A 69,940-nucleotide genomic window follows, 5' to 3' on the forward strand; every position below is an offset into this window, starting at 1 on the left:
CAATTTAGCAACTGATTAATGATGAAGTTCGTAGCTACGTCCAATTTTTTCTGTAATGTTTGTTGTCAAATGAGGTAGCGTTTTGATCACGCGTAAAGCGCATACAATAAACTAGTATATATTATAAAGCTAGGCATAGACAATTCCATGTGGGGCATCTCTTTATAGCTTCCATTGACATTTATTCTTTTTTGACATTTTTTTGTATTTTCCTTTGCTTTTTGTTCTAAATATGCGAAAGAAGTGTTGTGCCTTTTTCCTTCTACTGTATGTACTTAATTGTCCATTCAATTATGGTATTAAATACTCTATATCATCAATGTACACCAGTAAAAGCTTAAGAATTTGGAGGAAAGAAATAAGGCTTAGTAACTAAAAGTTAGTAACGGAAAAGATAATGCTTATTGACACATTAAAAACTTTATTACTATTATTATTTTACCTCTTCAATTTAACATCAGTTACAAATCAATATAATCATGATACCTATAAATTATCACCTTCAAACATTTTCTTCCTACATGGTTATCTTTTCTCCATATCCACATCTCACAAACTTAAAACCTTGGCAAATTATAATTGTGGTAGATTTGGTATTGTGTTAATTGTGAGTCCTTGCCCCCCTCATCAACAATGTAAAAGAAAAAGCAATGTTAGTTGAATAGGGATTTCACACAAAAAATTGGTGAGTTTCGTTTTTATTTCGCATAGTTTCACACGTTCACTTTTTGTAACTGATTAATTCTTTTCCTTCTTCCTTTTTAATCTACTTGTGTAATCTTTCTCTCAATTGTCAAAAGTGTTAGTGTTTTGAAATGGTAATAGTAAATATTAGGAGAAAGAAGTAGATTTTTTAAACTTTTGTAGTATAAATTTGGAGGTGTAGATTTTGAAATGGGGCGTTATTAGAATGAAAAATCAAAAGCGAAGAACATACAAAAGCTTAAAAGCCATAACAAAAAGAGGTATAGGGAGGTGCTACAAAAACCTATTTCCTATGTATTTTTACGGACTAAATATATATTATAACAACAACATACCCAGTGAAAATCCCACAAAATGGGGTCTGGTAACATAGGTGGCATGGTAACATATAATATATATCATGTATCAAATTGCGAATAAAGGTTGGATACGTATATGTTACTTATGAAATAGATATAGGTAAGCATCTCTCTTGAGTCATATCTTTTTCGTCCTTTTTTTAATTTACTTTTCTCTGTATATTTTTTAATTTGTCTTATTTTAAAATTTTTACCTTCATAATATAATCACTTCTCTCCATAACTTCTACACTTAATATTGTCCATAAATCTTATTTCTTAAATCTCCATAATTTTTATATTTAATATTGTTCTTAATTTTCATGCATTTTATCTTCATAACCCCCAAATTTTAATATGTAAGTTATGGTTGGCGTTCTTTCATATATGCCTATACAATAATTTAGAGAATTGAGTTTGTCTTTTTATTTTTGGATACAGATATTATATTTCATAATCCAGGATCAGAAGTTAAGAGAGACATATCAAGATGACATCTAAATTATGAAGGATGGTGATGTCAAGCTGTTTATGAAGCGACAGCCAATGAGAAATTCGAAGTGGTCAAGGTGGAGAAAAAACGTAAAAGTAATTAATTCAGTTTTTTATGGATGAAATGTTTCTTCCTCTTTGCTTTTAGGAGTGATATCCTCAAAACAAAATATTACATTATTTTCTATATATTAAAATTCATTAGTGATTGACATTAATGATTTCATTGAATTTGGATAGTTGGCTGGATTATACAATATCAGTTGATTATAATGTAGTATTACTGCTAAAAATTTATTTAGACCAAGAGCATTCATAATAAGGAATTAAGAATGTCAATATGGTGTAATACAGAATAAAAAATATGCTTAAAATCTAATAGTACTCTATATTAAATCCGATAAGTTCCTCATGTTATTAATATTTGATAGAACTGACACTTCTAGCACGACAAAGTAAATATGAAAGAAAATCTAATCAAAAACCAAAAGTTAGAGGCGATATTTGAGATAGATGTAAGCGGAACGTCATACGTAATAACAAATGATAAAGCAGTGAAAAGTCAAAGTCAATTAACAACAATAACATGTGACAAGAAGTATCGAACAAAGAGAAGACAAAAAAAATTAAAAAAAAATAGAGGAACTCACAGAGGAATTTTAAAAAAAAAAAAAAAAAACGAGAAAGAATGTATATCTTAACTTGCATTAATTACAAAAAATACTCTCAAGATTTAAGTAAATAGTCAAACTTTTGATCATGCTAATTGTTATATTCAGTATTGATCAATGATTGTGGTGTAGTGGCTGGTACTAATACATTCTTAATCAAGGTCTCGAGTTCGAACCCCTTTGGGTATAGAGTCACCATTGTTAGGGAGTGCTTTGCCCTAATGTGGGACTACCCGGCACGAATCTGGATTAGTCAGGCCCCAATGAGGGTACCGAATACCGGATGAGAAACCAAAATTAAAAAAAAGACTAAACGTATTGAAAATCCTTTGGTTTACTTCTTATATCTCTCTCTTTTTGCTTTACAAAGAGGAAATGAAATAAAAATATTGGGTATAAGTTTAAAGGGACAATTTTAGTATGAATTTGAAGCTCCCATAAATTGTTTGTTAATACAATTCTCTCACCGATCGTCAATGTATTAAAAAATATATAATTAAGAAGGGATAATTAATCAAATCTGTATCTTTCAAAGATATTAACTAATGAGAGATAATTGCAATGCGTTATTTGCACAGTTTTATTATATACTAGAAAATTGGTCCGCGCTTCGCGCGGTCGTGAATGATCTCATTGATTTTGCGACTGATCCTTTTTCAATATTTGAATATTAAAAATAACAAAAGACAAATTCATGTAAAATTTATAAATGTTGAGAATATTCTAACTAAAAATTAATGTTGAAAATAATGAAAGGCAGATTCTCGTGAAAATTAGAAATGTTGAGATAATCCAACATAAAATTTAAATATTTAGCATTGTCACATAGTCAAGTATCTTCAATGAATGATATAAAATATTAGTCTTCAGTTTCTTAATCTTCTATATTTTCTGTGATTGTAACATTTGTCCTTGTTATATATTTCTGTTATTATTTTTTGTCTCCTGTACTTCGATTATTGTATTAGTTTATTGTAGTTACTGTCACTTTTCTTCATAATGCTTATCTACAATATTTTGCTATGGTTGCTTCGCTTTCATTGATTCTTGAGTACTTTCTTTGTCATTCTTTCTCTTGAGCAGAGGGTTTTTCGATCTACCTCCCAAGGTAGGGATAAGGTCTGCGTACACTCTACTCTTTCCAGATCCACTTGTGAAATTACACTGAGTATATTATTATTGTTGTATATGTATATGATTATGAAAAGAAAAGCTAATCTGGGTTAAAGCATTACTCTAATTTGTAGTTGTACAATAGTAGAATACTCGAGTAGCTTATATGTAACGATTGTCTTGCCCAACTAATTCATAATAAACAATCATCGCGCTTTATTGTGCACAACAAACTTGGTCATTAGGAAGATAGTGTCAAGTCTTCTTTCCAAAATTACAAAGAATGTCTGTTATGCATTGAGACACATGAAATCTGAAGCCTACTAAATAAACATATTCAATGGAAGCTTAAAAAACAGCTGTGTAGAATAATACCTTTACATAGCCTCTTCACTATTTTCTTTAAAATCTTCTTGTTCAGTAGAGAAAATAAATATGGAAAAAACACCAGTCAAATCCTCAATTTTTATCCTCTGATTTCTTCTGCGAAATTCTCATGCTTCTGCAAAATCAAGAATTTTAAAAAGGGATGCTTTCTTTTCTTAATTAGTTCCTCTTATCAAATCCTATATTAAAAAAACTGAAGAGAAAAAAAAATAATGGAGGGACATCATACATGCACATCATGGGATATTGAAAATACTCAGAATCATACCCAAAAAGGAAAGAGCTGTTAAAAATCGAAACATAAAATAATAATTAGCTTAATAAAGAGCAAAAAAAATTAAACTCTATATGTCCTTTATTTTCACAATTTGACTGCAGGATACTTTCTTTTGTTTTTTTAATGATTTCTCAAATGGTCATAACCTCCCTTGATATAACTATGGCAAAAACTCAGAGAATCAGTTTATGTTTATATTTTTTGGCCCCGTATCATCCATGCTTCCTTGCTATTGCGCTTCTTTCTTCTTGAGAAAGTAAATTCATATACAATCCTAACACTTACTTATACTTTCTTTTTCTTGGTTTGTCGTTTCTTTTATTCTTAGCCTGACATGATTACTCTCATTTAAATTTTAGAGTTCTCTGTTATTCCGATGTATCAATTTTGTGTTGAACACTTAACTAAAAGTCTAGATCAATATATAGATGTTATCGCTTCCATCTCTAATTTGTCTATGAATACTTAAAGTCTTTGGATCAATATATAGATGTTACATCTCTAATTTGACAAATTAAAATCAGCTTTATCAGTTTGTAATTAAACAAACCATTCATCTCTCATTATATGTGTGCTTCAACAAAGTGAAAAAAAATAAGTGAACCTTTTGACAAATGAGATCGATGAATCTATTAACCGCCAAAGCTCTCACATTCTAGTGATCAATAAAAGGGATAACTGAGGAAAATTTTAACATTTTTCTTAGCAGCAGTTCATGCAAAGTAATGAGCTAGCATAGTTTCAGTGATAGCAAACTTGATGCCGTACACTCAGACCTCTCTATAACGGTACCCACATATAATAACACAACTCTCTATAACAGCTAAGATTTTTTGGAACCGATTTTTTATGTTATATTTTACTTCTGTATAACAACATTTCACCTATAACAAAGAACAACCAACTTTATAGCAGTACGTTCTTTGTAAAATTACCCCCTATATAACAACTATCTTCTTTTTTTGGTAATATAATAATTAACCATCTTTATAAAAATAGAATATCTATGATTACCAATAATAAGAGTAGAAATTTTGACCAAATATTTGATCATTTAATACACTATTTATGACAAAAAATATCATATGAATATATATATTTTCATCATTAAACGATTCTCCTCCGTTATACAAAGTGAGATTAAGCTTAGAATTTGACAATTAAAAATGAAAATTTGATTTTATGCATCTTTTTTGCCTATAACAGCGAAATATTATTTAAATGTCAATGCTGTTATAGGTGTATAACAACCATTCTCTATAACAGCCATTCTCTATAACAGCTGGAAAAATTTCGGACCCAACCATGCTATTATAGAGAGGTTTGACTGTATATGCTTATTTGGAAGGGGCAAGAGTTAAAACAGGCCTTTCAATCAGGGGCGGAGCCAGCTTATGTCCAGGGGTTCATCCCTCGGCGAAAAATTACAGTGCATTTTCAAAGTTAAAATTATTTTATTATGTATATATAGTAGATGTTGAACCCCTAACTTCTTCGTATATTTACCTTTTGGAATTTTTGAACCCCTGGATGAAAATCCTGGCTCCGCCACTGCTTTCAATAAGTACCTTTGTAAATGTTTGTTAGTGTTTTTTTTTTTTTTCTCCCATAAATGATTTGATATGAATGTGTCCTCCACGTGTGGGAACATTGTTTCAATTCCAACGGCATCCGAGGAATCTCAACAATTGATGGGAAAGACTCGGCAATCTCCCTAATTACAACAGTCGTTTTCGGTGCCCTTTCTAATGCCTCTTTCCGGTGCCGTTTCCAATGCTATTCCGCCTTTACTACAACATGGGTGATACCGCTCTTGATGCAAACATGGAAGTTAATTATCAGTTTGTAATTAAATAAACCATTCATCTCTCATATTTGAAGACAAATATATGATGGTGTTTGACAACTTCTTGTTTAAGTGCTGGGATCATCTTGAGAAGGGAACTCAAAGTCTTTTCAATATTGGAAGTAATGGGTAGCGGAAATGAATGGCGATGAAAGTAATGCAGTAATGACATTGAATTGTGAAAAGAAAGTGGGTATTAGGTGGGATTAATTCGGTAATAACTAACTAAGAGGAGGCAATGTTTTAAAATTTGGACACAAATATTCCAAACGGATACATCATTTAACTTTTATTACTAATTAATTGATACATTAAATTAAAATATAGAATAAAGGCAAAAAAAAAAAAAAAAAAAAAAAAAAAAGGGAAGGCGACGTTTAAAAATCCGGACACAAGTCACACAACTACTCCAAATGGATACATCGTTTAACTTTTTTTACTAATTAATTAATTGATACTTTAAAGCATAGAATAAAGGCAAAAAATTGAGAATAAAGATAAATAGAATTTCTGGCCTAACAAAATACCACATCACCCGGCCTTTATCCTGCAATTATATATATAAGATTTATGAGCATAATTTAAATAGCAACGAAATATCCTTCGAGAACTTTACAAAACTACAAAAAGGTTGGCAATTCTTTATTTCATTTCAATTTACTTTTGTGTTTTATTTCTTCATGTGTTTTGTTTCCTTAATTTTTTTCTCTTTGCAAATATTATTATTTGTTATTTTTAGAACTACAAAAGTTGTCTCTTCTATACTGGCAAAATTTATAAACGAAATAAGAAACCGCGCGAAGCGCGGATTAATTACCTTGTTATATATCAAAAACGAAAAAACGTTCTAATTGCATTAATTTATATCTCCAGATATGCTCCTCCGATAAAAGGAAGATACAGGATGTGGTCATGTGGATGTATATATTGGACTGTTTTTGCCAATGTGTAACGTGATATCTTGAGGAGGACTTATTTTAAAATTTGTTCAATATACGTTTTTTTTTCACTCTGGGCACATTTTCAATTCCCGTCTAAATAAGGGCACAAATGTTCTCATATATGCGGTCACTGAGAATTTAAATGGTTGGAATCCTCCTATTCTAGCACAACACGGGAGACGGGTTTAGAGAACATCAGAATTTCAAACTCTAGAGTGAACCAATGTTCTGTAATTTGCTCTTAGTTTCGTTTTCTGACCCAAAATTATTTTTTCACCTTATCTTGTTTTTGCTTCGTCACTGCTACTATTAATTGCTTAGTATTCATTAATGATCTTCTTTTCTTCTAAGTGACCATAACAATTTTTAAATATTAGAAAATTGTATCTTGTACTAGTTTTCAAGGCAATTCTGGAAGACAAAAGTGGAGTAAGTGACACGAAGCAGAAGTGACCAGAAGTCACTAGAAGCCCTAGACACGTCTAGAAAAGTTGACACGACATCTAGCACAAACAAATACAAACAGTGTCGGACGTGACAAGTTCTTAGTTGCTTATATAACATTCCCAAAATACATACGACTGTTAAAAAGTTTTAATCTTGCATATACATAAAGCTCAAAAATGCAAACAAGATTCGCAGTATCTTCAGCTACAAAACTTCAACGACTTCTATTTGCACAATCTCATAAGAGTGCTGAGTACTTTCCATACAGATTTTCCTCATCTACAGGTCGAACAGCTGATCCTGCCGTCCATTCTGGACCTCTTGAAGTAAGTAACTTACCTAGAAAAATTCACTGTATAAACTATGCACGTATTGAAGTTCTGATGGAATCTGACAATCAAAACAGGTTAACTTAATAAAAAGATGGGTTATGATTCAAATCGTCCAAAGTTTACTTAGGTCATTATTGCAAGTTATAACTAAATCCACGCAACAGGACTCTGTAATTTTGTAAATTTTTTATTTTGTTTTTCGAGGAAAAAATGTGTGAGTCGGAATATTTTCTTAAATTACTAGTGCAAGTTTATTCAAATTTACATGACTTCTGATAAATCAAATTTGCCATATTAAGTTGGGGTTACTCTATCTTGACCTATTTTGAACAAATAGTTTGATTGGTCATTTCGATTCAATTGGTTGGATTAAGTTAACAAACATGTTATAACCCAAGACGTTCAAACTTGAACAGGCTAGATGGTTTTTTATAGATGAGATAACTCTGTCACATCTAATTGTAGTGTCCACAATTTATTTGAAATAATAAGTTACTAGTGTGTTGTGTTTGCAGGGAGATGACTTAGAAGAATCAGTGAAGTTTGCAGAAAACGAAAGGAAACAACCCAATATCAAGCCTAGTAAAGACAATGAAGCGTTTACACCACCCAAATCACCAATCGGCTCATCTCAAAAGATCGAAAGCACCGGCGTAAACCAACCTATAGACCCTTTGACACTACAAAAGCGACACTACTCTAATACTAGCACTACCAATAATAAAGAATCATTTAAAGACGTCAACTGCATTGGATTGGATGGCACACCATGGCCCGACGAAGAGAAAGACGGGAGAGCGCAATTAGAAGATGATAGGGAGTATTTTAAGCACCATAAACCATCTCCATTGGCGGAAATGGAGATGGCTGATACGAGGAAACCGATTACTAGGGCGACCGATGCGCCACCTGGAGCTGGCATTGCGTTTTATCCAGCACCAGATGGTGGTGTGACGGTGTGGAGGCCGGAGCAATTGGCTACTGCTGAAGAGACCCTTATGAGAGCAGTGGAGATATGGAAAGAGAATGCTATGAGAGGTGACCCTGATTCGCCTCAAGGTAGGATTCTTAGACAGCTTCGTGGCGAAAACTGGTGATCCATCTTAGGGTCTTTGGTTTATAGTTGTTGATGTTGTTTTTCTTTTGTAAGATACAGACACACCATGACCCTGTTTGTAAATGGTAATGTCATGATGTCTTCCTTTAACTTCAAGGAAAGGTTTCTGTTGATTTTGAGGAAGAGACACCATCGCTTAATAATACTATACAGCATTTACTTCGAAGTCAGTGGTTTTCTTTTGTTTCATGCCCGCTTGAGTTGATTGTGATATGTAGGTTACATCTACTTTGCGTATAGTTTTGAGTTCCTTTTTGTTTCGTTGTATGCTCTGTTTAAATGTTGTGTTACAGAGTATTTGTTCTCAAGCATCCTACTTTTAGAGGTTTTTCGGCCGTCTCCAATATTATACTAGTAGTAAGATATAGTCTTCAACATACACAAATAATTTGTGGAATATTTGCCTTCAGTCGCCCTGTCCCTGTCAAAACAAAGTAGGAAAAAGCAACGCCAACTATTTTCTAAAACCTTAAAAACGATTGACAATAGATGTATAATTGGTTTTCAAGGTATATATAATTGGAGTTAACGGGTTCCAACAGGGTATGGTGAGGGTGACCCCTCTCCCTTCCATACGGGTCCAGACTCCGGCTATGAGTAAGAACTTGAACAGATAATATACTTGGAGCATCGTCAAACGAAGGAGCTTTATTTGGTTAAGGTTAAAAGTATATATGCGTTTAGATGCCCAACTAACAATCATATATTCAAACTTCTTGTCACTGTGGCACTGTGGTTCATCTTGTAACTTCAAAGAGTTGGTGTTGGTGATTTGCTAACTACTAAGCTAGTGTAAAGCAAATATGGCACCTAATTACTTGCTGGAAATCTCCTATCCGGCCCCAGTGCCAGTCTCCCATGCAAATGCCCCATATTAACATGAATTTGTGTTCCATGTATTGACAATGTATAAAGTATTTACACAGTCAAGTCACTTATACAGTAGTTAACGAGGTAAATCTCTATTATAAGAATTACTATAACCCGATAAAAATGGTACCTAAAGCTGGAGAAAGACCTTTACGCTATCACTATATATAGATGACTTAAATCCTACTCTTTAAAAACTGCAATGGCCATTATTTTTGTCATATAGAGAAGTGGTGGCCTAGAAGATAAAACTCTAGAATGGTGCGGTCATAAATACACATGCACTCCTCCATCTATCAACCCCACACCCATTGTTTTCATTATCTATCTCACCCTTTTTTAGCCCCTCACTATTATCTCTTTCCAATCTTTCTCCTCTACTTTCCACGCAACTCTTTTCTTTTGTAGTGCCATGAACAACTTTGCCTTTACTTCTTGCTCTTAACTTGTACATTAAGTTCATTTCCCTAGTATCATATTATCTTCTCAACATGGGGGCTCCCTTGCATTCTCAATTTCTATTTTTCAGCAGTCTCATTTTGCTTCTTTTTTCATTCAATGTCCAATTAACTCTTGCCATGTCGACAATCACAGCTATGGCCAAAGATCAAATATCATGCACAATGTGCTCCTCATGTGACAACCCATGTCAGCCCATTTTATCACCATCGCCTCCGCCACCTTCTCCACCTCCACCTGCATCATCAGGTTATAATTGTCCACCACCACCATCACCGCCAAGTTCCTGCACGGAAGGCTGCTCACTCCCTCCACCTTCACAGCCTACTCTGCCACCGCCTAATAATGGCGGTGGCAGTGGTGGTGGCGGTGATAGTAATTACTACTATCCTCCGATGGACCCTTCTTTATACTCAGCCCCTCCACCTCCAAACCCCATTGTACCGTATTTCCCTTTCTATTATTACAACCCTCCTCCATCTAATACAGCTATATCCAAATCAGTTCAATTCAAGAACCATCATCCTTTTATCATTCTTTCCGTGGTCATTTTCTTGTTTCTTTGACCATAAACAAGTACTATTATATAGCATTAAACTTAACTAGTGTATACTTGTATAACATTTGTATTTGTTTTGTAATTCCTTTTTATCCAATCAGAATATGTATTTCAGGTTTATAATAGACAATGTTCAGACAGCAAGAAGAAGGCCATGAGATACTCGGATACAGAGGAGGAACAAGAAGTGGTGGACAAATAATTAACTGGCCCATCAAATTGCCACAAAAATTTAAGAATGTGTGATTATATGATCCTACATGATAGGAGGAAGAGTCTCCCAGTTTTCTTTTGCACATGTGGTTGGAGAATAATATGGCTCTAACTCTAAGTACTCTTACTCATGAGTCAAATTCTTAATTTCTTGTTACACATGTTTGTTGATAGTACTACAATTTTTCTTATCGTAACATGTACTTTTCCTACTCTCTAAGATTTCTGATTATCCTAATTATATACGTGTTTTAAGATGTTCAATTAAAAGTATTTCATTTCTTCTGCCAACGTGTATACGCAAATTTAGCATTTCGAGTGAGTTAGTATATGGTCCAAGTATGCGCGTATATATAGTTCAAGTCGAATTCAATATTGTGTCATTATCAATCGGCCATGTTTGTTAATTGGCGCGCAGATTTTGTTCATATAAAGGAAGAAATGAAGTGCTAGATGTTATGGCAGTGGTACGAGAGTTACCGATGTGGTTGAGGAAGCTTAAGATATAAGAATCATGTGGTGTACAGTAAACTACTTGGGACAGCGTGGAGGGCCTATAGAGATTCGCGTTTGGTTTTTGTATGTGTGCGACGTTTCACTTTCATATGCCATAAGACTTAGGACCTCTTCTTATTTTTCTCCTTTTTCTGCATATGAAAGATGACTCGTAATCAGTGGCGGATCTAGAATTTTCACTTTCGAGTGTTCGGAAAAATAATAAAAGCTAGATATCAAAAAAATGGTATCCCTGAGAATCGAACCTAGGATGTTGGAGACAATTTTGAACACCCTAGACCACTTGAGCTAACCTTTTGTATTTGTTCAGGGTGTTCAAAAGTTAATATATATACATAAACACATAAAATCTACCCTCTATATACATTGTAATTTTTTACCGAGGGTGTTCGGGTGAACACCCTCGGCTAGGTGTAGATCCGCCCCTGCTCGTAATTCGCATTTTCTGCATATGCCATAGGACTCGTAATTCGCGTTCTCCTCTATTATCCATGCATATTTCTGAAATTGAGGAATGGGCTCATAACAGGGCTTTAGTTTACTAAGGGGTTCGAAAAATATAAAAATGTAATCACACACGAAGAAGCCAAAGAGTTCAACATCTAATATATGTAAAAAAAAAAAAAAAAATTGACCTTGTATATACGGGTGTAATTTTTCACCGAACAGGTTTCGGATGAACCCCCTTGGCCCAACTTAGCTCCGCTCCTGAAAATAGGTACATCTTATTCAAACAAGGGATCACGACAATGAAACACTCACCAAAGAATGACTTAGCAAGGAGAATAGATATAACTTGGCAAGAACATGGCCTCGTAAATTGGTGTACCTGATATGTTACGTTATTGTTAGGTGCGTGTGAACGAAATTCGATATTGATAGCTGAAAAGAAAAAGAAACTACTTAAAAGGTGTCAGATATTCTTAATGGTGTGAGATCTTCTGAAAAAAACAGTGTGGTCTTAACCAAATAACTATGGTATTCTTCCATCTTCAGGAATGTCAAAATTGAATTTATTGGTCCTTGCCAATGTAATATGACAGTGAAATTGGATTTCTGAAATATCGTTGGAATCCGATACCTGTCCTGCATGGGGTCAACTTTAGTCAGGGACCCGACTAATGTTTGAAATATTGAAACTCAAAGAAATTCATATGGCTGCATAAGTGGTGGTGGGCATGTGATTTAATTCGAGATAACTCATGAAACTTCATTTTGTATGCGTATAAATCGGTAATACTCTATTTTAGAGTAAAGTTGATTCTTATTAACATGCACCATGCATGTCTATGTATCGGACTTGGCTCCCCTCCGGTAGGGGATCCGTCCAGTTCCTCCATTACCGCTTTAAAATTATGACATGTGTCTTTTTATTAATCTAATGGTTCAGATTTGTTTGATTAATTAAAAGAGTTTAACTATGGTAAACATTTCTCTCCCTTATTTACTATGCCTTTGAATTATCCTTTTCTTCTCTGCATAGTTTTTCTAAATTAAAGTAAAATATCTTCTCACTTTTTTTATTTACTTAAAACCCATCAGAGATTATCTCACCATTACCTATTTTTGCAAGGCTATGGATTTCTGGGTTTTTGTCGGTGGTGTTGATATTTGGGACTTCAAATTCTTACAATTATTCGCAGAGGCTTCTTTCTTGTGATGTGTTTGCTTTCCAATTGATGTTTTTACCTTTTCACTCAGAAATTTTAATTTGAATTTTCTATACGAGGTGCTTTTTCGAAAAAGTTCTTTCTCGTCACTTTTATGGAACGATTTGCTTGCTTAAACTTCTTCATATCAATTTTCTTCCGTCTTCGGTGTCTTCCAAATCTGGCTTCTTTGAAAGCCCTCCTTCATAGCAACCTCACTTTGATGCAGATTGGGATTTTTAGGGTAAAAATTAAGAACAGCTACAACTAAGAAAAAGAAGAAAAAGAAATAAGCAACAATAATGATATCTCTGATAGCTGAAAATGAGAGGAATACAAGGCATATATGTCAGTGCTTGTGCTCACTACGAATAAAACACCATAACTAACTTATAGGACCGAATAATAAATACCGATACTAGAATTAATATAAACTCGTGGACTAAACTCGAAAATCACAACTTCTTATTTATTCCCTTCATTAACTACTTAACCGACCTCGTACTACTTCCTCCGCCTTCGGTCAAGATAAATCGTATGGAAGTCCTTCCCTAAAATCTTCCTCGTGACCTCGAGGAATAAAGTTGGAAACCCGGAGCAAAGCATTATAGTCTTCCCACTGTGGCCAAATCTTTTTGGTAGTTGTTCCCGTTGTCCTAACACTTGAGGCACGGCCTTATTGCCTTTTGAATCATTCTTCTTTCTAACACCTTAGCTGGTTGAGGGACGAGTGGACTAGCAAGTTCAATAACAGATGGGAGAAAACGAGATGGTAGTGCGTGACAAGGTTTTAGTTGTGAAACATGGAATGTGGGATGAAGAAGTAAGTGTCTTTGGCAAGGATAGTTTGTATACTATCGATCCTATTCTTTGTAATACTTGATAAAGGCCATAATATTTGGCGGACGTACTTGTTGAAATTTCCTCCGGATAATGTAACTTGCCTATAAGGTTGAATTTTTAAGTATACCGAAAGCTTTGTCACGACCTATGCTTATTAGCTTGTCCATCATTCTCGTTGAGCTCTCTTGAGATGAAAGGCCGTGTAGGCGATTCTTGAACTCCCTTGTCGAAGAACTTCATCAACTTCTTTCATGCACGACTCTCTCACTGCTATATAGGGTAAATGCAAAGGTGGAGGTTGTCCATAAAGGGCCTCGCAAGGAGTGGTTTGTATTGAGTTGTGGAAAGTGGTGTTGTACCACCATTCCGCATAAAAGATGAATACCGATCCCTTCGAGATTCGAGCAAAAGCACCTCAAATAAGTTTCTAAACATCTATTGATCACCTCTGTTTGACCATCAGTCTGGGGATGGTATGCAGTAGATGTGTTCAAAGTGACCCCCAATATAGAAAACAATTCTTGCCACAACTTGCTAGTAAATACAGGGTCCCTATCACTTATAATGTCTTCAGGCATCCCATGAAGTTTATAAATGTTCTCCATGAACAATTTAGCTATTTCATGCCGAATAAGGATGGGATAGACCAACAAAGTGAGCATATTTGGTTAGTCTATCTACCACAACCCAGATAACGCTTTTCCCTTAGACTTAGGTAAACCATCTATGAAATCCATGCTTACACTTCCCCAAGCCTGTGTATGCACCTTCAAAGGTTGTAACAATCCAGGGTAAGGGGCATTATCATATTTATGTCTCTGACAAATATCACAACCCTTCACATATTCTTAAACATCCCCTCTCATCCCCTTCCAATAAAATAATGCATATAACTTCCTGTAAGTGTGATCCACTCCACAGTGTCCTCCCAGAGGTGAATCATGCCAAAGAGTTATAATTTCTTTCCTCAATTGTTCCACTGGTCCTACCACCAATCTCCCATTCTTTCTCAATTGATCATTAAGGAAAGTATACCCCTTTTCTGTCCCACTTCCAGTTTTAAGAGTCTGTATCAATTCAAGTATTCCTCAAGTATTCCTCCATCTTGCTCCCAACTCTGCATAACCACCGTCAGAAGTTAGTCTTAATTATGGATAGTGTCATTTTACAAAAACTCCTCTAATGGCAACCTAGATAATGCATCTGTGCCTTGTTTTCCTTCCCTTCTTATACTCTATCTTTGATAGTCAACCGCATAAGTTTGGTAATCCACTTGGTGTGTTCCGGTGTGTAATTCGTTCCAACAAATTTAAGAGCCTTCTAGTTCTGCTTTGACAATAAATGTTCTCCCTATCAAATACTGCGACCATTTGTTAACAGCCATCACTAGAGCCAATAATTCTTTGTCATAGACAGACAAAGTTTGGTGCTGAACAGACAAACCCTTACTGAGAAATGCAATGGGTTGTCCTTTCTGCATCAATACTGCTCCAATACCAATGTTGCATGCATCTGTTTCTATAATAAAGATCATTGAAAAGTCAGGCAACACCAATCTGAAAGTCTTGTTGTAGTGCCACCTCGAGCTTCTTGAAAGCCTCGGTTGCCTTTTGATTCCACATAAAACTGTCTTTATTCAACAACTCGGTAAGAGGTTTACTGATAACCCCATACCCCTTAATGAACCTTCTATAATAACCTGTTAGACCTAAGAACCCTCTCAACTGTTTGAGAGTCTCAGGTACTGGCCAATCTTGAACAGCTTCTATTTTTTGTGGTCTGTAGCTACCCCTTCTGCTGATATGTAGTGTCCCAAGTACTCTACCCTTCCAGCAACAAAAACACATTTACCTCTTTTAGCTAGCAACTGGTCCTTCACCAACAGTTCAAAAGTAATCTTAAGATGCACCATGTGGTCTTCCAAGGTTTTGCTGTAAATTAAAATGTCATCAAAGAAAACCAAGACAAATTTTCTTAAATGATCTTGAAATATGTGATTCATAAGACTCTGAAAACTAGATGGAGCATTAGTTAGCCCAAAGGGCATGACTAGATACTCAAAATGTCCAGAATGGGTTTTGAAAGCAGTTTTGGCAATATCAGCTGGTGTCATCCTAATCTGGTGGTACCCAGCCCTTAAATCTATTTTTGAGTAGATTTGAGAGCCTCCCAATTCATCCAACAGTTCTTCTATAATTGGTATTGGAAACTTGTCTTTTATAGTTCCCTTATTTAAAGCTCTATAGTCTACACATAGTCTCCATGACCCATCCTTCTTACCAACTAGCACCACTGGTGATGCATATGGACTTGAACTGTATTGAATGATCCCTTGCTCCATCAATTCCCTTACCATCTTCTCTATAATGTCTTTCTGTATTGGAGAATATCTATAGGGTCTAGAGTTAACAGGATTGACCCCTTCAAGCAATGGAATATGGTGGTCAAAAACTCCCCTTGATGGAGGAAGTTTCTGAGGTTCTCCAAAAATACATTTATACTCTTCTAACAACCCTGTCACAGCTACTGGTTCATCTTCTATCACAATTTCCTCCCTTTTGTTCATCACCACTTCAAAGACTTCTCACTTTTATCATGAAAAACTGAGAGCTCACCTCAGTCATTTTGGTGATGGACCTTGCTTCTACAGTCTTAAACTTGGGTTGAATTCCCTGTAATTTCAGCAACTGTCCTTGATGTTCAATTTCCATAAAGAGTTTCTGAAAATTGAACTTGATATCTCCCAAAGGACACAACCATTGTACCCCCAATACCATATCACTCCTGCCAACAGGGAACACTAAGAAGTAATCTTGAAACATGGCCCTTACGAACCATTTGAACCACTTTACGCCTTATCGATGTATTCCCCTTCCATCAGCTACTTACACCAATTAGGCTTTAATTGTTATCACCTCACACCCCAGTCTTTTAGCTGCTTCCTCATCAATGAAGTTGTGGGTGGAACCACAGTCTATGAAAACTTCTATAGGATTCCTCGCCATTAAATCCCTTAAGTCTTAATGTCTTGTATCCCATAGTGCCATTTAAAGCTTGCAATGATATGGCACAACTTTCCAGTGTTGTTTCTTCCACACACTCCTGTTCTATTGGATCCTCTTCTTCTGAAACTTCTAACTCACAATCCACCAATTTTTCCCCTTCCCCTAGTTCCATAGAAAACAGTTGTCTCTTAGCTTACACCGCGACTGTGTGTATACTTTTCATCACACAAAAAACACAATCCCTTTGATCTCTTTTCATCCACCTCTTTGCCGTCGGTCTCTTCCTTCTATTGGTATCCATCCTTGCAAGAATGCCTCTCTATACCCCCAAAATTTTCCTTCTGAAAGGTGTTTGAACTGTTACCAATAGCTGGCTTAGGTTGAGAGTGAACATATCCAGAAGTTATTCCCTTAATTGCCTTGCTTTGAGTAGCAAAATTAGATTCATGTAATCTTGCCAAGTAGTAAGCTTGTGGCAAGTTACAAGGATTTCCAATCCTCACAAAGATCACTCAATTCAGGCCTTAGGTTGTTTAAAAATATACTAATTGAATGTTCAACAGATAAGTTCAGTCTAGTCATGACATTATCAAAAGTTTTGATATTCTTTTACGTAATCCGGTGTTTCACCCTCATCAACTCGTCATAGGTGGTCGATGTATTCGCACCAAATCTATCAAGCAAAGTGCATACAAGTATTCTTCCCACGCTGGTAATGGCAAGTGAGCTCTTGCTTTCATACCCTTGATGCCATTATAATGCATCACCATCAAAATGAATGCTACTAGTTTCAACCTCTCGTGGATGGAAATGTCTTCTCTGAGAAGAATTGTTCCACCTTATACAGCTGTGTTCTTAAGTCCTCCCAGGAGAACCTTGAAACTCAATTTTGGTGTACTTAGTGAATGAAGGAATACGAAGTGGATATTGTGGTATTTTGTACTAGATTAGGATAGGGTATTTGCTGACTAGTGTTGTAGTTTGGTAGTGGTGATTGGGCTACAGGAATTTGATGGTATATGGATGATGGAATGTGAGTAGGTTGATAAGTGCTTGCATATGGAATTCCTGAATTAGAGTAGTTAGTACCAAGGGTTGCACCATAGGGCGGTGATTATAATTGGGAAGCGTGTTGGTTGAAATTGAAATCCTTGTGTGGGTGGGGCTGAATAACTTTGATTCTGGAACATGGGTTGAAACCCTTGTATGGGTGGAACTGGGTAATTATTGGGTTGAAACATGGGTGATTGGTGGAATTGGGGCATAGGAATTGACTATATGGGTAAGGTGTGTTGGTGGTTCGAAGTCTGAATTCCTTGGGTGTGAAAAGGTGATGAGATTTGGGAATAAAGAGGTGCAGAGGTTCCATTAACAGTACTAGTAACAGCATTAACAGACCCAATGAGTGAATTAACTGGCAGATTAGGAGCTTGACTATAACTTACCCTATTGTACCGAATTAGATGGAAGCATGAAGGAGCGAAGACCCAATCGAAAGTGGTGTATCCGATGGGGAATACAGTCGTTCCCCATAGTTCATTGCTTCCTTGTCTCTTTCCGGTCTCTGATCAATGTTGGCATTTATCTCGGAGCTCACGTATTGATCGTTCTTGAGCTCGTCGAGATTGTTCACCTCTCTTCAAATTGTTCTTGTCAATCGGTAAAATTAGACATCTCGGATGACAATTTTTGTAACATAGTCACCATTTCTAACATTTCGACGACATTGATACCCACAGCCAAGATACGCTACGATACCACCGATGCAGATTGGGATTTTTAGGGTAAAAATTAAGAACAGCTACAACTAAGAAAAAGAAATAAGCAACAATAATGATATCTCTGATAGCTGAAAATGAGAGGAATACAAGGCATATATGTCAGTGCTTGTGCTCACTACAGACAAAACACCATAACTAACTTATAGAGACTGAATAATAAATACTGATACTAGAATTAATATAAACTCGGGGACTAAACTGTGAAAATCACAACTTCTTATTTATTCCCTTCATTAACTACTTAACCGACTGTACTACTTCCTCTGCCTTCAGTACAACTCGCATCACACTTTCATCTATTTTGCTGGATTATTCAAGATTTATATATTAAAAATTTTAATGTAAACTTAGTCAAAGAGCATGAATATGTGGAAGTGGAAAAATATGATGAAGAGAAGGATATGAGGCATTCTTCAACATGTGAAGAAGGAAGGGAGCAGCAATTAGGGAAATAGAGAAATGGAGAATGAAAGATTTCTTCAAGTTGATGATTATTCTGGAAAGATTTGGGAGAAAAGAAAGGATTTATTAAAGCAAATTTTTACCATGGTTAAACTCTTTTAATTAACTAAATAAATATGAACCAACAACAACAACAACATATCCAATGGGATCCCATAATGTGAGGTCTGAAAAGGGTAAAGTGTACGCAGACCTTACCTCCACCTTGGAGGTAGGGAGACTATTTCCGAAAGCCCTCGGCTCACAAGAAAACAAGGGAAAACAAGGCAAAAGAGTCAGATAAGGACAAGCATATCAAAGCAATGCGAAAATGAGAATAACAAGAGCGAAGAAGTCATGATAAAATAGCCTAGAAAGACAAGACCCAACAAATATAAGTAGGAATCAAAGGGCAATAAACGATCAAATAAATCCGAACCGTTAGATTAATAAAAGGACACATGTCATAATTTTAAAGGGGTAATGGAGGAACTGGACGGATCCCTGCTGGAGCGTATAATGCTCAAAGCGTCGTTTTTGTTCCTAGCTATAATTGCAGGAAAATTGTGTGTCGAGCATAAATGAAAATGAATACTTAATTAGTTAGGCCTCAAAAGTTAAAAAGTATAACCATCTCACATTATCTTTACAACTTTTCAAAAATCGAACTCATTTCATTATTCACATTTCTCTGCCTAATAACTCTTCCTTAACTACATACTAAATACAGCAGAGTAATTAAAGTCAATTGAATAGTAACAAAGTATAACAGAGCACTAAATTTACAGTGTCCTAATCTAACCCAAAACGGAAGAAGGTAAGCTTGAATCAATTTGATATGACAAATGAACTGAGAAAAAAAAAAGACATGGAAGAAATAAAAGAGAAGAAAGAATATAACAGCACTACTCGTGATTTATTTTCAACAAAAAAAAAAATATATGTGCACTAAATTTATAAAAGTAAGTTTTTCCACCCTTTTTATCAACATTCTCAGGCTGACCGCCACGAAATTGGAATAAGAATAAATAGACAACTGGAACTTCTTTCTCTTTTGCTCAAAAATATACTCCTCCTTTTTCCATTAAACTAACAATTTTTCTTCAATTTGTTTGTTCTTTCCTTCGATGAATTTTCCTTTTCTCTTATAGTAAAATCTCGCTACGGTAACTCAGGGCTAACGGTTTGCGTAAAAGAAATGGATCATGGGCCTAACTCAACCTTAAAAGCTAGCTCACGAGGAAAGGATTGCCCAAGTTCATATAAGGAGTCCAAATCTACCTCATCCCACCGATGTGGGACTTTACACCCCGCCTCACGCCCAGGACTGGACATCTGAGCGTAGATAAATTAATATGGCTGCCCAACATCTGTAAAAATTGGGATGGGCTTGACTCTGATATCATATAAAGAAATGGATGCGGGCCTAACTCAACGCCAAAAATTAACTCATGAAAGGTGATTTGCCCAAGTCCATATAAGAAATCCAAATTTACCTCATCCCACCGATGTGTAACTTCAGAGTTTGATCATCAATAAATATAAATGGAAGCCAAGTCTTTTCTCCTGCAATATATAGGACAAGATCTTTTCACTTGACAATTTTCTTCTCCACGGTTCAAATTTTTAAATTAAGTTTAATACTATCCCATGTTATTTTAAATTTGCTTCAACCCTTAATTAGAGGTCTCGGGTATGACCCCAAAAATGAACAAAATTCTGGTAGGAAGAACTTCCCCATATAATAGGTCTTACACAAATTTGAATTAGTCTGGCTTTAAAACGGGTACCCAATGCCGTTAAAAAAGAAGATATACATCATTTATATCAACTTTATCCTTATTCTAGATGCGCTTTTATCACACTTTCAAAATTGATCTTTATTCCAACTTTCCAAGATCACCCGAAAATATTATAATACTATAAGTTTACTTTTAATGATTATGTGGAGATCTGGAGGATACTATTGGAAGCATAACCTTCCGTCCTTCCCACTGTTTTTTTTAATTGTGTGATAAGCAAAGAACCGATATGTCGATAATTGAAGCTTTTGAAACATGAACATAATGAATTATCAATGATTTATAGGTTGTGTTATGATTTTGAGTTCTGAAATCACCTTTAATTTAGCATGTAATGTTTTACGCCCCAGTAGGACTTCTAGCCCGCATATGAACAAAACCAAAAACCACAAAATAATCTAAAAGAAATAAAAACTAATTCTAATGCTTCATTATAAAATAGATGAGTACATGTATCCAATAATAAGAAAATTTAAGTAATACCAGCAATGACGTAAAAACTAAGCATGTGACTTTTGAATTACACTTGAGGCACTTTATTGAATTCCACTACCTAAAGTGAACAAGAAGACTATTCCTACTTTCCCTTAGAATTAAGCATATGAGATGTCCTCCGAATCCACATTCTTTGTGTATGGCAATTTGACACACCATCTTTTTTGATCCACCACTTCTTGCCCTTAGGTTCTTCTTCCTCTCTGCACATTGTCTAAACCTGAAACTTATATATATTTATTTGGATAAAACAAGGAATTACGTAAACAAATATTAGATGTTATACAACAGTTAAATCTCATATTACTATGATTTTTGTCTTGTTGGATATACGAAGAAACTCTGACACTAAAAATCAATAAGAATCTCAGGAGCACATAAGGCCTCTTAAATTATGTAGACTTGACCTAAAACGAACGATATGACACCACATTAATGTCTATAGGGAAAAAAGGCATGCAATGGCTAGAATGAGAAAAGTAACGAAAGGATGACTTTTGAATTGAGTGGATTTATTAGAGTAAGCTGAAGGTGGCGAAAAATAAGGGTATATGGAATAAGGCGGTGTTCGAGGCTGTAGAGAGCAGTCTTCAGGGCAAGAACGTCGGGCTGGTGGTGGAGGTGGCGGTGGACAGTCAATGACCGGTGCTGAGGGCGGTGGAGGAGACGGAGGAGGTGGTGATGGTGGTGGAAGTGGTGGTGGAAGTGGTGGTGAAGGTGGAGGAGGGCATGGAAGAGGAGGTGATGGTGGTGGAGGAGATAAAATAGGTTGGCATGGGTTCTCACAGGCTTCACACATTTCACAAGCTATTTGGTCTTTGGAAATTGCTGTGACTGTTGACATGGCTTGAATTTGGACATTGTTGAGTGAAAAGAGAAGAAGAAAATTGAAGGTGAAGAAAATGAATTGAGAACTTGGAGGAGCTCCCATTTTGAGAAGCTAAGGCACTTGAACTTCAATGTATCAAATGTACGAATACAATAGGTTGGTGTAAAAAGTGGGGATATATATGAGAAAAATGCGTGTGGGGTTGATGGACTAGTGCATATTATTGAAGACCGCACTCTTCCTAGTGTTGCATCTTCTACGCTATCTATTTTCTATGACATAAACTGGAGTTTAAATTATACACCTCTGTTTCAATTTGTTTGAACCTATTTTCTTTTTAATTCGTGCCAAAATGAATGACTTTTTTCCTAATTTGGAAACAAATTCACTTTATGAATGATTTACAGCCACAAAAATTTTCAAGGCTTATTTTGAACCACAAGTTTCAAAAGTCTTTCCTCTTTCTTAAATATTGTGTCCAGTCAAATGGGTTCATATAAATTGAAACGGAGGGAGTATATATAATTAATGTAATACATTTTACTTGTAATAGGTTCTAGCAAGTAGTTTTTCTTATTTTCAAGGTTACATATTTTTTGTTGAGATTAGGGTCAAAAACACAGCCTAACTATCACTTTTTTTTGAGTTTCATATCTAAATTATCATAAGGTTGAGAAAACTACCTAAACTATCACTATCTAGTTTGCAAAACACACCTGAACTAAATGTGTGAACTCACTCTCCAAAAGGCAAGTGAAGCTGAAATTTTCATAAAAAAATTGTCCACAGGGCATAAGTAATGCTACGGTGGCACCTGCATGGAAATTAAAAATAATATTTTTTTATTAAGAATTAAAAATAATATTTTTTTATTAAGAAAAACTATATATATTTTTTTTAAAAACTGCATTATTTTTTTTAAAAAAAATCAGCATTTAAAAAAAAAAAATTGGATTTTAAAAAAAAAATATGAAAAAAAAAATTTGTAACAAAATATGAAAAAATTTAGAAAATCAGAAAAAAAAAATGATTTAAAAAATGGAAAAGTTGATTTTTTAAAACAAAAATGTGAAAACTAAATAATCAGTTTTCTTTTTTATTTTTTTAACTTATTGATCAACTTTTCCATTTTTTACAAAAATTATTATTTTTCCGTTTGTTTTTTAAAACAAATTTTTTTTTTTAATTTTCATGTAGGTGCCATTGTGACATTATTTATCCACGTGGACAACACTTGGCAACATTTTTATATAAAATGGAGAGTGTAGATCACATGCCATTCAAGAATAATTTGAGGTGTGTTTTGCAAACTAAATAGTAATAGTTTAGGTAGTTTTCTCAACCTTTTTATAGTTTAGGTATGAAACTAAAAAAAAAAGTGATAATTGGAGTGTGTTTTTGACCCTATCTCTTTTTTTATTTTAAGAAAAAATGCCTATAAATGTCTTCTAGCTTGCAAACTAAATAGTAATAGTTTAGGTAGTTTTCTCAACCTTTTTATAGTTTAGGTATGAAACTAAAAAAAAAAGTGATAATTGGAGTGTGTTTTTGACCCTTATCTCTTTTTTATTTTAAGAAAAAATGCCTATAAATGTCTTCTAGCTAGGTGATCTGATAATAATAGCTAGAGTATAGATTACGGTTCGGTCGAATCCATTTATAAATCCTATATTTATCTTATTGAATATGTATAAATTATTAATTTAAAATACGATAACTTAAAAGAACTAAAATCTCGAAATCATAAGCTTTAAATTCTAATTCCGCTTCTGCTTACGATAGGTATAACTTAAACTCAAATTGAATATAATATAGGGCAAAGTAGGCAGTTTGTCTAGGAGGCTTGCAACTTTTTACCAGTATTTAAGTAGGAGGTACGAAGAAGCTTTAAGTTTCTGGAATTTCCAGCAGGCACGGCGCTCTTGGGGGGCATTCAATTCGTAAATCACCGTCCTAATTTCAACTCAAACGTTACTAATTTGAATTTTATGACTTTCTTTTACCACTTGGATTGAATTGGACTTTGCTAACTTTTCTACTAGCTATGTGGAAATTAAAAGGAGTGTAATATTTTCATTATCAGGTTAATTAAAAATAAGTGGAATTATTGATGTAGAAATTATAGACATGCTACCTACTACAACAAACATCCTAAAAGAAAAATGAACGATCTAATAAATTTTGCAATCTTTTAAGTAACATTTATATTTCAACTACGGATTGACGATATGAATAGTTATACTAATATTTTATTGCTCTACATACTCCTTTAATTAGCAGCAAAGAAGTAGTGCGTAGATTGGTTAACGTTAACATTGATTTGATAGAATTACGTAGCTTTTAAACGAAGACGAATCTGCGTTTAATCATTAAATAAACTACGACAGCTGATTGGCCAACACTTTGCTCTTGTCTGTACATATTTTTAGTTCCAGTACCATGAGTAGCCTGTCAATTATAAACTTATAATAACTCAAATTTTACATGCTGGTGTTGTTTGTGTTTATTTTGTCTTTTGCACTTCTCTGGAATCCTTTCTTTTAGTTAAAATTTAACCGAACAAAGGTGTGATATAACGTTCAGATTATGACATTTTCAGTTCACAAAACTATTCCTTTTACCCCTTTCACCATTCAGCAACCGTGTTTATCATTTCAAAAAATACTAGTTCTCCAATTGATATTTAAACTTGTGAAATAAAGATTGGGATAGTAAAATTGTAGTACTGTTCTTGGGAATCCTTTTATGGAATCGCTTTTATCATCTCAAAAAAGGTTTTATACTATACAGGTTGGCATGAAAGTTGACCGATTGAGATTCTCTACATTTATTGTATAGGGGTATGGGTGAGAGAAACTTCCAAGAACTCAAAAGAAAAGAATATTAAGGAGGATGATTTGAATACGATTAAAATTGAGAATTGAAAAGATTTCATGGTTAAATGTCGGCAGGGAACATGCACAAAAGAAGGGCAGAGCAGATGTGTGGATCCAAATGAGAAATGTATGGGGAGGTGTATGAATATGGGAAAGCAGATAACAAAAGAGCATGTGTAATTTGTTTTTTTATAAGTTGGGTTCAACTTGTGCATATCGGAACTAATTCATACGATATCCATTACCTTTCACCAATATAAGTATCAGGTTATTTTTTCCACCAGTACTTAAGCAGATGATTTCTGTTGAAATTTAGATGTTCAATGATTGCGGTGTATTTTGTATTTTGCATTTTATAGCCAATCATATTTGATTTTGTCCTGAATTTCTCTAACTTTTTTAGATATCTCTTTTATTGAAGGAACAATTTTTTTTAGCATGATTCTTTTTTAATTCTGAAAAGAAACCTAATCATTTTTTTAGAGGAAAAGGTTGTAAACTTTTATAATTAAATTGAAGATTTTTCCTTTTGACGCAATAAAACAATATCGTTCATGATTTTCATTAAAAGAGTCTTATTTGTGGGTAGAGTATTTTCCCATATTTTCCTGATAGGTTGTATACTTTCTTTTATGTAGTTTCTTATATATAGGTCAACTAAGCAAACCATAATATTAAGATATTATGCATCTTTTAATTATGTACTTCTCTTTTATTTCAACCCATGTTTTCTTTTACGGAAAAGGGTCAAAAATACCCCTCTACTTAGGAAACACACTTAAAAATATCCTCCGAACTTATTTTTGGTCAAAAATATCCCTCCGACCTTAAAGTTTTCAAATATACCCCTGTCTTGACGGAAATTATCCCCCAAAATAACCCGAAATCATTTTTTAAACCCGCTCCATCATTTAAACCCAACAATAAATAATAACCCATAAGATCCTCTTATTCCCCTAATTCCCAAACTTCAAACCTACGTATTGGGTGAATAAGGATCGTATGGGTTATTATTTAGTTGGGTCGGGTTTAAATGATTGAGCGGGTTTAAAAAAGGATTTTGGTATTTTTATGATAATTTCCGTTAAAGACAGGGTATATTTGAAAACTTTAATGAGAGGTATTTTTAACCCCAAATAAGTTCGGGATATTTTTAAATTTTTCCAAAGTAGAGGGGTATTTTTGACCCTTTTCCCTTTCTTTTAATACGTCATGTATGGGTTATACTTTCAAACCATTTTTAACCCTGATCCCTAGCTTTAACGCACATGGCTTCAATTTTAAATCATACATACTTTTAACCATGATAAACAACAGTAATATTGAAGAATCTGTGAAGAAGGCAGATCAATGAATCTTGATTCTACTTAATAAATCCATACACTTAACAGTTTAGGGGTAGGTTAGGCAATTTGACCATAATGGTATTATTTTTCTAAACTTCATCATTCAAATTGGAATTTGCCTCCCATGCTTTATAATAATAGGCGGAGAAATTTTACTGTGTCTAACATGCCATGTCAAAGTTGTATAAGGCCCCCTCATAATTTGACATTTAGACAATTTTGACATATGAGGATCATACTATAATACTCCAGTTTTATTTTGTGTCTCACATAAGTAACACTATTTATGTGATATTAGCTTATTGCATGACTTAACTTTATTTAAGATAAAACAAATAACGCAACATTGAATTCCAACCATATTTAGTGCTTAATTAGACAACAAAAATAAATATAAAAAATCTAGTAGGATCAGCAATAGAAGGTAAAGAAATTGGGACAACCTGTTACCTAATGTCGTAATATTTCCAGCAACATAGAACTTCTTCACTTTCGTTAAAATTCAGATATTTCATCCTTCAAAAATGTTAATTTCAGCAGTCAAGAGAACTATGTTTTGAAACTAATTAACTTGCAATTGAGTTTGAAATTATTGGTAATCAGAATGACAGTGATAGTGAATTGTTTCAATAAAGGAGTTAATGGCTCCATGAATTCATTGAATTGGTTACAGGAAACAAAGCAAAAGAAAAATTTGCAGAAGCTCTTTCTCATCATAATTGATTTGTTTTTAAGCTCTTCAAATCTATATATAATATAAAGTTAGATGATAGACAAGGTGATGTGACATCTCTATGGCCTCCATTAACATTTATCTTTAATTTTTTCTCCTTTTTTTTGGCATTTCTTCTATTATTCTTCACCTATGTGCTATTAAAAAAAGAGTTAAAATCACTTAAAAGAATTCTTCAATCAATGTTTACGTTACTAACTTTTCCATTTGCTCCATATTAACTAACATTTATTGTGTTTCACTCCTATCATTCAATCAACCTATTTAACAAATAACAACAAAGAAAATCTATACTAATTAAATAAATTGAATGGAGTAATAAAGAAAAATATAAGCACAACATCTTTAAGGCTCAAAGAGCCGTTTGATTTCCCTGGAAATTAAAGCCCACGTATAATGAATTCATAATACCAAAAACAGTTTTTGCCCATTAATTTGGAAAATTGAAAGGCTCCACCTTCTTTTCATTTCATTATTATGAAATTTAAAAGAGTTCTTCACCAATAAACCTTGGGCTCCTATATATATACACACATACCATCTTATTTTTCAGCTTGCTTTGATATGTGTAAGCGGATTTTATTTATGCCTTTTTGTTCTCAGTTAACTATTTAACGTATAGATATTTTTGTTTCTTCCATTAGAAATAAGGGTAATTTTCTTATAGGTGCAAGGATGAATAAACTCGTGATAGCATTTTTAAATTCAGCAATTCACATTTCATGTGCTATAATTGTGCTACCATGACCAGCCACTTGATCAAATGCCGAGGCATTATGTTGTAATTGCAGTGCAAGAAACTGTCGCTCTAAAATCCATGGGTAGTTTATTGGATTTTTATAATTCTTAATATTCATTTATGTGTTTTAAGGTTCCCTATAATTGCTTATTTATTAAACGTATTAACATCTCATTCTTTGTGTTTATTTAGTTAATATGTTTAGGTAACCTCTTGTCATATTGCAGAAGTAGATGAATAAAACGATAGTTAGCCAGAACAGCAATTATTTTATGATTTCTTTTTGTTGCTTCTATGTACTTTTGTGAGTTTTGTAGAAATGTATGTGTTTCTGGCGCTTTTGAATAAAATAAAAGGTATATGTAATGTGATTTACACCACTCAGGATGAATTTTATATTTTTATTTTATTTCAGGAAATTCTTAAGTTATGCCTAAAGCGACCAATATGCAACGAATAGAAAAAAGGTGAACATTGTTGTATGGAAAATTTCGAGAACCAAAATTTTCAATTCGAAAAATATCTTGATGTTTGTGGCTCTCAATTAGTTATTTGTTAGTTGTTGGGAGAAGTGGTAAAAGAGATTTCATTAGTTATTTTGAATGTTTTAATTCTAAGGTTCGTGTCCTCCCTCCAACTCCTCCCCCCCCCCCCCCACCCACCCATAATTGCTTATTTATTAAATTTATAAAAATCTAATTTTTTGTGTTTATTTAATTAGTATGTTTAGTTAACCTCTTGCCAGTTTGCGGATGTAGATGAAGAAAACGAAAGTTAGCTAGAATAGCAATTAAATTTATGGTTTCTTTTTGTTGCTACAACATACTTTTGTGAGTTTTGTACAAATGTATGTGTTTTGTACAAAGGTATGTGTTTTTAGTGCTTTTGAATAAAATAGAAGCTATATGTAATGTGATTTACACCATTCAGGATGAATTTTATATTTTTATTTTATTTTAGGAAGTTCTTAAGTTATGTCTAAAGTGAGCAATATGCGGCGAACAGAAAAAAGGTGAAAATTGTTGTCTACAAAAAATTTCAATTCGAAAAATATTTTGACATTTATGACTCTCTATTAATTATTTGTTAACTTTTGGAAGAAGTCGTAAAAGAGATTTTATAAATTTAATTTATTTTATTGTTAGTTGGTTTTTTTTGTTGATTTTATGAAACACTGAATGACTCTTTAATAAGAAAAATAAAAATAAAAAGTTAGATACTTATAAATGTTCAAAGATAAATTCATATTTTAAGTTAAGCATATACATGCACATAAAAAAGTTAACATTTCTTGATATCTTTTTCTTTATTTACATGCCTTATAGAAATATAATCTTCACATTATCAACTTATTCAAAAATCAAGTATTTCGAGAAGATTAAAAATCCAAAGAAAATTTAGAGAAATACCAGACTAATTAATATCATACTAATAATATTGGTTAAAACTTGAAATCTTATTTATTTGTATTCAAAGACTAGAGGAAAAGAATGAAGACTTTTTTAAATATGTTTGAAAATTATTTTTTATAAATTCCGCACGAAGTGCGGACAAATTCGCTATTATTAACAAAAGTGAAGAAAACAAAATCTCAATGATTGCTACAAATGTAAGATAACCGGCTGAGGCGGTTTCTTTACCTTCTGCTGTGCTGATGCTTTAAGATATTCTTAGTTTTTATTTTATTGTCTAATTAAGCATTAATTATATAGAATCTAGGAATCTATTGTTGCCCTTATTTATTTTGTCTTAAATAAAGTAAGTATCCACATGTCAACCAATGAGCTAGTCCCACTTAAGTAGTGTTTCTTATGTGAGACACAAATAAAATTTGTGTTAGTATAAGATACACAAGAGAGCAAAATAAACTAATGAAGAAACAAAATGTGCACAAATTAATGCATCTTTAGACTTGATCACTTTGTAATTACTTTTGCCAATTCACGTCTCACTTTTTCAAGATCAAGAAAAAAACCTGTGATTTAATTTATTTATGCAACAAATACATATAATATGAAGGTCTTACACATCATCAACAAAATGAACTTTCATCATTTGCATCAGAAAGACCGTAATTTGTGTCTATATTAGACATGGAACGAATTTACTGCAAAATATACTTTTTTTTTTCTTTTTAACTAGAAAGGGTGGTGGTGCCTAAAAGGATTGATATACGGATCATCAATCTTGTATATTTTCAGTCCAAAATTAAAGAGTTAAAGGAAACTCAAACTTTTTTATATGATATTTTCCAATAAATATTATGTGCATAATTAAAGAAATATGACGAAATATACAATTTGGTCAATTTTACGATCACATTCAGTTGGGCCATCAATCATTAAGGAGAGGTGACTATATACTAGCAGGGTCGTGGCCAAATTCACGGGGTTATCTCCCTCCCCAAAATTCGCGAGAAGTTGACCTCATATTATTGATGAATCAATAGTAGTAAGAATGATTTATCATTAATTGTTGAAAATACTATTTGCACTCAATTTTTAAGAGCAAATTGTATTAGATTATCATGATTAAATAATGAAATGAGAATGTTTATTATATATTCCTTGGCCAAAATTCTAAGAAGTCAAAAGCGCTTAAAAAGTGTTTATTTTAGGAAATTAAGGTTTTGGCCAAGCTTTTAGGAAAAAATATGTGTGTTTGAGCACAGCAGAAGCTGAAAATAAATAGCTTTTCTCATAACACTTTTAGAATCTTGATCAAGCACAAATTATTGCTCTAATATTGGCAAAATTCATTTTTTAAATTGATTAGCCAAATAGAAACTACTATTTTAATAAATAAATAAACCACTTTTCGAAATAAGCAGATTTTAAAAGTTTGACCAAACAAACTATTATTACTTATTAAATAATAAATAATCATGTACAAATGCATGTCATACATGTCTTTGCTTTATTTAAACAGGGGTACGAGGCATGGCGGTACGTAGCATTGATTTCGATGCGAAGCAAAAATTTATGTGTACAATTTTATTAAAATTGCAATAAATAATAGACATGAACTCATAACTTTTAAAATGTAATGGGTTCAACTAAGAATCATGAAAGGTTGAGCCTATAAAATTTAAATCTCGAATCCGGTGCGAGAAACGTTTCCTAATATGACACTAACTAATACAGTATGTTTTTCCCAGATTAAAACTAAAGTTTCAATTTTCTTTTTCTTCTTTTCTCAGGAAAGATATTATGTCTTCGATTAAAAGAAATAAATATAAATGTAATATAGTATGTCGCAAAAGTCGTACCCAAATGCTTCTAAATTTAGTACTATATTTTTTTTTTTTCACATTACATCATCCACTTCCTAATCAATCAACACTGCCGTCTCAATTATTCTCACTTCAAATTTGACTTCGTTGTGTATAGTAGCTTTAACAACTTAGAAAGGTGAGTCCATCCATTACAGCAGCTACCGGAGTTCAGTTTCGTTACTCCTCTTATGCTCTATTCCCTTTCAGTCATGTTTATCATATTAAAATTAAAATTAAAATTAAAATCAAAATCAAATTCTCTTTAATTGTTCACTTTAATCAATTAAAAAATTAAATTTAAATTACTGAAATACTATTAATAAGGATTTTTTTTTTTTGATAATTAACGTTTATACCAAGAGAAAATATTTACAAGCGAATCAAAAAACCCAGAAGTTGGACATACTCCCAACTTGAGAAACAACCTCCTGCCCAAGTACAACAACTAAACCCTTACAAATGTTCCAGGAAGTACAAAGCAAACCGACAAACCGCACCAAACCGATAATCCGAACCAAACCGAGAAAAAAATCCGACTAATGATTTGGTTTGACTTGGTTTTGTTTTAAAAAGAAAAACCCGAATACTATTGGTTTGGTTTGCTTTTAACTAAAAAAAAAGTCAAATCGGATCAAACCAACCCGACATTACATTTATAAAATTTCAAACATATTTTATACATAAAAATATTTATTTATAGATGTTTCTTTAACTTTTTCATATTTTTTTGTCTTTTAACATATTATATCAAGCTTGGAATTAAAATTTTGAATGGTCCAGTAAGTTTTATAGCCCTATGATATTAGTAACTCAAATAAAACTCAACAAAAATTAAATCAATACTAATGCTAACAAAAGTAATTCATATCTAACACTGGAATGACAATAATGTTGATATCTATTTTTTTAGTTTTATATTAGTTTAGAAAGTGAAAATATATAACTTAATTTTATTTTTTTCTTTAATATCTAGTCATGTAATTAATACTTATTAGTCGTACTTATTTTAGCATAACTTAGTACTTTTAGATTATGATCATTTTCTACATGCCTTATAAATTGGCTGTACTTATTGTAGCATGACTTAGTACTTTTAGATTATGATCATTTTATTTTATGCAATTTCATTAATTTTTTTCGTTGAATATCTTAGTGCAATGTGATCTCTTATCTCATGTTTTGTGGTATTTCTTAATAAATATCTTAATTAGATAGTCGTATCTTATTAGGACTAAAGAAATATTTGAAGTACAAGTTATATGTTTTGTATGAAGACTTTACCGGAAAAAAAACTCGAAAAACCCGAGCAACCCGAAAAAATATAGAAAATCCGAGGTTGAAAACCCCGACTTTTGTTGGTTTGGTTTGATTTATAGATTTGAAAACTCGATGCAATTGGTTTGGTTTGGTCTTTAAAAAATCCGATCCAACCCGATCCATGTACACCCCTAATGTTCACCATGACAACTCTCAACTATGGGTAATAATTCAAAGCACTAAGCACACCAGCCAACCTGGGATAATTTGCACTATTAATAAGGATAGTTTAATAAAATAAGTACTTAATTAATATTTTACCAAAAAAAGTCCTAAATTCAAATTGAACAATTCAAAGGTGAATAAATTAATTTTTTGCATTAATAAATTAAGTTCATCTAGAATTATAGTTTAATTTTTATAACAATTAATGCAATCGTGACCTAAAAATAAAAATAACAATTTTGCTATATTTAGTTAAACTTTACTGATAATGGAAAAAAAAAATAGACTATGACTAAGGACCCGTTTCGCCATGAGAATTTTTCACTTTTTTCAGAAAAATTATTTCACTTTATTTAAAAATCCGTTTGGCCATGAAAATTCTAAATACAACTTGAAGTTGTAATTGAAATTTTCAAAATACCTAAAACCTTGTTTTCACTTTTTTCACTTTTAATACATTCAAACCACCAAATATTCTTTGCAAAAACTATAACCAAACACAACTCCATCCTCAACTCCAACTCAATATTCCAAATAAAATGAAAAATATTTAGTAGGTGTTTGGCCATGAAAACCAATATTTTTCACTTTATTTGGTATTTTAGAGTTGGAGTTGAAGATGGAGTTATGTTTGGTTATAGTTTTTGCAAAGAATATTTGGTTGTTTGAATGTATTGAAAGTGAAAAAAATAATAAAAAAGTAAAAAAATATTCCTAAAAAATGAATAATTCTCATGGACAAACCAGCGCTTAGTTTTCATGGCCAAACGCCTACTAAATTACATCCTATGGCACTACCTTATGAGTAGTTGGGCGTCAGCCATTAGTCATAAGATGAAGTCCAAATGCATTAATGTCCCGATATAGAAATACAGCTAAGTGGTACCAGAACTGTCATTCAATATTAAATACTCGTGTCGATCTCTATTTCTCCCACACCCATTTCCTAATTTTTATGCACTCACATTCAAAGCTAATCGCATCACATCCTCCCAATTCCAACCTATATTTCTCTCTTTCTCATTCTCCTTTAATGTGATCATTATCATTTCTTAGCTCCCTCTTCACAAACTTGGCCTCAGCCTTAGCCCACTAATTTTATTGAGTCGCCCTCGCTGAAGGAAGAAACAAATGGAGGGGGTAACAACTAGGGTATACAGTGGATTAAAGGGTTACTGGAGGAGGAGGGGCTATCAGAAGCTGAACAAGACGAACCGGGTTGAACTATCAGCAGAAGGTTCAACCCGGAAGAGAAGGTTCTGGAAGATAAAGCTGACCCGAAAACTGAAACTGAAGATCAATTTTAAACGGTTTTCTTTGAAGAAGCTTCTTATTGGATTGCGTGATGCTTATGTGAACACGATGTTGAGGATTGCAAACACCCGGGAGTTTGGCGGCGGCAGCATTGATGGATTTGGGATGAGGCCTAGCAAGGAATATGATGAGAGAGTGCTGGTAGAGATCTACAAGTCTATGATAATTGCTCAAGGAAAATTGGGTAATCGAGTTGGTGCTGCTACTGCTAAAATTGGTCCTGAGAATACTACTAGTACAACAACAACGTCAGTGTGATCCACAAATGGGGTCTGAGTTTCTGAGGAGGGTAAGATATACACAGACTTTATCCTTATTTTTGTGTAGGGTAGAGAGGTTGTTTCCACCGTCGGTCTGTCCTGAGATTACTGTCCATGGTAATTAATCTTATTCAAAGATAAGATTGTCCTGAGATTTAATAGTAATGCATTCAGAAATTATCTTCGTTTGAGGTTTTGTTCCCTAATTTTTAAAAATGAGGTCAGTTTATTTTGCTGGTATAATCTTGGCGACCGGAAGAATGTTGTAGATTGTAACACTACTTAGAAATATAGGGTAATTGTCCCTAATGATTTAGATTAGGCATTTCAAATTGAGTTTAACTTCAAGTATATGTGCAAAATATATAGTATTACACTATCGGATCTTTTAGAGTAATAAATAGCTACAGTTTTATAGATCACGTCTTCTAACAAAGAAAATTAACAGTGATGGAATAAAACTGTAACTGAAATACCGAATACAGATAGACAAACATAAAAGGCAAAAGGGTTAGATATACCCCTCTACTTTAGTTTAATAGTTAAATATATCCTTCGTTAGTCAAAGTAGATAAATATACCCCTTCCGTTAGTCAAAGTAGATAAATATACTCCTTCCGTTAAGAAAGTACACAGATATACCGCTCTACTTTAGTTTAATAGTTAAATATATCCTCCGTTAGTCAAAGTAGATAAATATACCCCTTCCGTTAGTCAAAGTAGATAAATATACTCCTTCCGTTAAGAAAGTACACAGATATACCCCTCAGTCGACAGAATCCCCAATTCCACCATTAATTACCCAATTTAACTTAAAAAAACCCATGCCCGCCCCGCCCCGACCCGTAAATTAAATTCTTTCCACCCAAATATACCCACCACCACTACAACCGACCCAACACAACCACCACCACCACAACCAGTAAATTCTTCATAACCATCCTTAACCACAACCCCAATTGTTTTGAGTCTAAAACTTCAAGAGATTGTTGATTTTTAGTTTTTAATTTTAGATTAGAGGACCGTTGTTTAGAAAGGAGGCCTGTGGCAGGGATTTTCTAGCCTTTTTGAGCCTAAAGCTTTCATTTTTATTGATTTTAATGTTGCTAGCAACCTGGATATGTGATACAGTGACACTTGAAGAAATTTATCTCAGTTTGCTCCAAGCCAAAGCTCTCTGTTGGATACCTAAGTATTTTATAAAGTGTGAAATATTATAATAACAATGTTTGACTGATGACAATCATGCTTTCTCTGGTACTTTACATATGATATTCAATACTGTATTAAGGATTTAATGTATTTACTGAGATCGAATGATCTTTTTTGTTTTGTTCAGTGATGTCCGAGGACATGGTTAAGGATGGTTATGAAGAATTTACTGGTTGTGGTGGTGGTGGTTGTGTTGGGTCGGTTGTAGTGGTGGTGGGTATATTTGGGTGGAAAGAATTTAATTTGCGGGTCGGGGCGGGTCGGGCATGGTTTTTTGTAAGTTAAATCGGATAATTAATGGTGGAATTGAGGATTCTGTCAACTGAGGGGTATATTTGTGTACTTTCTTAACGGAAGGGGTATATTTATCTACTTTGACTAACAGAGGATATATTTAACTATTAAACTAAAGTAGAGGGGTATATTTGACCTTTTTCCTAACATAAAATCGTTTACTAAGCTTCAAACCATTTGGAACACCTAGACTACAATACGATTCATCACACAGGTGAGTTAAGTTCTATGCTTATATAATCAAATTATAAATAACACTATTTCATGAGCGCTCATTTGACTTTTTGAATGTTGAACTTTTATTATCATTTTTAAATGTATTTTTCATCAACTTGAATGAGAAAAGTTGCAATTTGTTTTTTTGTATAGATTTTAAATATTGTAGTTTTAATTACAAAATATTAAGTTGATTTAGGTCAATTTAAAACTTAACATTAATCAAATTAACTCTCCTAACAGCAAAAAATGACAACTAATTTCAGAGAGAAAGAGTAAGTGTGCCTCAGTGTGTTAGAAAAATGTGGCGCATCATTCATAGCGCGCCGCTGCTTTAGGTGAAGCTATTGATTATCAGATATCTAGTGTGTGGGAGAATTAATTAATGGCGTCAAAGCATTATATAAGTGGATCAATTAATTTGACTACAACTCTTGGTACATGGTTGTCTTTAGCAGTAGTGAAGAGACCACATAAAATTCTGTAGGGAAAAAAATTCTGTCAAAATTAAGTCGAAGTAAACTTGCTTCTAAGATTCCAATCGTGATGATGTTAGGGATAAAATAATAATGCAAATACATCATTAGTACATCATTGTCTAGACTTTATTGTGATTCATAAGTTGACCGATGGTAATTCATGATGTTGGTTGGTGACGATAACGCATAAACTTGCTAATATTAATTCATGTACTATTGCTTCATCAAAAAGTTTAAATATCGCAAGTAGATATGTAGTTAAGGACTCATGCGAATCATCCGAATGCAGTATTTGTGACTCGTACTTTATATATATGTTAAATTTTTATTAAATTATAATAATATATTTTGAACCACATAAATTGAATGATTGTGGTTGCAGCCAAGAGTGTAACCTAATGGTCCATAAAGTAGGAGGAAAACCATTATATCTAGCGCAAATTCAAATGCCATATACGCAAATAAAAATAAAAAAATAAAAAAAAAATGGGCGATTTCTTTCAATTTACCTAAGCCTTGATAAATGATGTTACCTGCTATCTGTGTTGGTGAGAGATAGCAAATACTCAATCAAATAGTCAAGGTGCATAGAAATTGGCTCGAACACCATCATAAAAAAATCAAATAATTGTGGTATAATTTCAAACTCGAACCCTTCATTGATCCGCCTTTGAAACATATATGGCGCTTGTATTTATTTCTTAATTTATTTTATTTTTGCAATAGAGTACATAATTATTGTTCTTCAATTATTAATTTGGTGACTGCTAACTGCTAAATCATTTCTCCATGCTTTCTACCCGGTAATTTTAATCATTTGGGGCATGTGAGAAATGATGTATTTTTGTAATTACTCATCAGCGATGGATAAAACCTGGAAATAGTAATCTTTTTTGGGTTACAAAAAGTAAACCCAAAATCATTGGCCCAACGAAATTGCTAATTCGAGCATTCTAAGCGGGCCACTGCATTTGGGCCAGCATGCATATATTCGATGAATCAGTCAAGATGTGTGTAAGCTATAGTATAACTCTTGCATTACACAATTTCCAAATAAAACACCCTTGATGATATTACCTAGCTACATTAAGACGACCATTTTATTACTATCTTTGCATCACAGCATTTGCAAATGAAACAGCCTGATTGAGCACGACGATACTTTAGAAATTGGTAAAATTTCTCAAATGACTATCTTATTGTAGCTTCCTACCATTTGTAACTACCCTTTTAATTATTACCATTCGTAGCTGATTTCTGGCCGATTTGTGTATGTTTTCGCGTGTATTTGTTGCCAGCAAATACATGAGGATGCGGTAAAAAAAAAAAAAAAAAAAAAAACAGGCTCCTTGATTTTAGCCTGTAACGGTGGTGGTATTAAATCAGATATTAATATATTTTTTACCTTCTTTTCCACAAAACCAGCTGTAATATTCCCTTTCCTTACACGTTTCTCTTCTTCCATGCATTCTTCAACATTCAAACGTAAAAATTCAAATTTCAAATTAAATCTTCAACAGCTCTGAAAATACATTAACAAAACAACACGATCAATCAACAACCAATGTATTTGAAGTTTTCAATATTGATTTCGTTTTTTATTTACCCATGTATTTGATAGCATAACTAATGTATTTGACGTTTCCAATCAAACTCCATGTATTTTATATTAAATATCATGTATTTGTGTGAGTAACAATTTGCATCACCCCATGTATTTAGTGGTAATGTATTTGAAGTTTTCAATATTGATTTCGTTTTTTATTTACCCATGTATTTGATAGCATAACTAATGTATTTGAAGTTTCCAATCAAACCCCATGTATTTTATATTAAATCTCATGTATTTGTGTGAGTAACAATTTGCATCACCCATGTATTTAATGGGATTAATTTGAACAAAATACATAAATATATAGAAAACTTACCATGTATTTGCGTCACCCGTGTATTTGAAACTAGATGAACTAATGGAATTAATTTGAACAAAATACACAAATATATAGAAAAACTTACAAAAATACACCACCAACCACAACAATTGGTAGTTATATCATAGAACATACACAAATACATATATTTTTCGTATTCTCAAAACCCTAAAAAACTTTCTCTCTCCTCTTCTCTCGTGTGCGCCGCCATAACCACCACCATGGCCTGAAGCAAAAACGAATCACTTCCACCAAGTTGATTTTGTGGAAGAATAATAACACAAATAGCGAAAATTTCACGAAACAAAGGAGATGGGATAGAACGTGAGTACTTTAAGGCTTCTTTTTCCTTTTTTTTGAAAAAAAAAGAAAGAAAGAATACGACGAATCTTCTTGATTGGTGAGAATGGAAGTGAAATTTTGCGAGAAGGGTGAAGAGAGGAAGAAGAACGATCATAAAAGGTAAGAAGCTATGAAAAAGGAGAGAGAATAGTGATGTATATTAAGTGATTAATATTGTTACCATTAAAAGGGGATATGGGATTGGGGGTGCTAATTTTTAGGTGTATTTGTGAAATGGTAATTCAAAAATTACTGTGTAGCTATAATAGTTAAATTAGAAAAGTATTTAGTTATTATTAGTAATTAAAATAAAAGGTAGTTATTACCACTAATTATATATTAGAAGTAGCTATAACGCGTAAAAATTCCTTAGAAATTTCTAGTGACTGGTGGTAAACATTGTTCGATGCCAGAAAATAAAACAGGAGATCGCATTTGATACGACCAGAAATTGAAATAGCACGAGCTAGCATTTATGTTTGTTGAGAGATCAGAAAACTTATACATGTGGTGGCTTTTCATAAAGTATGATCTCTCAAACATTGGAATGCTTATATTTCATTTTCACATGTGGAATTATGAAATTTGCGGAAAATAGTTGCCCAGAAAAACGTAACGAGGAAAACGACTTTTGAGAGGATGATAATATTTTGGGTGTGCGAAATGTTCGCAATTGATGCTGCTTGTATAGGCCAACTGTTGGAGATGTTAAAAGAGGGACATAATGAGTTGTTACACAAGTTACTTGGCTGTTCATTTCTACGTACGCAAGCCTAATGAATTTTTTTTTCATTTCTAAAAAAGTTGAACCCTAGACATCTGATTAAGGGTGTAGGGATCTCAACCATCCCACCACGGTATGTGGTTGACAAGTTTCAACTCAACAAGTATAGAGCTTAGCAAATCCATAAAGAACAAATATGTATATCAAATGCTCAAAATCAACCAAAAATAATACCTAGCTTATTTCAAGAATTGAACAATTTTTTTTTTTTTTGTCAACAGGTATTTATAGTACCTTTTAAAGTTCGTAAGTACATATATTCTGTTCGGAATATATATAAAATCTCAACTTTTACCGAAAATTAATCATGTTTATTCTCATCCTTCGTCTTTGGGAAAAGGGAGTACAACAATATGAGCCATCTGTGATTCCTCTATTGGAAAGCAATCTCGGAAGGCATTTAAGCATCTTTTCACTGTTACCATACGATTAGGAAAAATAGTGCAAGCGGGATCTTTCTAGTACTTGTATCCTTTTATCTTTTTGAAGTGGAGGCGAAGCTAGAATTTTCAACTTTATTGACTTTGAGTTTTAAAATGACGGCTTCAAATGCTAATATTTGAATTCTAAATTTAACACGTGTACAAATTTAATACTCCTTAATGTCTTTATACAAATACAATGTTTGAACAAAAGATACTGCGGCAAAACTCGTATTTGAGCTTCTACCTCCGCCCGTGTCTAGGCATGAACTATAATTTCCTAGCATTATCTAATTAAAAGTAACTTCAGTATAGAATCTAAAAAAGTTTTTCAAGACGTTTTGAAGATTGGAGACCAGCATTAGCATTTCTGTGCCATCACCAAAGAATCCGATTCTATAATGGGCCTTAAATTAGCCTTGTTTGATCATGGGCAATTCGCAGAATTGCCCTTCGTTTGGGGTGGTCTTTAAATTTTGTCCCTCATATTTGAAATCTTTAAATTTCTTGCCTTCGCTTAAAACCCATGGGTTCCAGGGTTCGAACCCACGCGCGATCAAAATTTTAAAAAAATCGCAAATGCAAGTTTAAATTTCGCTATCCTCCAACGGCATACACTTTGTGAAGGAATTATAAAGTTATGCGGACCGTAATTATACTTATGCCTTATGGCGGACTTGGTATAGTGTCTTAGGGTCGATAACTTTGATAATTCTTCACAAAGTTATCTTGTCCGTAAAAGTTTGCCCGTTAAAAGTATGCCCCCACCGCATAACTTTGTGAAGAATTATCAAAGTTATGCGGACCGTATACTTATCATAAGTCACGCCCATAAGGCATAGTATCTTAGTCCGCATACACGCTGAACCAAACTGCTGTCTTGCGATTTTTTTTTTAATTTATGCTTGAGCGGGGGTTCGAACTCGAACCTCATTATTTCGGCGCGAAAGCTCAAAGTTGCAATGCGAAGGCAAAATTAAAGACCATCAATATGAGATAATTTAAAGACACAAATATGAGAAAATTTAAAGACCACCCCAAAAGAAGGGCACTCCGCGCAAAAAAATGTTTGATCATTATGTGGGGCTGTGGGCCACTTTTTGCCTTTATTCTTCTGTTTCCTTAATCCATTTTATATTCGTTTTGGGCCGACTTCCTTCAAAGTATGAAGTATACGCGCCTGAAATCCTTTTTGTGTAGTTTAAGGATAGGTAACTTAACAGCATTAATTATTACTGATTTAACAAGAATTAATCTAAATAGCCATCCACCCAATTAGGTGCTGGTTATTGCTTTTTGCTGTTACTTTATTCCAAAGGATACTTAGCTATGGTAACTGTGGGGGTGCTTGTGTACAACAAATTACCTTTTTTTCTCCAATGCATTGTGAAGCTCATTTTGGTAATGAAAATGATTAGTTACCAAAAAAATATAGCCGACAGATATATAATATATGTATTATTTGTGCATAATTATGTATAATCAGTATATAATGGTGTGAGGTAAGTGTAAGGATTTCCATCAAATATTGCTCATGCTTTCGACAAATTTCAACCTCATCTTTTGTTTTTGTTATTTAGAAATGGCACAAAAAAGGATAGTATAAATAAATAAGAGAATTAATGTAAGTGTCATCTGAACATCTAAAGATGTGGTTTATTGATCGATAAGGCAAATAAAGATCATAAAAAAGTCAGAGTTTTAAAGTTTAACATAAAATAAAAAATATTAGGTGATGTTTTACCTTTATTTAAGTTTGATGGACAAAATTACTAAATCAGTGTCACAAACCGTCGTACTCCACCATTAAAAAACTATTGCCGCTTTAAACTATTTTAAGGGTAATATGAATTCTAAATGTTATTTTTTAGAAAAAGGCCAATTAAATTTTGGGTACCTCAAGTCAGCTAGAAAGAGGCATTGGTACCAACAGCCACAGGTAACAAAAAAGTGTGAACTGTGAAGTATATAATGCTTGTGAGTTGTGAGATTATAACGAAGGTACATTTATTTGTTTCACAATTATGAAAATTAATATGATTGCAAATGTAATAATGTAATATCCAATAAATCTCCATAAAACAACTAAGCTGTGAGATTAAAAAAATAAGAAAAAGTATAAGGAGTTCCCAACACTTAGCAATCATGTTTAGCAAAAAGCAAGTCGTTATCAGTTTTTGGCCAAATGTAAAAAATCAGTCAATTCAGATACCTCGAAGAATTTCTTTCCAAATGGGGCCATTTCGCCACAAAAGAAATTGAGAATAGCCTGGTCTATTGATGCAAAATAATAATAATAAATAAGTAAATTAAAGCTCTTGTTTCATAGTCGCTTTCGTTACAGTGGTTAAAATCGACAGGAAATAAAGATCCATCAATAAAATCTTTACAAAACGATAGTTCCAACTTTTGGAAAGGAAATGGCAGCCAATTATTGGTTCTCTTTTTAACTTTTAGCAAAATTATCGTATTAAATAGCTTTCACATTTACAACACAACTTCGAAGCTACAAATTTGGTCTAATCACAAGTCTCCGGCCTCCGTCAACCCTATTTGGCCATTTATGCCAAAATGGTTTTCACATTTACTACATTGATTAATTAACGACGATGACTAGTTAACTACATTTGTGTAAAAGGACATCTCAAATTATTTTCGTCAGTAACTCAAATTATCAACAAAAAGCTTATAATTGACTAATAGTCTCTATAGGAGTCTTTCACATAAAAGGTGTGATTTCTTTCTCAATTCCTTTTCCTTCCTTTTGCCTAGCTTATGTAGGAATTTTTTTGCATAAAAAAGCACAAGTTTTGTATTTATAAAAAAAATCTCTCAAGGAAAACTGAAAATGATTACTTCACGTCTGAAACAAATTCATTTTTTCAGAAAATAGTAACCAATCCAAGAGTTTTCCTAAAGTTTACAACTTCCAATTCAATTTATAGATTTTTCGTTTGTTTCTTTTGATTTTAATTGTTTCAATCCATTATAGAAAATAAAGAATTCATGAGATTGATAATGATAGACTCCTTGTATTTCTTCATTTTATGTCGTAGAGTTCGAAATACAAGGGTTGAATTATTATTTCTTATGTGTAATTGAACATAAATTCTTCAAATTGTTTGATATAGGATTTGAATATTTAGAAACTACATATTAAATTATTATAAAGTTACATTAGTTAAACATATTTAGAAAAAATTATTAGTAAAAATAATTAATAGTGTCAGGTAAAAAGAATAGAGCAAGCACATGATATTATTTAAAAGATAATGTAAATAGTTGCACGCGAAATGTCACATGAAAATCGATAAGGCAATATACAACATATCATATCATTTAGCGTTGTAGCTAAGTGTGCAGAAGGGGTTCAATTGAATTCTCTTCGTGAAAATTATATCGGGCAAAATAAGGCAAAAAAAAAAAATGGTATGTAATTGATCATTAGCGGGAGAGTTAGATTGTAATTGTGTACAAGTAAAAGATGCTCAAAGATTGCGTTAGTTGTAAATCCAAATCTTAGGGCCCGTTTGGCCGTGAATTTTTTTCATTTTTTTCCGAAAAACGTTTCCACTTTATTTGGAAATCAACGTTTGGCCATGAAAATTTCAAATACAGCTTGAAGTTGTATTTGGAAATTGAAAAATACCAAAAAACTTATTTTCACTTTCAATACATTCAAACAATCAAATAGTCTCTGCAAAAATTATAACCAAATACAACTCTATCTTCAACTCCAACTCTAAAATTTCAAATAAAGTGAAAATTATTTAATTTTCATGGCCAAACGCCTACTAAGTTTCTTGATTTCGTTGGTGATATCGTTAATATGACACGTACTAGTAATAGAGCTCCCTAGGGACCTAAGTAACAAATAACTGATTTCCAAATGTACATTTCATTTCACCTTTTAGCTAAGGCAGAAGGTTCCATATGTAAAGGAAAAAAGGTCCGACAAAATACAGTGGCTAATAGGCTCTCTTTTGTTTTGTTTTATTTATTGAAGCATGAAAAAGACGCTAAATGGTCTAATTTAATTAAGCTTTCATAGTCATCTATTCTTCTTCTTCCATCTGCTCATATGCTGATGTCCACTAATACGCACAGAATATAGTAATACCACACCTAAGACTATGACCACTCAACGGCTATAATAATATACATCACTACTTGTCTTCTCTTGCTTGCTTTATTAGCATGTATAAAAAATAAAAAATAGTCTGTTTTATTTTACGTTAATTGCTTTGATTGGACATAAAAAATTTAATATTTTTTCTGAAATTATATCATAGGTAAAAATGTACGGAAAAGGCTCAAATATGTCATCGGAAAAGGCTCAAAATGACGTTCATTTATTTCTCCAAGAGAATAGTTTGGGTATTTATCTTATCAATTCTGAAAATGGGTCGGATTTTTAATTAATTTAGGTTGGGCCGGTTTAAGTGAACAACGTGGACTTCTAATTGGAAGCGCACGCGTGTAAGTATTCGCAGTATTATAAAGCCGATCGTTAAGCTTGAAAAATGGCATTAATAGCAATTTTAGTAACGACGATGGCATTTAATGGCCATACTTGACGAAATGTTTTGATATTTTACGTAAATATATTGTCATTTAAGTTATTAGATAAAACATTTAAAGTTTTTCAAAAAACGTATTTGTTGAGACAAGGTTGGACTGGAATAGATAGAGATTGGTGCTGAATGCCGAGAGAGCGAAGCAAAAATCACTCATTATCGCTTGTTGCACAAATTTAAACTTCGCGACGAAAACTAGAAATGAAAAAATTACAACTTCACTAATCACTTTGGTCTAGTCCTCCCACTTCTTTCTTCAAGCTCAATAAAAGATAGTCGCTCGTTTCAATTCATGGAGGCAAGAACTAGTAAATCATCTTTCTCGAGGAGCTGAAAGATGTATTTGGATTCCGTGGCAATACGCGAGGACAGCGAATTAGTAAATCATCTTTGGGGAGGACTGAAAATATGTAGTAATATTTGAATTCCCCGACTAAACGATGAGAAAAAGATATTCCTAAAATCCTTATCAATAGTTCTTCATCATAAATTTTATGAGATTATAAAAGTACATTATTAAAATTAAATTACTTGACATTCTTTTTTCTAACATATTAAAAAAAAAAAAAGGGGTGGGGGGTGGGGGGGGGGTGGGGATGTCACAGGAAGTAGTACAATAGAGAGAATGCAGTATTCCTTATTAAGAGTAATCAATTATTCTATCTCTACTCCCTCGGTCCAAATTTATATCTTGAAAAATTAGGGCCTCTTCAAGCTTCCTCAACATGTATGAATTTTTGAATATTTGAAGATGTATTTTTTCACCAAATTGATATAAAAAAAATTGCAACTTATAGTACTTTTCATGTAGTTTTCAAATATATAAATTTTAATCTTAAAATATTAAATTAATCTAATTCAATTTAATTTTAAAGTTTGATCAAATTGACAAAGTGTCACATAAATTGGGACGGAGGGAATATTAAATTTTGCAAATAGTCAATGGTATAGTAGAAGAATGGAGTGGTAGCTCGAACTACTAATGCCAACGGCTAAGTAGTGCGGCAACGTCACAAAAAAGTGAAGTGGACATGTCATGCGTATTAGTAGTCTGAAATCCAACAGCAGATTCAGTGTTCTGACTTAGATTGCTAATTATGGTAACAACTGGCAATGTTGTGTCTCATTGTTCTTTAGTTTTACCTACATCAGTACTAACTCCATAGTATTTAATGTTAGTATACTAGATGGTTTTGGATTAGCTCATGAGTATATATTTCTCAATTTCTTGATACTAATGCTTTCATCTTTAAACTATCAAAAAAAAAAAAAAATGCGTGTCTGATTCCTTGTAATTCAGAAGTAGGAGCATTTTTTAGTGGTTGGTGTTTCATTTAATAAGTTGTTAGAAAGATTACAACGAGCGATACTGATTTTTTTCGCAGGAGAAAAATCAAGAGAGTTGACTTGTGAGGCCAGGTCCATGACTAATTCCTAGTATTTACTATTGTGGCTAAATCACGAGAGGATTTTTGGTAAGATTATAGTTATAAACATTGATATTATAATTTTTTGATATTTATTATACGATTAAAAAAATTGAACATATGACAGCTCACTATTAGTTAATATGATTTTTATCAAGGTTATACATTAAAGTTTGTCATATATAGCAGAAGCAACAGAAATTAGTAGATTCATACACATTTGTAGTTAGTTTATAAATTAGTTGATTACGTAATATTCCCTCCGGATAAAAAAGAGTGTTTGCTCAGCCTTTTTTTTTGGGTTAAAAAGATTGTCCACTTATCAAATCAAGAAAAAATTAACCTTAGTTTTTCAGATTTGCTCTTATTAAGTGTTAGATAACCAAATCTCAATACCAATTTAATTAGGAGCATTTTAGTCAAATTACTTATTTTTACCTAGGAGTTAGTAGTATTTACTTAAGAGGTGTGAAAATGGTTAAGGGCCTGTTTGGATAGCCACCTGGTAATTGGAATTGGTGTAATTACTAGGGTAGTAATTACACTACAGTGTAATTACGACATGTTTGTTTGACATAACGTAATTACAGTGTAATTACAAGCGTGCTGCTTGGTTGTACAACTGTCACTACACAATTAGTTTAATTTAAAAATAAAATTTAATTATAAAAAAATTAAAATTAATATTTCAAAAATATTTCCTTTATAAATGATATTAAATTAGTTATTTAATAATACATTGTTTCTTGAAAATATATTAACTAATAATCATATATTTTAACTAATATTGTAAAAAATAATTGATATATATTTTTCAAAATAATAATATTTAATTTTAATTAATTATAAAACTTAAAAGAATACTTTTTTGGTGAGAACGTTATGGATTGGATGTTTGACAAAAAAATAATATTTATAAATATAATGCCATAACATTATTCAAAAGTTTGACACAAAATATCCATCAAATGTAAGTAAAAAATAAACAACATGCAATGTGAAAGCAAATAACTTAAAATTGAAAATATAACCTAAATTCAAAATCCAAAAGAAAAAGTTTAACATAATACTCTTATGTCAAATTCCAACATTATATAAGTAAATTTCAACGTAACTTAAGTAAATAATTCAACTGAAAGGGAAAATATAAGTCTATAACCTCATTCACAACGAAATTCTACTTTAATAACGTCACTCATTATATGCCAAGTTTGTTAGTGACTCATTCTTTCCAATATTAAGAGGTGTAGTTTCAAAAATTAGAATAATAACACGGTTATGCTAAATAAATAAAATAAAAAAATTCGAGCGATTACATGGAACCACAAGAAGTAAAGGTTGGGAATGAGAAGAACAGTAATGAAAAATAAATAATATAAAAAAAATACATTTTAAAAAACAAAAATAATTAAAAAGTAAAAATAAAAAAGAGATTAATATAATAGAAATTAAAAATAAATTAAAAATCAAAAGAAATTAAAATAATAGAAATAAAAATAAATTAAAATAAACAAACTAAAATGTAACCTTGTAATTACACCCAATTCACAACCCCCCCCCCCCCCCCGGAGAATTGGAGAGTGTAATTACACCCTCTCAATTACACTCAATTCCCACCTAACTGTGTCATTACTTGATCAAACAAACAGGTCAAAATGTGTAATTACACTCAATTACACCCTTATTTTGATCCAGAGGGAGCATACACAAACATTGTAAAAAATACTCCCTCCGGATCAATGTTTGTGCATAAATTTGAACTCTTTCCTTGTAAATATTGTAGCTGGATTTGACGTGGATGCTTATTTTTCGGGAAACTGATGAGGAACCTTAGGAGCCGTTCGGACATGGTTTGAAACCATGGTTTCAAACCATGTTTGGACATATAATTTGGATATCTTAAGTTGTATCTTCTCTTATAGACATAAAAACCCCATAAGTTGTGAAAACTATCAAAACATTCCCAATTTTTATACAATCTTACTAAATGAGCAAGTTATAGTTCATAACAAAATTAATACGTTACTAGAAGGCCTTTCTAAAAAATACAACATCAATTGATCAAACTTTAGTTCAATAAAAACGAAAATTTAACATGAATAGTAATGAGGTTGGTAGACATAAATAAAGGTTGGTGGAAGTTAATGAAGTTGGTAAATGGTTGGTGGAGTAATTATTAGCAATATCTACTAACTTACGGGTCTCTTTTTACGAAATCTAAACTTATGGATCAAATTTTATATTAAAATTTTTGAATGATTTGGGGTTTGAAACCATGAGAAGAAATGTATATCCAAACGCTGATTTCATTTCATAATTTCAAACCGCATGTCCAAACGCCTACTTAACTTCGATGTGGATGCTCTGCTTTGGCAATAATCCAAAGAAAAAAGTGTGTTGCTATACAATTCAAATATTGATCATCATGATTCATGTATTTGTTGATAGAGTATGTTAAGAGAATAAGAGTAATAATTATTGAATTAATGTAGATGCATGTATAAGCACTTATACATTTTACGCTAAAGTCCAATTACATTTTATAATACTTACTGTTATTGGATCAGATAAAAACTAAGACTTCTCGTAATTAGTAACATCTTTTTTTATCTTTACGTAAAAGAGAAGGTATGATACTAATGCCATTCAACAATAATCAATGATAGTAGTATTTAATACGTAGGCGGATGCAGTTTACGCTTATCTCCGATAGGTAACTCCTAACTTACTAGACTTTTAAGCCTCATACACACACAAAAATTATTTTCTTCTGCAATTTTAAAAAGAAATAATCGTAACCATTAATTATTTTCCATAACTTGAATTTCAAGGCGCTATGTACTTACGACTTAATTAACACTATCTACCAAATTCATCATAACATGATGCTACAACACCATCTACTAATTCATCATCATTAGATCATGAAATAAGAATAATTGGAGAAAGAGTCACCATTAAAATAAATAGTATCAAATTGCGATAGACTTTTTATAGTCTCTTCCAAGTAGGCCTGTGCACAAATCGGTTCAATCCGAATTTCCGAACCGATTCAAAATAATTCGGACAATTCAATTTGGATAATACAATTCGATTTCAATTTACAAATGCAATTGTAAAATATTACGATTTTACGGTTTGGATACGGTAGCTTCAATTATCAACTGAAACTACCCGAACAAATTGAATTTATATGCCACTAGTGACTAATATGACTAATACTCTAATAGTCTAACTATATATACGGTCCATACTTAATAGTGAAGTAATATTTATTTAACTTCAAAAGTGGTGCAAATGAATATCTGCATGCACACCTTGCACTGGATATTCATGGCCTTCTTGTCAGCCTCAAGCTGACTTCCCTTTTGGTCTTTCATCTTTTCAGCGTTCTTCTCACGACCCATCTTTTCATTTTGGCCATTGCCTCCGCCCATGGCTTTGTTTGTTCGTTGATCTTAGATTGTACAAATTAGAGTTTTTTTGTTTTTTGTTTTTTGTTTTTTTGAGAATGCAAACTGAGTTATTATGCTTGTCTACTTGCAAGTTGCAAGATGCTGGATTATTAATTTGGTATATGTAATGTGGTGTTGGCAAATTTCTATGCTTGCACAAGTTGTCAAGCTCTTGTTTTGCTATTTATATTCTATTATGCTTGCAAGTTTATGATTTTTTCTTGGTTAATGTCTTGGTTTTGGTTTAACAAATTTAGGATCTCATTATTTTTTGTTATGTTTACTCTAAAAAAGCGAAATGAAATAGTTACTTGTTTAAATTTCGAATAAACCGAAAAATCCATTTGTGTAACCAAACCGATATAATAAAAAATAAATCGAATTGTACCTAGAATGGATCGAGTTTGGTTGAGAATTTTAGAAAGTCGAAATTCTAAATTTCAACTCGATGATGGCCAAAACCGAACCGAACCGATTCGTGCACAGGCCTACTTCCAAGTGTTGGTCCTCAAAGATCACGATTCGCATCTCTTCATGTGATTACACTTTGTGAAACAATGATTCCTTTGCTATGTTCTAGCTGTTCCCCACTCAAAGAATTGCAGAAATCTATTGTGCTAATTTCCTGATTTTTGCTGTAAATTTTATTGTGCAGAGTTTAAAATGTTTCTAATTTTGTTGTAAACTCATCACATGTCAATATTATGTAAAATAAAAACAAAAATTATAAATTCTTTATATTTTTTTTACTGATGTATCAATATCTAAAAGTCTAAATAACTCCTAGAAAAACATGACTAAAACATATTCTCAGCTAATAAGTATTATACTAAGTCTGCGTGGATCCTTACAATTGTAAACCCCCACCCCCCCCCCCCTTCCGTCTCAATTTATACGAGGGTGTTTGACTGGGCACAAAATTTAAGAAAGAAAGGAAGATTTTTTAATCTAAAACAGCCAAAGAAATTTCTCTAGCTTGAAATCATTTCATTAAGGGCAACATGAGAATTTTAGAGTTAAATTGCTGTTAAATATGGAAAGGTGACATTCTTTTTGAGTCTGACTAAAAAAAAAGTGTCATATATATTAGACCAAGGGAGTAGGTTTTTTGAGGTAACTTCCTTCCAAGTGATTTTACATAAATTTCATCATTTTTAAACATCTTCACTCATTATGATTCAGATCTATAGATCGGTGGATCTGGCGATCGACGCAAGACAAACCATATAGGTTATCTCAGGTTACATCCTCTCATTTTATTCTTGATGTGTGTACTTGAAATTTTTCACAAACGTGGTTATATTTAATCTTGTCTAGTCTTGCATGTAGCATCTATATCTCTACGACACTCATCATATGGATGTGTTAGACTGTAGTAACCTAATATTATATAGCACTGTTGGTCTTATAATTGTTCTATAGAACTTACCTTTTACTTAATTGAGTATCCCTCCATCAAATAATACCCTGATAACACTTCTCCATCTCAACCATAATTCAACCTTGATTCTATATATAGTTAGTTGGGTTTTATACTTGGAATGTAAATTGAGAATTGGATGGACATGAATATGTACACAAGGTTCCTTTAACAACAAAACTTTGGCTCTCGTTGATTGAAGAGAGGAAAGTTTGTGCTTATATAGAGAAGCATTTCTTCTAGTTCTTAAAGGGTTAAGAAGTAAGCAAGTCTCGTGCTGTCATCGTCGGTCTCTCGGCCTGGCCGGCTTTGGTTCAGTCAAATGATTTGATTTATAATCTTTTTGGACTATCTTCGAACAGACATAGCATGTTTCTGAACATGCATCTTCGCACCATTTGAACTCCTTCTCGTTGGCTATAAATTTTAAGGCTTGACCTCAGTTTTCAACGCACCGAAAATCTGCAAACCTTGCTCCTCTCATTTCTGCATTGTTTTCAATACAAGCGTGAGCGTATCTGCTTCGTCTTCTTGAGTTTGATGAAACTCGTAATTTGAAGTGCCTCTATTACATAATAGTTTTTTGTTATATTCTGGGAGTAATTAATCCACATACCTTGGTACCTGTGAGGGGATTAAATTTTTTAAGGATACAGCAAATTATATGGGCTCAAAATATTATTCTATTTCTTCTACATTTTTGCTTAACTTTTTTTTTTCTAGCCCTAAAACAAAATCTAGTCTATTTAAAATTACTTATGAACACAGTTTAATAGCTATAACATCTTCATATGTCATTCCACTCTCTGGGAATAACAAGCGCTTAATATCTAAATCTCTTGCATTTAGGCACCACAATCCAATCGAATCTCACCTCAATTTCGCTCTTTTTATGTTAACCAAACTTATAGTGCATATATTCAAGCTTTTGGTTGACACGCGTGCCTGTTTCTTCAATTACCACAATAGTATTAGCAAATACCATACTCTAGGGTTGTACAAAGAAAATCGACAAACAATACCAAATCGATAATTCGAGTCAAACCGAGAAAAAAACCGACATGTAGTTTGGTTTGACTTGGTTTGGTATTGCAGAAAAAAAAAAAACGACCATAATTGGTTTGGTTTTAGCTAAAAAATGTCAAATTGAATCAAACTAAACCTGACAATACATATATAAAATAAAATATTTATTTGTAATGTGAATTATAAATATTTCTTAAATTTTTTCATAATTTTGTCTTTTAACATATTATATCAAGCTTGAACTTAGAATTTTGAATGGTCCAATAACTTTTAGAGGCCATAGATGTTAGCAACTCAAATAAAATTCAAAAATCAAAACCAAGTCAATACTAATGCTAACAAAAGAAATTCAGTTCCATCACTAGGAATGACAATAATGTTGGATATCTATTCTTTAATTTTGCATTGGTTTAGACTGTGAAAATACATAACTTTGTTAGATTTTATTTTTGCCGTGTAATTAACAATTATTAGTCGTACTTATTTTAGCTTGACTTGGTATTTTTAGATTATGATCATTTTCATTATGGCTTATTAATTAGCAATATTTATTTTATGCGATTTCATTATCTTTTTTGTTGAATATTTTATTATAATGTCATCACTCTTCTAACATTTTGTCTTATTTTCTTAGGAAACACATTAATTATATAGTTGTATCTTACTATGACTAAGGAAATAGTTGAAGTAAAAGCTATATGTTTTATATGGAGACTTTTCTGGGAAAAAAAAACCCGAAAATCCAAGAAAATCCGAGGTTGAAAAACCCGACTTATGTTGGTTTGGTTTAGTTTATAGATTTTAGAACCTGACATAGTTAGTTTGATTTGATATTTGAAATACCCGAACAACCCGGTACATGTACACCCCTACCATACTCCATGAAATCTCATCTTATATTGTATGTTGGTTATATCATCAGTCACAATGGTAAACAATTACTAACATAATATCGATTCTTGATGTAAACCCACGGTTATGAAAATCTCTTTTGTATCTCCTAATATTGTTCTTGCGCTAACCAAGGTTCCTTCATACATGTCTTTTATGACATGTATATTAATTAATATGAATTATTTTCTTCGATAACACCTACCAAATGACTTTCTATGTGCTTTATTTATATTTTTTCTTGATCAATATGTAGACATCGAAATTTTGTGGGATTCTACCAGATGAGCTCAATATCTGTTAGGGTTTCTTGGAGGCTACTCTCCCTAAAACCTAGCTCACGCTATATAAAGGGACACATATTCCCTTGAAAAGGCATCTCGAGTATCCCATAGACTTTTGGGTATTCATAAAGAGATCATCTTGAAAATCCCATAATCCCTGGAATTCACAAAGAGATTAAGGCATCAAATACCGCCTTCATCAAACCGCCGACGTTTATGGTGATCAAATAAATCCCAAGGAGGTCATCCTACTTTCGAGAAATACGCTACTAACGGTCCTCGAATCACGGAGAAAAATTTAGGAGAGAAGAATCAAGGGAATAAATAGATTTGTACCCCCAATATTCATTGATAAAATATCTGTTTCTTCATATTTTGTTTGTGGTTGCAATATATACGCCGCATATTAACATTTGTTGCAAACAAATTGGCACGCCCAGTGGGACCTATCTGCCCTTCATCTCTTCTCTCACAAATCAGATCTACAAAATATGAAGCCATAAAATGGCAAACATGGAAACTCCATTTTTAGGGGTTCTTCAAATCTAGTCTTTGAGTTTCGGCAAGTCCACACTCCGACAAGCCTTGAAGTAGGGGGCATTTGTAAACATTGAAATTTTGTGGGACTCTACAAGATGAGCCCAATATCTGTTAGGGTTTCTTGGAGGCTACTCTCCCTAAGCCCTAGCTCACGCCTATATAAAGGGACACATATGCCCTTGAAAAGGCATCTCAAGTATCCCATAAACTTTAGGGTATTCACAAAGAGTTCATCTTGAAAAATCCCATAAATCCCTAGATATTCACAAAGAGATCAAGGCATCAAATACCGCCTTCATCAAACTGTCGACGTTTATGGAGATCAAATAAATCCTAAGGAGGTCATCGTACGTTCGAGAAATACGCCACTAAAGGCCCTCGAATCACATAGAAAAATCTAGAAGAGAAGAATCAAGGAAATAAACAGATTTGTACCCGCAATATTCATCGATAAAATATCTGATCTTCATATTTTGTTTGTGGTTGCAATATATGGGCCGCACATCAAAATTTGTTGCAAACACAATAAAACACATGCAAGGAATTTTTCTTTCCCTCGCGATAAATTATATCATATTCTTGGCAAGAATATAGCCTTTCTTGTAGAATTATCAAGCATAAGTTAAGTTGAAACTCTATTCCTTCTCAGTATAACATTAAATACCTTGGTAAACCATCTTATTATAACATCTCCAAAATATTTTCACATCTATCTGGGGATGCTATATGGATCACATGATTTTCAATTCTCATATTTTTTATGGTATCCTTTACCATGCCAGCCTAATTTTACAAGTTTAGCTAGAATCTCTGTCATGTGCAGATGTTAGGAGATTTGAGTTAAATAATTTATCAAAATAGACTTTTCATTGCTCCCTGAACTCATTATCTCATGTTAACACCGGAAGATATCGCCTAGATGGACTTTTTATTTTTTTTATTGTGCTATAACCTTAACTAAGTCTTGCATTGATACCAAAGATTGGTAGGTCTTTCGAGACAACTTCATTCTAGATTTTAGGTTTACCCCGTCCCCTTTTAACCCTTCACTTACCATAATTACACCTATGGGTAGGTCGATGCAATACACGTCTAGCCCATCTCGAACGACTTTTTCGCATTTTATCTTCAAGACATATTACTTGCACCTTTCGGTGAATGTGATTAGTTTATGATCTTGTATGTCTGCACATCTATCTCAACAGTCATTTCTTTGCAACACTCATATTGTGGATATGTTAGACTTTAGTAGCCAACATTAACTACCATTTAACATTATCGGTCTTATAGCTAAAACTTACATTTCACTTTGATAGGCACTCTTCTATCATAACCCCCGATAATAATTCTTTATTTTAAATTTTAACCATCCAATTTCAATTTTACGAGTAACACATTCATTTATCAGTCCATTCTTTTAAAACAACAAGCCTAAATATCTTAATAGTTCGAAATTTGGAATGGTATTTAATAATTATATAATTTGCATTTGTAGATAGTGTGAAGAATCTTCACACACTCAACGTAGTTTGATTAGTTTCACCAGGTAACCGACCATCTCTTACGGGTTATAACGATTTAAGTTAATAATAGTAGTTGACTGTTAAGTAACTTGATTGGGTATAATCAATGAAAAAGTTGGATTCTTAGATAAAGACAGATTTAAATATATAATCACTTGTAGAGAAGACTAACTTTTTTTTTTTTTCTTCTTAAATATGTATTGTTGTAGTCCAAAAGAGCAAAAAACAAAGAACAAAAAAATAGAAACAAAGTCTCCTTTTTTTTTTTTTTCAATCGGTGTCCGGTATTTATGTTGGGATCCAACTAAATTCGAATTCGCATTGGAATGTTCCACATTTTGGGGTAAATCGCTCCCTAATAAAGACGACTACAGATTAAGAAGGACTCGAACTCGAGACCTTTGGCTAATAATGAAAGAGTACTCACCACTCCACCACATCCCTATGAGTTGTTGGTAGCTGATTAGAGTTATGTCGGTATTAGTCGGTATTAGTAATACATGGACTAGTTATGGGAGAATCTATATATTAGTTTATGTAGGTATTAATTATGCAGAGTCTAGTTAATCACGTAGTAGTTATTTCACCTTCTATCCTGCATAAAATAATACATAGATTCTCTTATAACTTATACATGTATTAGTTACACATGGAAAGCGAACAAGCTATTAATTTTATATATTAATAACCTACCTCCTAACCAACAACCAAACGTGATCGTACTTATGCAGAATTTAGTATCTGCATAACTCACCTCCATATCAGCTACCAAATAACTCCTAATACATAAATTCTCACATAACTAATTCTTATATTATTAATATGTTACCAAACCATTCCTTAGGGGTCGTTTGGTTGAGAAACAAGTAATCCTAGGATTAGTTATCCCATCCTCCTACAGGAATAAAATAACACTATAATTCTAAGATAACAAATTTCGGGAATAGTTATCTTGTAATTTTATCCCAATTAAATGTAAGACAAAATTCATCTTAAATTTAATTCCAAAATTATTAATCTCTTATCCCTCTTACCAAAGATCCTTATTGTTTTATAGCCCAAAAGAGTAAAGAAAAAACAAAAAAGATAGAAATGTAAGTCCATCTGTTGCAAGCTGGTAAACGCCTTGAAAGAGAGAGAGAGAGAGAGAGAGAGAGAGAGAGAGAGAGGCTAAAAACCTAAATTTCCCCTTCTACACTATTTCATTCTCTCTCTCTACTACACCTGTGTGACCTTCACCTTCTCTCCCAAAATAGAGAGAGAGAGAGAGAGAGAAAAGAAACAAACAAAAAAAGATTACTGCAAAGCACGTCGCCACTGAGCAACAACGCAACCCATGGATTCTCCAATCCAACATCCCTTCATTTTCACGGCATACCATTAGAGAAAAAAACAAGCAAAGTACCCCAAAAGGGTTAAAAAAAAAAAACCCATCTTCCAAGATTGGGTTTTATTTTTATAGCTGTGGCAGACCTGAGAAGAAGAACCCTAGCATTCCTCTTGAAGAGGAAAAGAGGGTTATTCTACAGTGTAAAAATGTTCTGGGTCACGAAATTTTCAGGTTTTTTTGCAGCGGCAATGGTAATAATTGTTCTTTCTCCATCTTTACAATCATTCCCACCAGCTGAAGCCATTAGATCTTCCAATATTCCCTTTCAAATCACCTCCAATAATGTTCCTCTTAATCGCTTTTCTTTTCGTCTAGCCCCTATTTTCAAAAATGCAGTTGAATGTACCACAATATTAAGGGAATCTAGTGTATGTAATCCTTCACTTGTACACGTAGCTATTACTCTTGATGTGGAGTATTTACGTGGTTCAATTGCAGCTGTTCATTCAATTTTACACCATTCAACTTGTCCTGAAAGTATATTTTTCCATTTTCTTGTTTCCCAAACAAACCTTGAAACCCTAGTTCGATCCACTTTCCCTCAATTGAAATTCAAGGTTTATTATTTCGACCCGGATAGGGTCCGAAATATTATATCTACTTCTGTTAGACACGCGCTTGAACAACCTTTAAATTACGCGAGAAATTACCTTGCTGACCTTTTAGAACCATGTGTTCGTAGAGTTATTTACTTGGATTCAGATCTTGTTGTTGTTGATGATATTTTGAAACTATGGTCTACAAATTTGGGTAAAATGACAATTGGAGCCCCAGAATATTGTCACGCAAATTTCACTAAATATTTCACAACATCATTTTGGTCCGACCCGAGATTTTCCGGGACTTTTTCGGGTCGGAAACCGTGTTATTTTAATACGGGTGTTATGGTTATAGATCTGAAGAAATGGAGACGGGTCGGGTATACGAAACGGATAGAGAAATGGATGGATATACAGAAAACGAATCGGATCTATGAACTCGGGTCATTACCACCGTTTCTATTAGTTTTCGCTGGACACGTGGCGCCAATTGAGCATAGATGGAATCAACATGGTTTAGGTGGTGATAACGTTAAAGGAAGTTGTCGTGATTTACATGCCGGTCCGGTTAGTTTACTACATTGGAGCGGTTCAGGTAAACCGTGGATCCGGCTCGACTCAAAAAAACCGTGTCCACTTGATTCGTTATGGGCACCTTACGATTTGTATGGATTCTCGACGTGACTTTGGTAAATTACTTCAGTAACTTCTTTTTTTTTTTTTTTTTTTTAACTTTCTGTTCATTTTATTATTGGGGATTTTTAACTTCTCTAATTTTTTTTTTCGACTGCTCGATTTATTTCGTTCAAATTTTGTTATTTTTTATATTTCGATTTAACATATGAACAGTATGATCACCCAGAGACGATTTGTATTCTATTCTATTTTATTCGTGCAGCTTGAAATAAAAGGGATTACAGATGATATTGAGTTCATTTTGAGTTGTAGTCAGGTTCTACTCTTGCTCATTTATTTTCACTTGCATTAAATCGCTGAATTTATTCCAATTCCAAGAGCTCGGATCGAATCAGTATTGAATGAGCATTCCCAATATTATGCCTCGAAGAGGACTCGAACCTCCACGCTCTTTGGCACGAGATTTTGTGTCTCGCATGTCTATAATTTCACCGTCAAGACATCTTGAAAGTGAATCGTATTCCATGTATATGAAATCTTATGTATGAAATATATGACAAAGGTGGATCTATTGATCGGTCATGCCATATAGGCTCGAGTTGCTTAATTTTATAAATTACACTTTTAATTTGTATTTGGAAGCCTTAAGATTGTAGGTACGGTAGCAAGTAGGGTATATATATATTCTGATTTCAGTCAGCGAGATAAATTGTAACCGACACTTAATGAGTGGCCTATAAATAATTAAATGACGGAAATACAATACTTTATAATTTGTAGTATGCATTACGCTTTTTGTCTTTTTATCTTCTATTTAAAGTTAGTGATGGATAATACTAGTATAGTACTAGATGAGATATACTAAGTTACTTACTGGAAAAGATGGTGTAGCTCTTATCCACAAAATGCTTTTTTTTGAAGTAAGCTAATAAAGAATTGTATTTATAACCCTCCAAAAAGTGTGATGTATATTGGAGATTATGGTGTAGCTCTTATCTACAAATAATGAATGTTAGGTTGTAAGTTGTAGGATTACCAGCCCTCGTTATTCTATTGTATTTGGGGTTGGGCGTTATTCTATTGTATTTGGGGTTAGGCATTTTACTGCTTTCTAACTCTTTCATCTTAAAGTTGTCAATGAGTTGTTCTATTTTATTTGTTGGCAATCTATTACTACTTGGAACATCGACATGTGCTTACTTTGTTTAATGGATGTAATAGGGATCAATCATTCTTGTTTTTATTAGCAAAAGACCAACATAACATGGCTTTTTCTACAAGGAGAATGGCAGGAAATGGAGTTTTGAAGCAATATATGAAGGGGAAAAGGAAAGCAATGTCACCCAAAAGGGTGATCTAGACTAGATGTTCAATGAATTTTCCCTATGAGAGATCAAAGTTCAATCCTAACAAAGACAAAATGGTGATTTCCTTGCATTTGCCGAAGCTTTGATAGTCCACTAATTAGGGTTTATTTGGGATGGAGGAAACCGTTTCTTATTTATTTTCTTGTGTTTATATGTAGCCCCAAAAAACATATGTATAAAGTCTAGGCAAAACCTAGGGGATGGGATGGAATGGGGTGGTGAAATGGAGGTGGGAGTGAGGACAATAAGAAACACAAGAATCCAGATACTACTGTTATTATAAAATACATCCTTAGTAAAATAGTCGAAGTGTAAACAAGTTAATCCAGATACTACTGCTATTATAAAAAACAATACGGGAACCATGGGTGGGGGAGGGGTAGTGTGACACTTTTGGGATTATTGTAAGCATAGTGGAAATGACATTTTGCTAAAAGATTGTGGCACATGGGATGGTAGCGACGGGAAATAATTGTGTGGGATAGAAGCCCTGAAGAGTAATGCGGTCCACTTTGTGGGATTGATTCTGTAGAGAAGGAATATCTATACAACATGAGAGGGTGCTTAAAGAAGGAATAAACTAAAATTTGCAACCAACACATAAGTTGTTGGATGGACAGTAGTGGAGTGCACCTAGAGAAAAAAAAGTGGAAAGTGACATTCATTCATTATAATAATAGAAAATGATGTGTTGTTTCATTGCCAGGTTGTCCTTTCACATCAAAATGGCTTAGAGGACTAGAAAAACAGTAGCAGTAATGTACTGTAGAAAATGTTGTCACTCACATATATCCAAACGAGAGACCGATGCGGTGCCTCCTGGCTTTGGCAGTTTTTGCAGTCGTAAGAGGGGGTAAGTAGGGAGAATCCAAGGAAACCGTGATGGTACTTGTTAGGTGCCAACTCCACGGACTTCTTTTGAAATAAAGATCTAAACCCCTTTTATTTCTTGTGAAACTCCCATCTTTGCCTCCTTTCTCGTGGTGTCCGGCTAGTTTGAGCGTACCTTAATTTACTAGCCGAGCGTACCTTAATTAATTTTACGGATATTTGGGAGATACTCTCACAGGTAGTGGAGTCCACTTGAATAAATTTTACGAGATACCTGCTATTTACACCAAAGACAGATAGCATAAAATTTTGTCCACCAAAATTAGACAAATGAGAAAATTTACCTAGTATTTCCACTCATTTCATTCCCTTCACTTATTAGGCCAAAATTTTAACCCCTTTGTTTCAAGGGAAAAGGCTCAAATATGCCATCCAACTATTCCATTTATGTCATTTCGTCAATAGTTTGGGCTCATTTACGCAGAATGAAATTCATTTACGCCACCAAAATTTGACATTTAATGATTTAAATTTAACTAGTATTTCATTTACGCCACTCATCAATTCATTTACGCCATCACTTGATTCCATGTCATATTTGTTTAATGCTTTTTATAATACCGAAATGACCAACGAGAGTTTACGTCGTTAATTAAACAGAATTTTAAATACCAAATTAATAAAAAATTAATCCCATACACCTTATCCACCCATAATCATAATCTAAAGGCGTGTCATAAATGATATTGTAAACCAACTTTTAATGTATGGCATGGATGAGTTATTTTAAGAATAACACCCAAATTTGTTTCATGATTTATGTCTTTTTTTGGCGTAAATGAGCCCATTTCCTTTATTAAATGGATAAATGAAGCTTATGACGGTGATAAATGAAATTTCGATTTGGATGGCATTTGAGATATTTTTTTTCCGTTGTTTCAATTTGTCTTTTTTTAATCTGTTTAAAGAAGAATGTCATTTTTTATACGGTAATTTTAATTCCAACACTACACATGGCATGTTTGATCACATATTTAAGGATATTTTGTAATGATATACTGATACACATTTTTAGCTTATGCTTACAACATTCAGAAGTTTTCCTTACTTTCTTTAATTTCGTGGCTGAAATTAAGACCTTAGAGGGAGACAGGAGTAAAAATTAGCATATGAAATCTGTAAATCAAACGCGATATTATTGCGTGGTATTTTTCTTTTTTCAAATTGCAAGTGGGTATAGAAAGTTATTTTCTCGTCTCGTTATTATAAATAAAAAGATAAGAGGTTCTTTAAATTTCATGTTTAGTTCTACACAGATGTATAAGCTTTTGACAAGATTATTAGCACTGTATGTGTTTTGACAAACATCAAAAGTAAAGGGGTAATGGTAACTATATTTAGCAAATGATGGAAGAGGGATGTTGTCCAAATAGATGAGAGATGAACAAAAAAGGGGTGAGCTGTGAGAATTGATGTGGCATCTAACAAGGGACCCATATGGACATTGTTGCGTGTGAAGTGTCCAAAGTATGGGCTGACGGGGGACCGATTCCTCTTGCCCTGGCACCACACGTGGCCAGCTTCGTTGGCATCTTCAACCTAAATATCTTTTTTTTTTCTTTTTCTTTTTTAATAAACTTGTCATTTTTCACTTAAAATATCAAGCATTTATCTGCCATATAAGGTTCGAATTTGTGAGGTATCTTGTGATTTAATTTCACACCACTTACCCTGCTCTTATCACTAAGAGCTCGTTTGGATTAGCTGAAAAAAAAATGACTTTTAAGTATAAGTCTTAGAGATTTTTTAAGTCTTGAAAGTTATTTTATAAATAAGCGCTTCACGTGTTTGGATAAAAGATTTAAAAGGTTTTTAAAATTAAGGGTAGTATTAAAATTAACGGTAAAATATAAGGGATAAAAGGTAAAGTTGTTGGTCAAATCAAAGGAACTTTTAAGCCAAAAAATAAGTTGGGGTTGAAGAACTTTTTTCATGCTTATTTTAAGCACTTTTTAACTTAATTTAAGCTGTTTTTTATTTTTGTCAAACATCCAAATAAGTTAAAAATTGGCTTATAAGCTGGTTTGACCAACTTATAAGCATCCAAACGGGCTCTAAATCAAATCTCGGGTAGCAAAAGCTAGCGTTTGGATATAGATTTAGTTGAAATTTAAAAAAAAAAATTGAAGATGAAATGAAAAATGATTTTTAGAAGTTGAAATTGTTTTTGGTCATGTATTTTACTTGAAAAGAAGTTGAAGTATAAGTAGAAAACTTGAAAAAATAATCTAAACCACTTTTTGAAACTTGAAAAATTCATTTTTAAAAATTGATCACTTTTTATAATCAAATAATGTTTTCAAAATATTTTTGAAAAAACAAAAAAACAACTTATGGTGAAACGCGAGCTAAGTATATCCTTTTGGCATGTACATAAAATTTTTCGAATTCGTAATTTTAAACATGTGGCCACATTTATAAAGTGGCAAGAGCATGTCATTAAGAACTTTACTAAAATGTTTAAAGTTAAAGATTTTTTAAATATTAAAAAAAAAAAAAAGTAAAAGGATATGCTAACAACAATGAGCATCCAAGATTTTACTCATCTTGGATTTTCTTATTTTATGAATATAAATTCTTCTGACTTTGCTCTTCGGTGCGTGTGTGGCTTATTGCTGGATCCTTCTCTCTATTATTTTACTCTCTGGTGTACATTTTCAAGTAAACTTTGTTGGTTCGAACGTCGAACTTCGACGTAAGCTCAGCTGTCCTTGTCTAAATTTACCCCATTATTTTGAATGTTTCTCTTCAACTTTAATTTTTATAAAGAAAAAGCAAAGCTGATCAACATAGTTGCAACTGACATTGCCAGTTGAATGAGTAAAGTAATCGTGTATAATATACTTAATCTGAGTTTGACAGCATTAGCTTCACTAAAATATACTACCACTAATCATAAGAGATATATGGTAATTCTACTACCTTTTTGAAGTAGATTACTCCTAGATCATGTAAAGAGCCAAAAGTGCTTATTTTTAAGGAGTTAAGGTAAAAATAAGTAGGCATTTTGGCCAAAGAATTTAGTTGTTTTTTAATGTACTGAAAGTGAAAATAGGGTTTTAGGTGAAAATAGGGTTTTAGGTATTCTCAAATTTCAAATTTAACTTCAAGTTATATTTGAAATTTTAATGACCGTGCTAATTTTTAAATAAAGTGAAAAAATAAATCTGAAAAAAAGTGAATAATTCTCATGGCCAAACTGGTCCTAATTGTTTTTGAGTAGTAGCATAAATTATTTTTTAGAAGCTAAAAAAAATAGTTTTTTTCCGTAAAACACTTTTTGAACTTTGATCAAACACAAATTGTTGCTTAATATTGCAAAAGTGTTTTTCTATATTAAAGTAAGTACTTATTCGGAAAGCTTCTAATAAAAAATACTTTGTTTTAAAAATAAGCAGATTTTGAAAGTTTGACAATACATACTGTAAGCCTAATTGGAGAAGAACAGGTAGGTCACTCATATGGAATTGTGCTCAACTTACTAAAATTCATTTCCCTTTTTCTATGGCTAAAAGCTAAAATTTAAATTCAAAAAAGGGACAAGGCTGGTTGAAGTGGGCTGTTTAGTAGTTGGGTCATTTGAAGCTGAAAGCTCAAAACTGAGAGTGTTTTTAATGAAAGCACACTAAATAAAAAATAAGTGGGCTGTTTAGTAGTTGGGTCATTTGAAACTGAAAGCTTTGAAACTGGAGTTTTTATTAATCAATGCACACTAAATCAATTATATATATACTTCATCTCAGAAAAATAAGATGGAAGCTCAAATATGAATAACTACATCACATTCAACCAAGTAGTGTTGCAAATACTATTATAATGAATAAACTGTAACATACATCTTAAAAGGAAAAAATAACACTAGACTATGAGCTGAAGTTGAGAAACTTCATACTCTTTAAGAATGTGTGAGCTTGACTGAGCTGCCGAGGTGGACAACACACAACAACAACCCATACACAACTCAAGGGAATTGAAAATTTCCAAAATCTTGATGTCCTGAAGGAGGGTATACGTAAACAGCGAGCAACGAGATAACAATGCAAATGAGAGCAGACCATAAGAAGACAATGGTTGGGATCTTTCCCCTTTTCCCCATCAAACCTTTCGCGAATGGATAGAGATGAGATAACACCCAAAAACTGAAGAACACACCTCCAAGAAGCTTGCTCCATTGTGGGAAAGGACTATACACAGTCCTGAATGTTCCCACTGCAATTGCAATCATGTTAAGCAATATGATTGTGATTGGTGGAATCATTAGTACTGTCCAACGAAACTCGTAAAGCTCAGCAAATTCATCTTCTCCATCATCAGGTGCAGAAGATTTTGATGTCAATGTGAAATTGATGTCAACTCCTGCTATAACTTTCAATAGTCCTTGTATTACAGCAGCAGGATGTGCACTTGTTCCACCAATTAACCAGAATTGTTCGTTTCTCCACCAATCTTCAAGTGTGATTCCTGACCATTTGATTTCAAGGAGAGCAAGCATGCATAGGGTGGTTGTGATTGCCAGCAAGAACACCAAGAAAGTGATATTGAGGGATTGCACAATGAATTTTCCTGAGAAGAGTGAAAGTGCAGGCAAGACACAATAGACAAGTAGGAACATTGAAGTAAATGGATACATTCCCACGTTAAAATATGCCACCCTCTGCAGAAACTTCATTCTCGGACTTGCAAATAAAGCATTGTTGCGAGAAAAAAAGATTTCAACCGAACCTGTTGCCCATCTGAGAACTTGGATGAGCCTATCTGTTAGGTTGATTGGGGCTGTTCCTCTAAATGCATCTCTTTTTGTGACACAATAAATTGATCTCCATCCTCTATTGTGCATCCTATAACCTGTCACAACATCTTCCGTGATCGAACCATATATCCATCCTACTCTTTTGCCCCATTCGGTTTTATCCTCATAATAGCAACTTATGACACCAACGGCCTCAGCAAGTGCTGAAGCATCCAATGGCTCGCGCTGTACAGCAAGTGAACCTGCTGGCCTTCCTTGACAGCCTTTGCCCCGTAGCTCATGCAGCAGCCTTCCACCAAATTCAGCTACAGCAATAGAGTCAACGAGTGGAACAGAGTTTCCAAACTGCTTTGTAAGCAAGGATCTGCTTACTTCCTCCTCATCATCTTTATCATTCCCAATCATTGGCAAAAACATCTCATCATCCTCTTGATCCTTTTGTATATTAGGTTTCCTCAAGAGCTTTCGAGTCTTCCTGCTACCAAACCATCCACGGTGTTCAGTTGCTCTTGGTGGACTAAACCCATAAAGAGCAATTCTTCGAAAAATGCAGCCTGTTCCTACATACATTGGACCCTGCAAACCATCCAGTGCTCTCATGCTAACATCAAAGAAAACTGTATTGTGGTTTGCATATCGATCGTTAGGATCAATACCCTCAAACCTCTGAGGGAACTGCACATAACAGATCCTGTCACCTCCTTTGTCAAGCATAAAGCACATTCCCTCTCTCATAGCCAATGAGTTATATATGTAATGGTCACAATCAAGATTGAGAATGAATGCACCATTTGACATAATTGCACTGGCTCGAACTAATGCATTCATCGCTCCAGCTTTCTTGTTGTGATCAAAACCAGGTCTCTTTTCTCTGGAAACATAAACCAGCATTGGCAATCGTACATCAACGTCTGTTGTGTCAATCATGTTCTTCTCGTCTACTTCATTCCCATAAAGTGGCTCTGCATTTGGAGGAACCAACATGATCTGCAACATACAAAGTTCAGGAACTCAGCAAAATAGTTGGACTACAAGATTGGGCCTTTTCATTTCTGTCCCGTCAGCCAAAATACACAAAACCTATACAATGATTATGTATATGGTATGTATATTTGTACTTAATATACAAACCTGATCAACAAAAAATTAGAAATCTCTTCTTTTCTTCTGTTGATATAACCCCGCATAAACATTTACCGGCTATTATGTTTTAGAGCGGTCCAAAAATATAATTATCCCTACAAAAGATTTCATATTTAACAAGAGAACTCGAAGGACAAAGAACATTACCTGTATAATACCCTCATGATCACCTCTTGAATGACCTTCCTCTCCTGATGACCAAGTACCATGCCAGTGAGTTCCATCAGACATCCAAGTAGCTTTAGGGACCTTGATGGGTTCAGAGAGATCCTCTCCAAGTTCAACCTGTTTTCTTTTAGCCCTTAACTCCTGTTGTGTGTTATAAGCATCTGATCGTCGCCTTATTGACTCTGGCAAGGCGTTTATCCTCACCTTGAATTCATCATATTCCCTCTTCACCCTTCTTCTATCCCTAACAAAGTCAAGTCTCACTTTGTTTTTTAGTGGATCGCGCTTTTGCCCAAAGTATGACTCAGGATTTCGAGGTTCTATCTTATGTTTTTTACAGAAGGGAACCCATATTGTTGCAAAGCTAGCAGCTTCTGCAAGAGCTTCAAATGTCACTAGGGAACCTCCATCATCTGATAAGTAACACGCCACCTTTTCGACAGGATAATCAACAGCAAGAATGGAAAGGATTGTGTTTGCAGTTACAAGGGGTGGTTCTTTTTCTGCATCAGCAGTTGAAACAAACACATCAATGCCTGGCAAGTCAGACAATCCCTTCGGGTTCCGAAGGTTTGGTCCTGAACTTTCAAATCTATCTTTCAATACAGTGAGGTCAGTGATTCTTTTAACAGGACAGAGCTTTGGCAACTGATCAAGAAGCCAAGATATTGCAAACCAAACCTCACACACTACTGACATTATCCATAACCACATTGCCTCATGATTTGGATGAGAAATCCTCCATGTCAAGAAACAAGCCAAAGCACCAAGACGAAGAACCATGAGCAACCTGCATATTTCACATTCATATATCAAATTCAATTTTTGATACTGATTCAAATATTTTATCATTTGAAATAATAGCAGTCAATCTGCAGATGATTATCTTTCAATGTGTTATTGTCTAAGCATGCCTTGACTAAAAGTTTAATCTATTTAAAGAGGAGAGTTTATACACGTGATTCAAAAAAATGGTGGAGTGTCACACTTAGGAATTGAACTTTTGATCTTAAAGCAATTTTTGAACCCGCTTAATTTTTGTCTAAGCATGCCTCACTTAAGAATTTATTCAATTTATGTCTAAACATGAGTACATGACCCCTCACGTGTGGATATAATACCTTTTTCTTGGCGAAGTAGAGATATTATTGTTTATGGATGGCAATTAGACTTGAAATGAGGATATTTGCTTAGTTTGGTACTACTTTGAACTGTGTGGACCATTTAAGCTACAGTTAAATTATTTAGAGAAAAGACACTTCTATTGTAAGATCATTTTCTGTTGGTGGATGACAATTAACTAAAATTTAAGCTATTAGTGAAAGGGCATATAGGAATTCAGCAAAGAAAATTTAAACTAACTCTATAACTATGAATATAATGAACACAAAACAGTAACAAGACATGTAATTTAAATGATTACCTGTATGGACTGATAATTGCAGCTGAAATTCCAACTTTCCTTGTCAAAGGTCTATTTCTTCTGTCACTAAAATCAGGAGGATTGGCAGATCTATCAATACCTCTCCCAAATTCATATCCATCAGAAGGCCACAAAGCATTCCCATAACCATAAGTCCCTTTAGTTTCAAAAAGCCAACTAGTATGATCAAAATCTTTATTTGGATTCTTGAAAGACTGCACTAATGAAAAATTCTTCTCCATCCTACCCCTTCCTCCCCTTGAAGGCAACGGATTCGCCTGATCTTTAGCTTCCGATTTCGGTTCATCACTTTCATCATCACTAACACCCTTACCATAACTTTCTTTACAACCAGGACAGTTACCTCCATTAACTCCCACACAATCCAAATAACACTCTCTACAAATCACAAACCCGCATTCACACTTTTCCTCAGCTTTTTTCTCATCACATCCTTCCATTTGACACATTGTTTTACACTTCATAACCATATGTTCATCATCATCATCATCCTCTAAACTCTTTCTAACATGTGCTTTAGTAACAGAATTAAAACCACCAGTAAAGATTGTATCTTTAATATACCCATCACTAGGATTTCCATTCCCATAACTTTTTCTAGTACTACCAACAGGACTATTTTGGGAATCTACAACAGTTCTATTATCTGGAGTTGGTGGTATATGAACTGTATATGCTACAAATTCATCAGTACTTTCTTTAGACATAGAAAGATACCTTCCACCAGATGAACCCCTATAACCTTTACCACTTAAAGGCGAATTCGGATTATTCGATAACGAATGCCTTCGAATAGGACTAGTTAAACCATGGCATCCATTATTTGGAGATGAAGTAACTGTAATTGTTACTGAAGAAGATGGTGAATCAACCCCCATTTTTTGGTTATGAAAAAAAATTCAAGAAAATTATGCAGAGTTGATTAAAACAAGAAAAAGAAACAACCCATTTAAGGAGCAAAAGAGAAAAAGAAAGGATTTGTTTTTGGATGATAATATGTGGGAAATGAGAAGAGTTAAGACATCCTTAAATTTGAAATTTTGAGATTGGAAAAAGGTGGTCTGTGTAACGGTCGAGAGATCTTGACCGTTGGATTTATGAGATCTATTGGCTATGGGTGGCACTTGAGAACGGTCTGATTGAGTAATACAGGATTTTCTGATGTGGACGTGAAAGTCAAAAGAGAGGTAAAGTTTTCAACTTTATTTCGATTAAAAAAGAGAAAAAGAAAGGAGTAATTTGTTTTCCAGTTTAAATACTTAACGGTCGATTTAATAAAAGCCTTGTTCGGTGGTGATAGCCGATAGGGAAGAAAAGTAAAATAGAGAAATAGAGAAAGTCTTCTTTCATTTTATTTTTTTTTTTTTTTTTTATGAAGAGTTTATGAAGAGTTGCATGAGGCGAAACAGACACAGACACTCCCTACCTTAGGTAGTATCTAAAAACTAGTAAAGGTCTGGGTAAGTGAAAATATATAGTATAAACTCCCAAGAGACAAAAAAGCTGCCCTACAAGAAAGGATTAATGTGGTATAGTTCGGATTTCGAAATTTCTTGACCTCTAATTTACACGTCCGCACCGTGGGCATTTGATCCGTGAATCTACTCCGACCTAAAAGAATTGCATGGCGAGTTGGTAAAAACTATAAAGCTTTATAGTTTTTTGAAAAATAATTTTGACCGAGAATCATGGGCTTATTAAAAAGTTTACTATTTAATCATAATAATTAAAGATTTAAAATATTTAAAGGGCATACGAATAAATCGCGGTCAAAATTTTTCTTGCTTGAATTTCGAAATCCGAATTGTATCACATAAATTGAGATAAAGGTAGTATATTAATGTAAAATTTTCGATATTATTAATAAGAACTAGTTATAGCAAGTTATTGCTTTATTTTTTGTGTTATCATATCAGAAATAGCCTTTCTATCTAAGGTAGAGGTAAGGTCTGCGTACATTCTACCCTCCCCATATCTCACTTTGTGGGATTGAACTGGTATGTTGTTGTGTATTAGATTTGATATGAATATGTTAAATTTGGTGTTAATGCAGCATAGTGTATAATATTTTGTTAGGTTTTTCCTTTTTTTTCATACATAATACCCACTAAGTTAATAAGGAAGTCTATGTATTATTTTATACCGGATACAATGCGAAATAAGAATGCATGTATTAAATAATACATGAATTAAAAAGTTGAAATAACAGAACTAGAACTTAACAATAGTAAACAAACTTTTATTTTTCTAAAAGATAAATAAATATTTTAAATTAAACATGGTATATTAAATTGTAATATACAAACTAAACATCCAACAAGAAATAGTCCCTACATCACAATTAATACACAATTTAATCTTTGCATAACAATCCATACATTATTAATCCCTTCATAACTTAATTCATGCATATTAATACCTGCATAATTTGTATCTAAATCAAAAGATCCTTAGTGTACAAATCACAACCTCAACACTAAAGATTAAGAAAATATAAAAGAATAACTAATATTCTAAATGAATCATCACATGGTTATTACTTTACCCACAATCAAGATTTGTAACGTGTGGTTCTGTGAACGAACTATAAATGTTTAGTAGTAATATTTTACAACTAATAAGCATGAGAGCGTTTAG

At 33.2% G+C, this 69,940-nt stretch overlaps 6 protein-coding genes across 6 annotated transcripts; 4 read left to right on the plus strand and 2 right to left on the minus strand.

Annotated features, from left to right (window-relative positions):
- The first annotated feature begins 7,346 nt into the window (after positions 1–7,346).
- Positions 7,347–8,832, plus strand: LOC132047511 (uncharacterized). The gene is made up of 2 exons (XM_059438548.1): positions 7,347–7,543; positions 8,065–8,832. The coding sequence occupies exons 1-2, from the start codon at positions 7,394–7,396 to the stop codon at positions 8,644–8,646; spliced, it is 732 nt and encodes a 243-aa protein (XP_059294531.1). The 5' UTR covers positions 7,347–7,393; the 3' UTR covers positions 8,647–8,832.
- A 968-nt stretch (positions 8,833–9,800) lies between these two features.
- On the plus strand, positions 9,801–10,983 carry LOC132047518 (leucine-rich repeat extensin-like protein 3). The gene has a single exon (XM_059438553.1). It carries the CDS (start codon positions 10,028–10,030, stop codon positions 10,559–10,561), a length of 534 nt encoding a protein of 177 aa, XP_059294536.1. The 5' UTR covers positions 9,801–10,027; the 3' UTR covers positions 10,562–10,983.
- A 10,229-nt stretch (positions 10,984–21,212) lies between these two features.
- Positions 21,213–22,290, minus strand: LOC132068654 (leucine-rich repeat extensin-like protein 3). The gene has a single exon (XM_059462314.1). The coding sequence runs from the start codon at positions 22,228–22,230 to the stop codon at positions 21,739–21,741; it is 492 nt and encodes a 163-aa protein (XP_059318297.1). The 5' UTR covers positions 22,231–22,290; the 3' UTR covers positions 21,213–21,738.
- Positions 22,291–33,476: 11,186 nt separating this feature from the next.
- On the plus strand, positions 33,477–35,933 carry LOC132047524 (uncharacterized). The gene is made up of 2 exons (XM_059438558.1): positions 33,477–34,181; positions 35,492–35,933. The coding sequence occupies exon 1, from the start codon at positions 33,710–33,712 to the stop codon at positions 34,148–34,150; it is 441 nt and encodes a 146-aa protein (XP_059294541.1). The 5' UTR covers positions 33,477–33,709; the 3' UTR covers positions 34,151–34,181; positions 35,492–35,933.
- A 20,187-nt stretch (positions 35,934–56,120) lies between these two features.
- Positions 56,121–57,828, plus strand: LOC132047540 (probable galacturonosyltransferase-like 7). Its single transcript, XM_059438571.1, has one exon. It carries the CDS (start codon positions 56,512–56,514, stop codon positions 57,586–57,588), a length of 1,077 nt encoding a protein of 358 aa, XP_059294554.1. The 5' UTR covers positions 56,121–56,511; the 3' UTR covers positions 57,589–57,828.
- A 5,668-nt stretch (positions 57,829–63,496) lies between these two features.
- LOC132047532 (cellulose synthase-like protein D5) lies at positions 63,497–68,312 on the minus strand. The gene is made up of 3 exons (XM_059438565.1): positions 67,283–68,312; positions 65,839–66,649; positions 63,497–65,535 (listed from the first exon to the last, which is right to left on the minus strand). The coding sequence occupies exons 1-3, from the start codon at positions 68,179–68,181 to the stop codon at positions 63,760–63,762; spliced, it is 3,486 nt and encodes a 1,161-aa protein (XP_059294548.1). The 5' UTR covers positions 68,182–68,312; the 3' UTR covers positions 63,497–63,759.
- Between the last annotated feature and the right edge of the window lie 1,628 nt (positions 68,313–69,940).

This window comes from Lycium ferocissimum, chromosome 1, assembly GCF_029784015.1.
Source record: "Lycium ferocissimum isolate CSIRO_LF1 chromosome 1, AGI_CSIRO_Lferr_CH_V1, whole genome shotgun sequence".
NCBI lineage: Eukaryota > Viridiplantae > Streptophyta > Magnoliopsida > Solanales > Solanaceae > Lycium > Lycium ferocissimum.

Bases quoted from the DNA above. Each gene is read 5' to 3' on its own strand.
- LOC132047511 (XM_059438548.1), top strand. From the start codon at position 7,394: ATGCAAACAAGATTCGCAGTATCTTCAGCTACAAAACTTCAACGACTT. The intron at 7,544-8,064 runs GTAAGTAACTTA...TTGTGTTTGCAG, and splicing joins TCCATTCTGGACCTCTTGAA to GGAGATGACTTAGAAGAATC.
- LOC132047518 (XM_059438553.1), top strand. From the start codon at position 10,028: ATGGGGGCTCCCTTGCATTCTCAATTTCTATTTTTCAGCAGTCTCATT.
- LOC132068654 (XM_059462314.1), bottom strand. From the start codon at position 22,230: ATGGGAGCTCCTCCAAGTTCTCAATTCATTTTCTTCACCTTCAATTTT.
- LOC132047524 (XM_059438558.1), top strand. From the start codon at position 33,710: ATGGAGGGGGTAACAACTAGGGTATACAGTGGATTAAAGGGTTACTGG.
- LOC132047540 (XM_059438571.1), top strand. From the start codon at position 56,512: ATGTTCTGGGTCACGAAATTTTCAGGTTTTTTTGCAGCGGCAATGGTA.
- LOC132047532 (XM_059438565.1), bottom strand. From the start codon at position 68,181: ATGGGGGTTGATTCACCATCTTCTTCAGTAACAATTACAGTTACTTCA. The intron at 66,650-67,282 runs GTAATCATTTAA...TGAAATATGCAG, and splicing joins GCAATTATCAGTCCATACAG to GTTGCTCATGGTTCTTCGTC. The intron at 65,536-65,838 runs GTAATGTTCTTT...TGTATGTTGCAG, and splicing joins ATCATGAGGGTATTATACAG to ATCATGTTGGTTCCTCCAAA.